Source organism: Triticum urartu, chromosome 1 (assembly GCF_003073215.2).
Source record: "Triticum urartu cultivar G1812 chromosome 1, Tu2.1, whole genome shotgun sequence".
Classification (NCBI taxonomy): Eukaryota; Viridiplantae; Streptophyta; class Magnoliopsida; order Poales; family Poaceae; genus Triticum; species Triticum urartu.
The window spans coordinates 278514384-278586472 of NC_053022.1; the positions used below are offsets into that span (position 1 = coordinate 278514384).

Here is a 72089-nt window from a genome sequence, read left to right on the forward strand (position 1 = left end):
ATGCTTTAGTTACAAGTAATATGAACACAAATAAAGACACACCCAGAGACCTAGATGAATGGTATTACAAACTACTATATCCTGTTGCATTATTCCTTTAGGTACAGTTGTATGATAACATTCTTGACATTCACAGGATTAAAGGACAGCGTATGGTCCCGACCACTCCCAATGGGACGCTCACCCCATGCCAGGATATAAGCAACACCCAATACTTAGGTAATGATCAGTACCCAAGCACCTGATTTCAGTTTTGTTGCTCAATTGCTGAATTGTGTCATTGATTGCAGACCCTAAAGAAGTAAAAAGGCAGAAGGATAGAGAGCAGTATGCACAAAATAGGGATGAGATTTAATAAGAGACAGCGTGAGGGCTATAAACAGAAGAAAATTGTCGCAGCCGACATCAATGGGGCACACACCCAGCTGGCTGTATCACAAGGTAATGATGATCAACTTCATGATATACGGCCCAGTTTTATTGCTATATAATGATCTATGATTTATTCTTCAAACATGCAGGCCGTAATGAGATAAAGATTCAGATGGAAAGGGAGCGGTATGCACAAAATAGAGAGGACATTTTAAAGCAACAACGTCCAACCCGCGAGCAAAATAAGCATATTGTTGTCGTCCTTGATGGCAGTAACATTGCAACACAGGTGCCGGCTACCGGACAATCGCCAGTCACACAATTGCAGAACATAACATGTGCAGGTGGTGCAGTCACTAGATTGTTGCTCAACTGCTAAACTGTGTCATGAATTGCAGACCCTAAAGAAATAAAAAGGCAGAGGGATAGAAAGCTTTACTGTAGTTGATGCTATCCTAAATCTCTCATCAATGCAAAGATGAGTGGACGTTCCAAAAGCACTTCTACGGTTTGTAGTTAGTCCTACCACCCGATCTTCTCAAATAAGATTGTTTTTCTTTGAGATTGTTTTTCTTTTTATTTGTGGCTTCTGATGCTAATACCTTTTCATTTGTTGGTGCAATAGCTAAAAGAATTGGATGATTTATTCAAATATGCATCCAAGCACATGGAATTAAAATCCGGTAAGTGGAATGCTCTAAATGTTACAACAATTTACATTTTTCTGTATATAAATGAGGCCATCTTCTATCATTAAATTTTCATATTAGATGGCTGCAGGATAAGTATTGCATGATAAACAAAAATAGGAAAGTAAACGTATAGGCTCGAAAACAGTTTGGATTTTACAAGAGAAGATCTACTAAAGTAAATTCAGGTAGAATCAATGGTAGACGTAGGATTTGCAAACAGGTTTGTCCTCATCTAAAAAAATCCCTGTATCCCTCCCGGTTTGAACAGATTATGTGCAAACTTTCTATATATGTATGTGCTTATCAGTGAAATGTCTCAAACTATGCTTTGATGTGAGACCAGTCAAACACTTACACAGTGTAATTTCATAAACATGTTGCCATGTCCAGAGTGTAATTGTAGGTTTACTGGTAAAGGCCAAACTAAAGACCTAAGAAAGTACTATATTAGGACCAGACTAAAACATGTTTTAAGATAGCCAAAGTGTACCGTACAGCCACACATACTTGTCGTACACATTTTTTTTTGGACAATACAGTCATACATACCTGTCCGTACAGGCAATTCCAAAAACTCTCATGTACGGAGAAGAGCAAGTATAGGCAACGAAAGTTGAGTAATTTTTAGTCAGAGTCCAAAGTCACGAAGTCATGCTTAAGGCACAAGAATATGTGCAGAGTCTTAGCAGGGTACATTTGGTATGCTATTGTGCTTTTTTTCCCTGCATAGCATTCCCGAAGCACGTTTGATCATTTTTTGGTGTTGCAATCATAAATGCTGGTCTTCTGAGTCATATGTGATTTTGAGCTCTTCACAAGGTGCATTTTGTAAGCTATTTATTCTTATTTTTAACTGCATAGCATTATGAAAATAGGATGACATATAAGAACTTAAATATGAAACCCATGCATTGGACTACCTTAATACACCCTTAAGTCGTTTTAGGTAAAGAGAAGCTTTGATGTATCACCAAGTCGAACCAATACATTCAACAAATAACTGGTATATTCGGAAATTAAGTGAGTAAGTACCTGATGATTCTGACCGAACAAAATCCGAGACTATCATGAAGTAAACCTGTCAAGTACTTCTTTTGTACAACGCTCAAAAGCTTCGGGTTGGTGTATATGGCAGGCAGGTATGCCTCCCCATTCACATCTTTCTGTTTATTCCAGAGTTCCAACAATTTATGATGCAACAAATTCGAGGACTCTTCCATGGTCTTCAATATCCATTCATTGTAAGCCTGCAAAAGCACTTCATCTAGAAGGTTGTGCTATATCAATTATTCATTCTTCAACCTGTCTCTTTGCTTTGCTATAAATCTCCGATTTGGAAAGTTAACCATGAACTTTCTAAAAACATGCTTCCGTCTTTTCAGAAGAAGTAAATTTCTTTGGCAGGATCAAGCCAAATCAACCTCGTCTGTCTTGGTCCCTAGCTCCTCACAGTGCCCCTAGCCACCCAGAATTCATATCCACTAATCAATCAACTTTATGACAGCATGGTTGCCTCAAGAATATTAACCGACTAGAATCTCCACTCATAACAGCTGTTGCAACAAAGTTAAGAACGTCTAATCGAACAACTTACTCCAACTTCTATTTTTTTCTCGCCGATTCTAAAACGAATCTCATGCTTAAACCTAAGATACTGAGCTACGTATGTACTACACAGTGATGAATAGCAACTAGGAATTAGCAAAAGTGTTTCGCCAAAAAAAGGAATTAGCAAAAGTGGGGAATGGGGAGTACCTCAAATCAGAACTAAGCAGATATGAAAGCTGGAGTGGGGAATAGATCATTAATTGGCGTCGGCTTGCAGTTGCAGGGGACCAGCCACCACGGCACTATTGCCGCACCTGGGCAGGGCCGGGCACAGCACAGCCGCACGCACAGGGTGGTGAGAGCCGACGACGAGCAGACGCTCCAAGCGCCGGGCGAGCGAGACAGAGAGGAAGGCATGGTGCCGGGCCGCGGAGCTTCGGATGCACGATTGCCATGGCCGCTGATCTGGTGGAGACGAGTCCCGTGCCTCCGCGTCGGCCTTCATCCACGCCTAGCACTGGGTCGGCTAGCGAGCATGCCGAGCTCAAGCGGATACTCGGGCACTTCAGAGACCGATTCGGCGAGGAAGTGCTGAGAAGAGTGGGGAGAGGGGGTGCAAGACCTCGCGTCGGTAGTGGAGACGAAGAGGAGGGGCAACCTGAGGAGGTAGAGAGAGAGTTGTGGGCTTGTGGCCACAGGGAGAAGTGGGGACACAGTGAAGTGATAAGGGTAGTGAAGGTAGGTGACGAGGTGTGGAGAACTGAGAGGAAGAGTCAAGTGTGTCCTCTTTTTTAGGCTTTTTCATTTTTCTTCTTTTTGAGTTGGTTTTTAGTCCTTTTGGTAAAGTCATAATTACAGATGTAGCATTGGGCGTTGTCCAGTTCATTTTTTTAATCAAAAATAGCCTTTTTGGTCATTTGTGTATTTAGGGTCGGACTTTGTCCAATTCAGTTCGCCTGTCTGGGTGCGATTTTTTTATACGGTCACAACAAGTTAAAAAAGGTGTTTCCTCACGATCATTTTGGAAGTTTTATAAAACTATTAAGATTTTTGTTATATATAATTTTGTAATCATGCAAGTCATCTTGTGGTCTTTGGATGTTAAATTTCATGGAGTAGGTAGATATTTTGTCCGACGCTTCTTAACAGGTAAATTTTGTTATATAGAATGATCCATTGCCAACCATAGAAAGGTTATGATTTTAAATTTTGTCAAGTCCAATTCAATTTTGATAATACTTATATTTTCTCCAGCATTATTTTTGTCGTTAATTTTGAGTTTTATGCCATGAATTTGTTTTTCCAGTTTTACAAGTATTTGCATCTGAACACTTGGCAGCGATTTTTGAAAGTGTTAAGGATCATTGGCAAATATTTTATGATAATGACGCTTGGATAGGATTATTTAACACTAACACTTTTGTAACATTTTGGCTCTTTACAGGACCCAAGTGGCAACAAAAAAGGGGAGAGAAACAAAAAAACTAAATTACTATGTTATGCAATTGAATTTTAATGTTATATTGTGATTTATTTGTTGCCTTACTTGTTTGGAATGGGGAGAAATAGATGAATTAAATGAGATTTCCACTTCCATATGTTTATTTTAACGATAAAAAAATAATATTGTTTGATGTGCATGAGTATATGTTATTTTAGAATACAATTTATGTGTTACTAGCAAGATGAACGTGCATTGCACGAAACACCAAAATGCATTTTTTTTACAAAACACATGTTGTGATTGACCCATGCAGGAGTAATCCCATGTGTAAAAACTAATGATATCTCGAGAATTTCATCGAAAAAATGATATCTCGAGAAAGATGAGAGGTAAGATGAGGAGGAGTGGGGCGCAGTGGTGATTGGTGGTCAGACTTAGCGGAGGCATGGGGATGGACGATGTCGGCAGCGGCCACCATGCCAGATTGTTCCACAAGCTTGTTTTTTTATTACTCAACAATGAAGTTGTCGGAGATAAGGATGAATGAGAGAGGTGCGGGTATCCTTTTGCAAAATTGTCATAGTTTGTTTTCTATCCGTTAGATATAGTTTATATTGCAAGATAGCAAGCACATCATCATCACCAACTCAGTTTTTTTATAAGAATAGAGATAGATAAATTTTTCTGCTGCCATATGTTGCATGTAAAAGAGTATAATTTATGCGTTAAAAGAAACGTGCATTGCACGTGCACGCTTACTAGTTAAACACAAAAAACACAATCAAAAAAGAGGCCAGATAAATTATTTATTACTAAATAGGAACAAAAAGCAAGGAATAAAAATAAAATTGGGTTACCTCCCAACAAGCGCTATCGTTTAACGCCCCTAGCTAGGCATAAAAGCGAGGCTAGATCTAGGTATTGCCATCTTTGGTAGGCAATCCATAAGTGGCTCTCATAATATATTCATATGGTAATTTAATTTTCTTTCTAGGGAAGTGTTCCATGCCTTTCCTTAACGGAAATTGGAATCTAATATTCCCTTCCTTCATATCAATAATTGCACCAATCGTTCTAAGGAAAGGTCTATCAAGAATAATAGGACATGAAGGATTGCAATCTATATCAAGAACAATGAAATCTACGGGCACATAATTCCTATTTGCAACAATAAGAACATCATTAATTTTTCCCATAGGTTTCTTAATAGTGGAATCCGCAAGGTGCAAGTTTAAAGAACAATCATCAAATTCACGGAAACCTAGCAAACCACACAAAGTTTTTGGGATCGTGGAAACACTAGCACCCAAATCACACAAAGCATAGCATTTATGATCTTTAATTTTAATTTTAATTGTAGGTTCCCACTCATCATAAAATTTTCTAGGGATAGAAACTTCCAACTCAAGTTTTTCTTCATAAGATTGCATCAAAGCATCAACGATATGTTTAGTAAAAGCTTTATTTTGACTATAAGCATGAGGAGAATTTAGCACAGATTGCAACAAGGAAATACAATCTATAAAAGAGCGATTATCATAATTAAATTCCTTGAAATCCAAGATAGTGGGCTCATTGCTATCTAAAGTTTTAACCTCTTCAATCCCACTTTTAACAATTTCTGTATCAAGATCTAAAAACTCCAAATTTTTGGGACGCCTTCTAACTAAAGTTGACTCATCCCTAGTCCCATCATTATCAAGATTCATATTGCAAAACAAGGATTTAATATGGGGCACATCAATCACTTTTAGATCTTCATCCTTATTATCATAAAAACTAGAAGAACACGCTTTCACAAAGCAATCTTTCTTAGCACACATCCTAGCGGTTCTTTCTTTGCACTCATCAATGGAAATTCTCATGGCTTTGAGAGACTCATTGATATCATGCTTAGGTGGAATAGATCTAAGTTTCAAAGAATCAATATCAAGAGAAATTCTATCCACGTTCCTAGCCAACTCATTAATCTTAAGCAAATTTTCTTCAATCAAAGCACTGAAACTCTTTTGCGAACTAATAAATTCTTTAATACTAGATTCAAAATCAGAGGGCATCTTATTATAATTTCCATAAGAATTGTTGTAGGAATTACCATAATTATTAGAGGAATTACTAGGAAACGGCCTAGAATTAAAATTACCTCTATACGCATTGTTACCAAAATTGTTCCTACCAACAAAATTCACATCCATAGATTCATTATTATTATCAATCAAAGTAGACAAAGGCATATCATTAGGATCAGTAGGAGCACTCTTATTAGCAAACAATTTCATAAGTTCGTCCATCTTTCCACTCAAAACATTAATCTCTTCAATTGCATGCACCTTTTTACTAGTAGATCTTTCAGTGTGCCATTGAGAATAATTAACCATAATATTATCTAGGAGTTTGGTAGCTTCTCCTAAAGTGACTTCCATAAAAGTGCCTCCCGCGGCCGAATCTAAAAGATTTCTAGAAGCAAAATTCAATCCGGCATAAAAATTTTGTATAATCATCCATAAATTCAAACCATGTGTAGGGCAATTACATATCATCAATTTCATCCTCTCCCAAGATTGTGCAACATGCTCATGATCAAGTTGCTTAAAATTCATAATATCGTTTCTAAGAGAGATGATCTTAGCGGAGGAACATACTTATAGATAAAAGCATCTTTGCACTTATTCCACGAATCAATACTATTTTTAGGCAAAGATGAAAACCAAGCTTTAGCACGATCTCTAAGCGAAAACGGAAATAGCTTAAGTTTAACAATATCATTATCCACATCTTTCTTCTTTTGCATATCACACAAATCAACAAAGTTGTTTAGATGGGTAGCGGCATCTTCACTAGGAAGGCCAAAAAACGGATCTTTCATGACAAGATTCAGCAAAGCAGTATTAATTTCACAAGATTCGGCATCGGTAAGAGGAGCAATTAGAGTGCTAATAAAATCATTATTGTTGGTATTGGTAAAGTCACACAATTTAGTATTATCTTAAGCCATCGTGACAAGCAAGCAATCCAACACACAAGCAAACAAGCGAAGAAAAAGCGAACGGAAAGAGAGGGCGAAAGAAAAGAGGGCGAATAAAACGGAAAGGGTGAAGTGGGGGGAGGAAAACGAGAGGCAAATGGCAAATAATGTAATGCGAAGGATAAGAGTTGTGATGGTTACTTGGTATGTCTTGACTTGGCGTAGATCTCCCCGGCAACGGCGCCAGAAATCCTTCTTGCTACCTCTTCAGCATGCGTTGGTTTTCCCTTGAAGAGGAAAGGGTGATGCAGCAAAGCAGCATAAGTATTTCCCTCAGTTTTTGAGAACCAAGGTATCAATCCAGTAGGAGACCATGCACGAGTCACCTCATACCTACACAAACAAATAAGAACATCGCAACCAACGTGATAAAGGAGTTGTCAATCCCTTCACGGCCACTTGTAAGAGTGAAATCTGATAGAGATGATAATAATAAGATAAATATTTTTGGTATTTTTATGATATAAATTGAAAGTAAAGATTACAAAATAAAATAGATTGGAAACTTGTACGATGGAAAATAGTCTCGGGGACCATAGGTTTCACTAGTGGCTTCTCTCAAGATAGCATAAGTATTACGGTGGGTGAACAAATTACTGTCGAGCAATTGATAGAATTGAGCATAGTTATGAGAATATGTAGGTATGATCATGTATATAGGCATCACGTCTGTGACAAGTAGACCGACTCCTGCCTGCATCTACTACTATTACTCCACACATCGACCGCTATCCAGCATGCATCTAGAGTATTAAGTTCATAAGAACGGAGTAATGTTTTAAGCAAGATGACATGATGTAGAGGGATAAACTCATGCAATATGATATAAACCCCATCTTTTTATCCTCGATGGCAAAACTACAATATGTGTCATTTCCCCTACTGTCACTGGGATCGAGCACTGCAAGATTGAACCCAAAGCTAAGCACTTCTCCCATTGCAAGAAAGATCAATCTAGTAGGCCAAACCAAACTAATAATTCGAAGAGACTTGCAAAGATAACCAATCATACATAAAAGAATTCAGAGAAGATTCAAATATTGTTCATAGATAATCTTGATCATAAACCCACAATTCATCGGATCTCGAAAAACACACCGCAAAAGAAGATTACATCGAATAGATCTCCAAGATAATCGAGGAGAACTTTGTATTGAGATCCAAAGAGAGATAAGAAGCCATCTAGCTAATAACTATGGACCTGAAGGTCTGAGGTAAACTACTCACACATCATCGGAGAGGCTATGGTGTTGATGTAGAAGCCCTCCGTGATCAATGCCCCCTCAGGCGGAGCACCGGAAAAGGCCCCAAGATGGGATCTCATGGGTACATAAGGTTGCGGCGGTGGAATTAGGTTTTCATGGTGCCCTCTGATGTTTTCAGGGTACGTAGGTATATATAGGAGGAAGAAGTAGGTCGGTGGAGCCACGAGGGGCCCACGAGGGTGGAAGGCGCGCCCAGGGGGTAGGCACCCCCCTGCCTCGTGGCCTCCTCGTTGATTGCTTGACGTCCACTCCAAGTCCTCTGGATCACGTTTGTTCCAAAAATCACGCTCCCGAAGGTTTCATTCCGTTTGGACTTCGTTTGATATTCTTTTTCTGCGAAACACTGAAATAGGCAAAAAAACAACAATTTGGGCTGGCCCTCTGGTTAATAGGTTAGTCCCAAAAATAATATAAAAGTGTATAAATGAGCCCATTAAACATCCAAAACAGAATATATAATAGCATGGAACAATCAAAAATTATAGATGCGTTGGAGACGTATCAAGAGGCAGCCAGAGGTGCCCTAGGGTTGGCCGCTGCCCCCTAGGGGCCCTGCCTTGCCCTGCACCCTCCTTTCCATGTATGCATAAAGGGGAAGGAAAGAGGGGGTGAGGGAAGGAGGTGGGAATCCTAATCCACACTCTCCTTGCCCTTCCCCCCTTTCCTTCTCCTCCTCCTATAGCCTTATAGGGCACACCAGCCCCTTGTGGGCTGGTGTGTTCCCTCACAAGGCCCATATGGCCCATGGGATTGCCGGGGGTACCCAAAACACCTACCGGTGGCCCGATAAGTACCTGATACCTTCCGGAACACTTCCGGTGTCCGAATACTATCGTCCTATATATAAATCTTTACCTCTCGACCATTTCAGACTCCTCGTCATGTCCGTGATCTCATCCGGGACTATGAACAACATTCGTTCACCAAATCACATAACACATATAATACTAAGTCGTCATTGAACGTTAAGCGTGCGGACCCTACGGGTTCGAGAACTATGTAGACATGACCAAGACACCTCTCCGGTCAATAAACAATAGCGGAACCTGGATGCTCATATTGGCTCCTACATATTCTACGAAGATCTTTATCAGTCAAACCGGTATGACAACATACGTTATTCCCTTTGTCCATCGGTATGTTACTTGCTCGAGATTCGATCGTCGGTATCCACATACCTAGTTCAATCAAGTTACTGGAAAGTCTCTTTACTCGTTTTGTAATACATCATCTTGTAACTAACTCATTAGTCACTTTGCTTGCAAGGATTCTTATGATGTGCATTACCAAGAGGGCCCAGAGATACCTCTCCGATACTCGGAGTGACAAATCCTAATCTCGATCTATGCCGACCCAACAAACACCTTCGGAGATACCTGTGGAGCATCTTTATAATCACCCATCTACATTGCGATGTTTGATAGCACATAAGGTATTACTCCGGTATCCGGGAGTTGCATAATCTCATAGTCGAAGGAATATGTATTTGACATGAAGAAAGCAATAGCAATAAAACTGAACGATCAATATGCTAAGCTAACGGATGGGTCTTGTCCATCACATCATTCTCCTAATGATATGATCCCGTTCATCAAATGACATGTAACGCCCCGAGACCGACACTCCATATGCCTTCCATTTATCTCGTTGACGTTGCATCTTTCAACTATTTGTTGCCATGATTGATGAGTGCCATTGTCATATTTTGCTTCTTATATCATGTTCATCATTCGGTTATATTGCATTGTTATGCCCATCATTGTCATATTGCATTTGTGCCCTTGTCATTTTGCATTTCATCATGCTCATCATGTGCATTGTGAGATTCACCTTGTTGTTTTACTTGCTCTATGTATGGTGTTGTTCTTAAACCCCTTTGCTATCTCTCTCAAACCTAGCCATGCACCATCATATTCTTCTTCCTATTCTTTTACTTCTTTATGCAAGTGAGTTCTTCCCTGCCCCCATTAATGTTCACTCTTTTCCTAATGCTAGTTCACCATGCCTACATCCTCTCTGTCAATTTTCAGCTTATTTGAAAATGTTTTGGTTGGGTTAAAAAATGGCTCAAGTTTGAATTTAATTCAAACTTGAATTATTTTTATATCTCTAAAAATGCCCAAACCATTTTATTCAAATAGGTCTTAAGCCCAGGATCTCAGATATATTTTTATATCATACTACTTCCCTGCTAAACACCCTGGCCTTTTCCTTTTCTAAACCTGTATATTTAAATTTTCAGAAGGAGAAATAAAGGGAAAGGGCTCTCCCAGCCGCATCACACTTGGCCCAGTTGCTCCCAGCAAACCCGCAGCCCACCTTAGTGCCTCCCCGGTAATTTCCAGCGTTGCACCCTCGCAACCCCACCTGCCAGCCTCCCGTTGCCCTCCTTTTCTTCCACCTCACGCTCCTCCTCTCCCTCACAGTAACTTTGCACCAGGGCATCACACATGGCCACGGTGGCAACCTGGTCGTGCCCAAGCCCCTATTTAACCCCCTTCCACGTCCGCACCGATCCCCTAGGGTTTCCCTCTTGCCGCCGCCACCCTTTTCCCTTCCCCTGTTTCTCCTTCTTCCTCAAGAGACGGAGAATAGAGAGCACCACCGAGAGCTTCGCCATTGCCTGCATGGACAGAGGCCACCACGGTCATCTCCGGCATGTTCAACTTCTTCCTCGATGTCGACTACTTCCATTCAGACGTCTTCCCCACCCTAGGTCGCCTCAACTACGCCGCATCGTCATCTTCTTCCCTAGCTACCTCTTCTTCACAGACAAAGTCGGTCTACGCCTTGCTACGTCGTCTCCGTTGCTTCCCCGACGACATCTCCGACGCCAACATCCCAATGGTGACGATCCACACCTCCCAACTTCTTTCCCTGTAGTTTTCCGCCTTGTAGTCGAACGATCCATTCGCCCCGAGTTCGTCCGCCATGGACGATCTCGAGTTCGAGCTTGTGCTCGTGCCCCTGCTCTAGTCACCGCTCTCACACTCACAACACTTGCAGCCAAGCAGTCGTACACCCTCTCCTCCCGCACGTGCACGTGCACTCTCACGCTCGATCGCGAGCCCATTGCCCTGCTTCGCTTGGCCACCGCCATGACCAAGGCAATCTTGAGCTCATCGAGCTCCTTTGTTCAGCCCCTTGCACACCCACACCCTCGCGTCGTTACTCTACCACACGCACCCTGGCATGTTTCCGCACCCCCACCAGTCCTCTGCAACCACAGCAGCAGTTGCTGCTAGCTCCCGTCGCCGGCGAGTCCCCGTGCGCACGCTTCAGTTTTGGCCCTGGTCGCGATGCACGTATGCTTTGTTACCTGTCGATCTCCCTTTTCAACACGAATATGTAGCTGGCCCAGTGGCTAGCGCAGCCACTATCGATCCGTTTCATGTTTTTTTTCCATAGAACGTTTTTCCTATTTTCCAGAGAGAGCAGTTTTGCAGAAAACCCCCTGTTGTTCATGCATATAATAACTCTCAAACCGTGCTTCGGATTAAAATGACTTAAATATGAAAAAAATGCTTAGAATTTTGTGTAGATTAATATTTTTCCACTTTCATCTATGTTAAAAATGTTTAAAATGTTGTTTGTGTTTATTTTGCATAATGCCATGCTAAAATGCTTTAATTCATAACTTAATAACCGTAGCTCCATTTTAAATAATCTTTATATGTATATAGGGTAGAAAAATGCCTAGTTTAACATGGTGCATTCATCTTGTATGTTTAACAACTCTAAAATATGGTTTAGGGAAGAACATTACCAAATCCATAATATGCACATGGGGATTTTCCGGTTTTTTTGTTTGTTGTACCGGCCTCATTTAAACTTGCCTAGATAGGTAGTTTTGTCATGCTTCTGTTGGAAATATGCCCTAGAGGCAATAATAAAAGCATTATTATTATATTTCCTTATTCATGATAATTGTCTTTATTCATGCTATAATTGTGTTATCCGGAAATCGTAATACATGTGTGAATAACAGACACCAACATGTCCCTAGTAAGCCTCTAGTTGACTAGCTCGTTGATCAACAGATAGTCATGGTTTCCTGACTATGGACATTGGATGTCATTGATAACAAGATCACATCATTAGGAGAATGATGTGATGGACAAGACCCAATCCTAAACATAGCACAAGATCGTATAGTTCGTTTGCTAGAGTTTTTCCAATGTCAAGTATCTTTTCCTTAGACCATGAGATCGTGTAACTCCCGGATACCGTAGGAGTGCTTTGGGTATACCAAACGTCACAACGTAACTGGGTGACTATAAAGGTAGACTACGGGTATCTCCGAAAGTGTCTGTTGGGTTGACATGGATCAAGACTGGGATTTGTCACTCCGTGTGACGGAGAGGTATCACTAGGCCCACTCGGTAATGCATCATCATAATGAGCTCAAAGTGACCAAGTGTCTGGTCACGGGATCATGCATTACGGTACGAGTAAAGTGACTTGCCGGTAACGAGATTGAACGAGGTATTGGGATACCGACGATCGAATCTCGGGCAAGTAACATATCGATTGACAAAGGGAATTGCATACGGGGTTGATTGAATCCTCGACATCGTGGTTCATCCGATGAGATCATCGTGGAGCATGTGGGAGCCAACATGGGTATCCAGATCCCGCTGTTGGTTATTGTCCGTAGAGTCGTCTCGATCATGTCTGCTTGTCTCCCGAACCCGTAGGGTCTACACACTTAAGGTTTGGTGACGCTAGGGTTGTGAAGATATGTATATGCAGTAACCCGAATGTTGTTCGGAGTCCCGGATGAGATCCCGAATGTCACGAGGAGTTCCGGAATGGTCCGGAGGTAAAGAATTATATATAGGAAGTGTTGTTTCGGCCATCGGGACAAGTTTCGGGGTCACCGGTATTGTACCGGGACCACCGGAAAGGGTCCCGGGGGTCCACCGGGTGGGGCCACCTATCCCGGGGGCCCCATGGGCTGAAGTGGGAGGGAACCCAGCCCAAAGTGGGCTGGGGCGCCACTCCCCTAGGGCCCATGCGGCTAGGGTTGAGGGGAAACCCTAAAGGGGGCGCCCCCTTGCTTGGGGGGCAAGCCCCCCACCCCTTGGCCGCCGCCCCCCCTAGGAGATTCCATCTCCTAGGGCTGGCGCCCCCCCCCTAGCACCCCTATATATAGTGGGGGAGAGGAGGGACTTCATACACCAGCCCCTGGTGCCTCCCTCTCTCCCCGTTACGTCTCTCTCTCGTAGTATAGGCAAAGCCCTGCTACTGTGATGCCCTGCATCCACCACCACGCCGTCGTGCTGCTGGATCTTCATCAACCTCTCCTTCCCCCTTGCTGGATCAAGAAGGAGGAGACGTCTCCCGTCCCGTACGTGTGTTGAACGCGGAGGTGCCGTCCGTTCGGTGCTTGGTCATCGGTGATTTGGATCACGTCGTGTTCGACTACATCATCACCGTTCTTGAAACGCTTCCGCACGCGATCTACAAAGGTATGTAGATGCATCCGATGACTCGTTGCTAGATGAACTCCTAGATGGATCTTGGTGAAACGAGTAGGAAAATTTTTGTTTTCTGCAACGTTCCCCAACAGTGGCATCATGAGCTAGGTCTATGCGTAGTTCTTCTTGCGCGAGTAGAACACAATTTGTTGTGGGCGTAGATTTGTCAACTTTCTTACCGCTACTAGTCTTTTCTTGCTTCAGCGGCATTGTGGGATGAAGCGGCCCGGACCAACCTTACACGTACGCTTACGTGAGACCGGTTCCACCGACTAACATGCACTAGTTGCATAAGGTGGCTGGCGGGTGTCTGTCTCTCCCATTTTAGTTGGAGCGGATTCGATGAACATGGTCCTTATGAAGGGTAAATAGAAGTTGACAAATCACGTTGTGGCTTTAACGTAGGTAAGAAGTCGTTCTTGCTAGAACCCTAAATTCAGCCACGTAAAACTTGCAACATCAATTAGAGGACGTCTAACTTGTTTTTTGCAGCAAGTGGTTTGTGATATGATATGGCCAAAGTTGTGATGAATGATGAATGATCTATATGTGATGTATGAGATGTTCATGCTATTGTAATAGAAATCACGACTTGCATGTCAATGAGTATGACAACCGGCAGGAGCCATAGGAGTTGTCTTTATTCTTTTATATGACTTGCGTGTCATTGAGAAACGCCATGTAAATTACTTTACTTTATTGCTAAACGCGTTAGCCATAGTAGTAGAAGTAATAGTTGGCGAGCAAATTCATGGAGACACGATGATGGAGATCATGATGATGGAGATCATGGTGTCAAGCCGGTGACAAGATGATCATGGAGCCCCAAGATGGAGATCAAAGGAGCTATGTGATATTGGCCATATCATGTCACGTTTATTATTTGATTGCATGTGATGTTTATCATGTTTTGCATCTTGTTTACTTAGAACGACGGTAGTAAATAAGATGATCCCTCATAATAATTTCAAGAAGTGTTCCCCCTAACTGTGCACCGTTGCGACAGTTCGCTGTTTCAAAACACCACGTGATGATCGGGTGTTTTATTCAGACGTTCACATACAACGGGTGTAAGACAGATTTACACATGCAAACACTTAGGTTGACTTGACGAGCCTAGCATGTACAGACATGGCCTCGGAACACAGAAGACTGAAAGGTCGAGCATGGGTCGTATAGAAGATACGATCAACATGAAGATGTTCACCGATGTTAACTAGTCCGTCTCACGTGATGATCGGACATGGCCTAGTTAACTCGGATCATGTAATACTTAGATGACTAGAGGGATGTCTAATCTAAGTGGGAGTTCATTAATAATTTGATTAGATGAACTTAATTATCATGAACTTAGTCTAAAATATTTTACAATATGTCTTGTAGATCAAATGGCCCACGTAGTCCTCAACTTCAACGCATTCCTAGAGAAAACCAAGATGAAAGACGATGGCAGCAACTATACGGACTGGGTCCGGAACCTGAGGATCATCCTCATAGCTGCCAAGAAATATTATGTCCTACAAGCACCGCTAGGTGAAGCTCCCGTCCCACAGAACCAAGACGTTATGAACGCTTGGCAGACACGTGTTGACGACTACTCCCTCGTTCAGTGCGGCATGCTTTACAGCTTAGAGCCGGGGCTCCAAAAGCGTTTTGAGAGACATGGAGCATATGAGATGTTCGAAGAGCTGAAAATGGTTTTTCAAGATCATGCCCGGATCGAGAGATATGAAGTCTCCGATAAGTTCTTCAGCTGTAAGATGGAGGAAAATAGTTCTGTCAGTGAGCACATACTCACTATGTATGGGTTACATAACCGCTTGTCTCAGCTGGGAGTTAATCTCCCAGATGATGCGGTCATTGACAGAATCCTACAGTCGCTTCCACCAAGCTACAAGAGCTTTGTGATGAACTTCAACATGCAGGGGATGCAAAAGACCATTCCTGAGTTGTTCTCAATGCTGAAATCGGCGGAGGTAGAAGTCAAGAAGGAACATCAAGTGTTGATGGTCAATAAAGCCACTAAGTTCAAGAAAGGCAAGGGTAAAAAGAACTTCAAGAAGGACGGCAAGGAGGTTGCCGCGCCCGGCGAGCAAGCTGCCGGGAAGAAGCCAAAGAATGGACCCAAGCCCGAGACTGAGTGCTTTTATTGCAAGGGAAGCGGTCACTGGAAGCGGAACTACCCTAAATACTTAGCAGACAAGAAGGCCGGCAAAACAAAAGGTATATGTGATATACATGTAATTGATGTGTACCTTACTAGTGTCCGTAGTAGCTCCTGGGTATTTGATACCGGTGCAGTTGCTCACATTTGTAACTCAAAGCAGGGGCTGCAGAATAAGCGGAGAACTGGCAAAGGACGAGGTGACGATGCACGTCGGGAATGATTCCAAGGTCAATGTGATCGCCGGCGGCACGCTACCTCTATATCTACCTTCGGGATTAGTTTTAAACCTTAATAATTGTTATTTAGTGCCAGCTTTGAGCATGAACATTGTATCAGGATCTCGTTTAATTCGAGATGGCTACTCATTTAAATCCGAGAATAATGGTTGTTCTATTTATATGAGAGATATGTTTTATGGTCATGCTCCTATGGTGAATGGTTTATTCTTTATGAATCTCGAACGTAATACTACACATGTTCATAATGTGAGTACCAAAAGATGTAAGGTTGATAATGATAGTCCCACATACTTGTGGCACTGCCGCCTTGGTCACATAGGTGTCAAACGCATGAAGAAGCTCCATGCAGATGGACTTTTAGAGTCTCTTGATTATGAATCATTTGACACGTGCGAACCATGCCTCATGGGTAAGATGACCAAGACTCTGTTCTCAGGAACAATGGAGCGAGCAACCAACTTATTGGAAATCATACATACTGATGTGTGCGGTCCAATGAGTGTTGAGGCTCGCGGTGGCTATCGTTATGTTCTCACGCTCACTGATGATTTAAGTAGATATGGGTATATCTACTTAATGAAACACAAGTCTGAAACCTTCGAAAAGTTCAAGGAATTTCAGAGTGAGGTTGAAAATCAACGTGACAGGAAAATCAAGTTTCTACGATCAGATCGTGGAGGAGAATACTTGAGTCACGAATTTGGCACACACTTAAGAAAATGTGGAATAGTTTCACAACTCACGCCGCCTGGAACACCTCAGCGTAACGGTGTGTCCGAACGTCGTAATCGCACTCTATTGGATATGGTGCGATCTATGATGTCTCTTACCGATTTACCGCTATCTTTTTGGGGCTATGCTTTAGAGACTGCCGCATTCACTTTAAATAGGGCTCCGTCGAAATCCGTTGAGACGACACCGTATGAATTATGGTTTGGGAAGAAACCTAAGCTGTCGTTTCTAAAAGTTTGGGGATGCGATGCTTATGTCAAGAAACTTCAACCTGAAAAGCTCGAACCCAAGTCGGAAAAATGCGTCTTCATAGGATACCCAAAAGAAACTATTGGGTACACCTTCTACCCTCAGATCCGAAGGCAAGATCTTTGTTGCCAAGAATGGGTCCTTTCTAGAGAAAGAGTTTCTCTCAAAAGAAGTAAGTGGGAGGAAAGTAGAGCTTGATGAAGTATTACCTCTTGAACCGGAAAATGGCGCAACTCAAGAAAATGTTCCTGAGGTGCCTGCACCGACTAGAGAGGAAGTTAATGATAATGATCAAGATACTTCTGATCAAGCTCCTACTGAAATTCGAAGGTCCACAAGGACACGTTCCGCACCAGAGTGGTACGGCAACCCTGTCTTGGAAATCATGTTGTTAGACAACGGTGAACCTTCGAACTATGAAGAAGCGATGGCGGGCCCGGATTCCGACAAATGGCTAGAAGCCATGAAATCCGAGATAGGATCCATGTATGAAAATGAAGTATGGACTTTGACTGACTTGCCCGTTGAACGGCGAGCCATAGAAAATAAATGGATCTTTAAGAAGAAGACAGACGTGGATGGTAATGTGACCATCTATAAAGCTCGACTTGTCGCTAAGGGTTATCGACAAGTTCAAGGGGTTGACTACGATGAGACTTTCTCACCGGTAGCGAAGCTAAAGTCCGTCCGAATCATGTTAGCAATTGCCGCATTCTACGATTATGAAATATGGCAAATGGACGTCAAAACGGCATTCCTTAATGGTTTCCTTAAGGAAGAATTGTATATGATGCAGCCGGAAGGTTTTGTCGATCCTAAGAATGCTGACAAGGTGTGCAAGCTCCAACGCTCGATTTATGGGCTGGTGCAAGCATCTCGGAGTTGGAACATTTGCTTTGATGAGATGATCAAAGCGTTTGGGTTTATGCAGACTTATGGAGAAGCCTGCGTTTACAAGAAAGTGAGTGGGAGCTCTGTAGCATTTCTCATATTATATGTAGATGACATACTATTGATGGGAAATGATATAGAACTCTTGGACAGCATCAAGGCCTACTTGAATAAGAGTTTTTCAATGAAGGACCTTGGAGAAGCTGCTTATATATTAGGCATCAAAATCTATAGAGATAGATCGAGACGCCTCATAGGTCTTTCACAAAGCACATACCTTGATAAGATATTGAAGAAGTTCAATATGGATCAATCTAAGAAGGGGTTCTTGCCTGTGTTACAAGGTATGAAATTGAGCTCAGCTCAATGTCCGACCACGGCAGAAGATATAGAAGAGATGAGCGTCATCCCCTATGCATCAGCCATAGGTTCTATTATGTATGCCATGCTGTGTACCAGACCTGATGTAAACCTTGCCATAAGTTTGGTAGGAAGGTACCAAAGTAATCCCGGCAAGGAACACTGGACAGCGGTCAAGAATATCCTGAAGTACCTGAAAAGGACTAAGGAAATGTTTCTCGTTTATGGAGGTGACGAAGAGCTCGTCGTAAAGGGTTACGTCGACGCTAGCTTCGACACAGATCTGGATGACTCTAAGTCACAAACCGGATATGTGTATATTTTGAATGGTGGGGCAGTAAGCTGGTGCAGTTGCAAGCAAAGCGTCGTGGCGGGATCTACATGTGAAGCGGAGTACATGGCAGCCTCGGAGGCAGCACATGAAGCAATATGGGTGAAGGAGTTCATCACCGACCTAGGAGTCATACCCAATGCGTCGGGGCCAATCAAACTTTTCTGTGACAACACTGGAGCTATTGCACTTGCCAAGGAGCCCAGGTTTCACAAGAAGACAAGGCACATCAAGCGTCGCTTCAACTCCATTCGTGAAAATGTTCAAGATGGAGATATAGATATTTGTAAAGTACATACGGACCTGAATATAGCAGATCCGTTGACTAAACCTCTCCCTAGAGCAAAACATGATCAACACCAGAATTCCATGGGTGTTCGATTCATCACAATGTAACTAGATTATTGACTCTAGTGCAAGTGGGAGACTGTTGGAAATATGCCCTAGAGGCAATAATAAAAGCATTATTATTATATTTCCTTGTTCATGATAATTGTCTTTATTCATGCTATAATTGTGTTATCCGGAAATCGTAATACATGTGTGAATAACAGACACCAACATGTCCCTAGTAAGCCTCTAGTTGACTAGCTCGTTGATCAACAGATAGTCATGGTTTCCTGACTATGGACATTGGATGTCATTGATAACGAGATCACATCATTAGGAGAATGATGTGATGGACAAGACCCAATCCTAAACATAGCACAAGATCGTATAGTTCGTTTGCTAGAGTTTTTCCAATGTCAAGTATCTTTTCCTTAGACCATGAGATCGTGTAACTCCCGGATACCGTAGGAGTGCTTTGGGTATACCAAACGTCACAACGTAACTGGGTGACTATAAAGGTAGACTACGGGTATCTCCGAAAGTGTCTGTTGGGTTGACATGGATCAAGACTAGGATTTGTCACTCCGTATGACGGAGAGGTATCACTGGGCCCACTCGATAATGCATCATCATAATGAGCTCAAAGTGACCAAGTGTCTGGTCACGGGATCATGCATTACGGTACGAGTAAAGTGACTTGCCGGTAACGAGATTGAACGAGGTATTGGGATACCGACGATCGAATCTCGGGCAAGTAACATATCGATTGACAAAGGGAATTGCATACGGGGTTGATTGAATCCTCGACATCGTGGTTCATCCGATGAGATCATCGTGGAGCATGTGGGAGCCAACAAGGGTATCCAGATCCCGCTATTGGTTATTGACCGGAGAGTCGTCTCGATCATGTCTGCTTGTCTCCCGAACCCGTAGGGTCTACACACTTAAGGTTCGGTGACGCTAGGGTTGTGAAGATATGTATATGCAGTAACCCGAATGTTGTTCGGAGTCCCGGATGAGATCCCGGACGTCACGAGGAGTTCCGGAATGGTCCGGAGGTAAAGAATTATATATAGGAAGTGCTGTTTCGGCCATCGGGACAAGTTTCGGGGTCACCGGTATTGTACCGGGACCACCGGAGGGGTCCCGGGGGTCCACCGGGTGGGGCCACCTATCCCGGGGGGCCCCATGGGCTGAAGTGGGAGGGAACCCAGCCCAAAGTGGGTTGGGGCACCACTCCCCTAGGGCCCATGCGGCTAGGGTTGAGGGGAAACCCTAAAGGGGGCGCCCCCTTGCTTGGGGGGCAAGCCCCCCACCCTTGGCCGCCGCCCCCCCTAGGAGATTCCATCTCCTAGGGCCGCCGCCCCCCCCCCTAGCACCCCTATATATAGTGGGGGAGAGGAGGGACTTCATACACCAGCCCCTGGCGCCTCCCTCTCTCCCCGTTACGTCTCTCTCTCGTAGTATAGGCAAAGCCCTGCTACTGTGACGCCCTGCATCCACCACCACGCCGTCGTGCTGCTGGATCTTCATCAACCTCTCCTTCCCCCTTGCTGGATCAAGAAGGAGGAGATGTCTCCCGTCCCGTACGTGTGTTGAACGCGGAGGTACCGTCCGTTCGGCGCTTGGTCATCAGTGATTTGGATCACGTCGTGTTCGACTACATCATCACCGTTCTTGAAACGCTTCCGCACGCGATCTACAAAGGTATGTAGATGCATCCGATGACTTGTTGCTAGATGAACTCCTAGATGGATCTTGGTGAAACAAGTAGGAAAATTTTTGTTTTCTGCAACGTTCCCCAACAGCTTCACCTCTTGCCATGCTAACCAACATTTAATATTGTTGAGTACATAAGCGGGAGAGAACTAAATAAGTCATGTGGTGTTCCGTCAATATGCAACTAATTGCATATTGAACTCCACTTAATTTGTAGTTTTGTTTGTGCACTTTGTCATGCCATGCATATTTAAACCGGACATGCATCATACTTGATTGTGCATCATGCCATGTTTAAGTGATGGTTGTTTACTATGGTGTTTGCTTCTTTTCGGTGTTGCTTCTTCGAGTTAGTTCCGATAACGTCGCGTTTGTGAGGTTTCGCTCGACTTCGTTCGTTTGTCTTCTTCATGGACTCGTTCTTCTTCCTTGCGGGATCTTAGGCAAGATGACCATACCCTCGAAATCACTTCTATCTTTGCTTGCTAGTTGCTCGCTCTCTTTGCTATGCTGCGATGCCTACCACTTACTATATTATGCCTCCCATGTTGCCATGTCAAGCCTCTAACCCACCTTTCCTAGCAAACCGTTGTTTGGCTATGTTACCGCTTTGCTCAGCCCCTCTTATAGCGTTGTTAGTTGCAGGTGAAGATGGAGTTTGTTCTATGTTGGAACATGGATATTTGTTGGGATATCATTATTATTATATCTTGTTTACTTTAATGCACCTATATACTTGCTAAAGGGTGGAAGGCTTGGCCTTATGCCTGGTGTTTTGTTCCACTCTTGCCGCCCTAGTTTCCGTCATACCGGTGTTATGTTCCTTGATTTTGCGTTCCTTACACGGTTGGGTGTTATGGGGACCCCTTGACAGTTCTCTTTGAATAAAACTCCTCCAGCAAGGCCCAACTTTGGTTTTACCATTTGCCTCACCACCACCTACCCTTCCCTCGGGTCAGCCGGCCCGAGGGTCATCTTTATTTTAAGCCCCCCCCCCTCCCGGGGCCAGTGCTTGTCTAAGTGTTGGTCCGAACCGAGCTGCTTGCGGGGCCACCTCAGGGAAACTTGAGGTTTGGTTTTACTCGTAGCTAGTCTCATCCGGTGTTGCCCTGAGAACGAGATACGTGCGACTCCTATTGGGATTGTCGGCACATCGGGTGGTTTTGCTGGTCTTGTTTTACCATTGTCGAAATGTCTTGTAACCGGGATTCCGAGACTGATCGGGTCTTCCCGGGAGAAGGAATATCCTTCATTGACCATGAGAGCTTGTGATGGGCTAAGTTGGGACACCCCTGTAGGGTTTTGAACTTTCGAAAGCCGTGCCCGCGGTTATGGGCAGATGGGAATTTTTTAATATCCGGTTGTAGAGAACTTGACACTTAAAAGTTAATTAAAATGCATCAACCGCGTGTGTAGCCGTGATGGTCTCTTCTCGGCGGAGTCCGGGAAGTGAACACGGTTTTGGAGTTATGTTTGTGCGTAAGTAGTTTCAGGATCACTTCTTAATCACTTCTAGTTCACGACCATGCTTTGCTTCTCTTCTCGCTCTCATTTGCGTAAGTTAACCACCATATATGCTTAGTGCTTGATGCGGCCTCACCTCACTACCTTTTCCTACCCATAAGCTTAAATAGTCTTGATCTCGCGGGTGTGAGATTGCTGAGTCCTCGTGGCTCACAGATACTTCCAAACAGTTGCAGGTGTCGTTGATACCGTGCAGGTGACGCAACCGAGCTCAAGGAGGAGCTCGATGAAGATCGCGTCCGTTGTCTTGTTTCGTTTCTTGTTGATCAGTAGTGGAGCCCAGTCGGGGCGATCAGGGATCTAGCAATTGTGGTTTTCTTCTTTTATTTGGTTCCGTAGTCGGACCTTATTTGTATTCTGGATGATGTAATACTATTTATATGTATTGTGTGAAGTGGCGATTGTAAGCCAACTCTTTATCCCTTTCCTTTTTCAGTACATGGGATGTGTAAAGTTTACCCCTCTTGCGACATGCCTACCATGCGGTTATGCCTCTAAGTCATGCTCCGACACGTGGGAGATATAGCCGCATCATGGGTGTTACATGACAACACATGTCTATGGTTAGGAAACTTAACCATCTTTGATTAACGAGCTAGTCTAGTAGAGGCTTACTAGGGACACGGTGTTTTGTCTATATATCCACACATGTATCAAGTTTCTGGTTAATACAATTCTAGCATGAATAATAAACATTTATCATGATATAAGGAAATATAAAATAACAACTTTATTATTGCCTCTAGGGCATATTTCCTTCATGTCCACAGTCACTCGTTCCTAGTCTCCCAGGCATTGGAACTGCAATGTATACAGATTATCATTAAGCGTCCATATTTTTACCTCCTTTGCAAGATCCAAAGCCACTCGCATGTTTCTGAAAAACCAGGCTATAGGGTTTTTCCATGTGCACCCGCGCAATCCTCATCCATCGAGTTGCCTCTGGAGGCAACTCGTCCTCTTCCACCACCACGTCCACTAGATCATCCTCTTTGAGCGCTAGTTCACGTATCATTGCCTCCACATCACTTGTCCCCGAGCCTGACCCTGAGGCCGAAGCCCTCTCGCTCATCTTGTTGCTCTTGCCCGATGAAGGTTGACGCCGAGCGGTGTGTAACGCCCCGAGACCGACGCTTCAGTTTCCCTTCCTTTTATTTTAGTTGTTGATGTGTGTTTTTTATGTTTGTTGCTTTATCATAATTATTTTTTGCATATTTCATTCCTATGTGTCTATGCCATGATCATGTCGAATGCCTTTGTCATATTTTGCATTGCATCATGATCATCTTGCTTGCTGTTGCATGTGCATTTTATTTGTATATGTCTTGGTGTGATCTCTTTCTCTTCATCTCCATTACTGTTGGCATCTTCACCCTTCAAGTTAGTCCATCTCCAAGCGAACCCCTTCTCCTTCTTCCTTTCTTCTAAATTCTAGCCTTTTACTCGAGTGACATTTTTCCTGCCTCAAATAATGTTCACTCTTTCCCTGTAAATCCAACACGTTTCATTTAACCTTTCTGTCAAGTTTCAGCTCTTTTGAAGATGATTTGGTTCGGTTCAAAAATGACTCAAGTTTGAAGTTAATTCAAACTTGGTTTATTTTTCTACCTGTAAAAAATGGCCAAAGCAATTTATTCAAATAGTGCATATCTCCAGGAGCTCATTTTAATTCTCATCCTTGCTTCTACCTTCTCCATGCCCTCTGTTCTTTTCTGTAATTATTTTCCTGTCTGAAGGAATTCAGAAAAAGGGCAGCAGCAGCAGCTCAGCGCAGCAGAGAGCAGGCCCAGCAGCGCGCAGCCCAGCAGACCCGCAGCCTTCTAAGGCCCAACCGGCGCCCTCCCCACCGGCCCGGCCTCTAAGGCCCACCTAATCCTAAACCTAACCCTCTCCCTACTCGATCCCATCTCTCCCTCTCCCTTCATTCTCCTCCTGCGCCGCCAGAGGCACACGCACGCAGGCGCGGCCCTCTCCCCGAACCCCCTGCTCAATCCCCATCTCTCCCTCCTCCCGCTCTCCTCGCAACGCACCAGGGAGAAGCCCACACCCGTTTCCCCAACTACTCATGTCCGAGGGCCTCGCGCGCGAGCTCTACCCCGAGCGCCTGAGGCGTTTTTCCCGCTGGCCTCCTCCGGGCACCGCCTCTTGCCGGTCTCCTCTGCCTGCGAGGCTTACTGCCGGTGAACCTGGTTTCCATAGCGCCTCCTCGTCGGCAAGCCATCCAGGTCCCGAAGCCCCTCGCCGTCTTCCGCGACCAAGCCTCCTCCCAGCGCCCCTTTCTCCTTCGCCATCGGCCGGTCACCAGCAAGGCTCCGTCTTCGAGTCGTCCGGCCATCTTCTGTCGCTTCTCGGCCTCCTGCCTGAGTCTAGGCCATCGCGGCGCCTCCTTGCCTCCTCCGCACCCCTCCGTCGTTCACCACCGACAGCCTCGATGGTCAAAGCAAGCACGGTACCACACGCACCCTCCGCAGGCCACGGACGCTGCCCCTCCAAGCCGCAGTTCGGCCAGCGTGCCTTCGCACCTCCTCGTCGTCCTGCTGCAGCCCCCGTTGACTTCCCCTGCTCACAGCAGCTCGTCATCTCCAGCGCTGCCCCTTCCCGAGTCAAGTGCCACCAAGTCCTGATGAATGCGCCAAGTCCTCAACGAGACCCGTTTTTCGTCAAATTCGGCTACGCGGCTATGACCTCAGATTTGGACCGCAAGCGGCAAGTACCCCACCGGCAAGACCACACGGACGCTCGGACAACTACATACCGAAACACCAAGTCCCTCTTCGAACATGTACGACTACCGTCGGCTTCGGATCCGTCAAGTCCCACAACGACTGTGTACAACTATCGGCGACCCTGAATGACTACGAAACGTGAACCTCTACTTCCCCCTTCAAAACGTGTACCACTACCGCCGCCCGAACGTCTACAGAACATGTACCACGACCATCGCTGAAGACCCCGTGGACGTCTAGTTCCGTGTCGTGACCCCGAACATCTACGAACATGAACCACTACTTCCCTCGATGACCCGTGAACGACTACTTACTCTACGAACCATTCCGCTTTGAAACGCACGCTTCGAAGGTATAACCGCCGAGAACGACCGTCCGAGAACGAATGCTTGTGATGTGTTGTATGAGATGCCTGTGTTTGCTCCATGCCCGAATTGATCCCTGCATGTTCCTCATTTCCTTGCCATCGTCATGGGACACCCGGTATTCGGGATCACTCCCCGTCACTCTTGCATGTTTCGCACATCCACCTTCTTTTGCACCGACATCTCGATGAGTTGTCGGATCATCGAAATGTTGCTGCGGCTTCATTCCCATTGTCGTTGCCATGGCACCCCTTTCGTTTCCGCCATGATTACAAATGCTTCATAACATGCTCTTATCAACATTTTCATAAAATTCCTTAAAACTTGCACATGCCATCTGCATCATGTTAATAACATTTAAATGTTTAAAATTGTTGTTGCATCAAATTGCTAAATGCATATGGGGATTTACCAGAATTGCTGTTTGATGTTTCCGGTCCCATTTAAATTGCTTAGATAGTTAGTTTGTTTATGCTTCACCTATTGCCATGTTAATCAACATTTAATATTTTTGGGTACATAACCGCAAGAGAACTAAATAAGTCATGTGGTGTTTTGTCAATATGCAACTCGTTGCATATTGAGCTCCACTTAATTTGTAGTATTGTTTGTGCACTTTGCTATTTCATGCCTCATTAAATCGGACATGCATCATACTTGGTTGTGCATCATGCCATGTTGATGTGATGGTTGTTTACTATGTTGCTTGCTTCTTTCCGGGTTGCTTCTCTCGTTAGCTTCGATTTTGTTCCGGAGTTGTGAGGATTCGTTCAACTATGTTCGTTTGTCTTCTTCATGGACACGTTCTTCTTCCTTGCGGGATCTCAGGCAAGATGACCATACCCTCAAAATCACTTCTATCTTTCTTGCTAGTTGTTCATTCTACCGCTATGTCACGCTACCTACCACTTATTATATCATGCCTCCCATATTGCCATGTCAAGCCTCTAACCCACCTTTCCTAGCAAACCGTTGTTTGGCTAAGTTACCGCTTTGCTCAGCCCCTCTTATAGCGTTGTTAGTTGCAGGTGAAGCTGAAGTTTGTTCCATGTTGGTACATGGATATGTTGGGATATCACAATATCTCTTATTTAATTAATGCATCTATATACTTGGTAAAGGGTGGAAGGCTCGGCCTTATGCCTGGTGTTTTGTTCCACTCTTGCCGCCCTAGTTTCCGTCATACCGGTGTTATGTTCCTTGATTTTGCGTTCCTTACGCGGTTGGGTGTTATGGGAACCCCTTGACAGTTCGCTTTGAATAAAACTCCTCCAACAAGGCTCAACCTTGGTTTTACATTTGCCTCACCTAGCCTTTTTCCCTTGGGTTTCCGGAGCCCGAGGGTCATCTTTATTTAACCCCCCCCCGGGCCAGTGCTTCTCTAAGTGTTGGTCCAACCTGAGCGATGTCCGGCGCCCCCTGGGCAACCGGGGTCTATGCCAACCCGACGTCTGGCTCATCCGGTGTGCCCTGAGAATGAGATATGTGCAGTTCCTATCGGGATTTGTCGGCACATCCGGGCGGCTTTGCTGGTCTTGTTTTACCATTGTCGAAATGTCTTGTAACCGGGATTCCGAGTCTGATCGGGTCTTCCTGGGAGAAGGAATATCCTTCGTTGACCGTGAGAGCTTGTGATGGGCTAAGTCAGGACACCCCTGCATGGTTTGAACTTTCGAAAGCCGTGCCCGCGGTTATGGGCAGATGGGAATTTGTTAATATCCGGTTGTAGAGAACTTGACACTTAACTTAATTAAAATGAATCAACCGCGTGTGTAGCCGTGATGATCTCTTTCCGGCGGAGTTCGGGAAGAGAACACAGTCTCGTGTTATGCTTGAACGTAAGTAGCTTCAGGATCACTTCTTGATCACTTTTAGCTTTTCGACCGTGCTTTGCTTCTCTTCTCGCTCTCTTTTGCGTAAGTTAGCCACCATATATATGCTTAGTGCTTTGCTGCAGCTCCACCTCACTACCCTTTCCTACTTTTAAGCTTAAATAGTCTTGATCGCGAGGGTGTGAGATTGCTGAGTCCCCATGACTCACAGATACTTCCAAACAGATGCATGTGCCGATGATGCCAGTGCAGGGGACGCTGCCGAACTCAAGTGGGAGTTCGACGAGGATTCGGGCCATTACTATGTGTTCTTTTCCAGATGATCAGTAGTGGAGCCCAGACGAGTCGATCGGGGATCTAGCTTTTGGGGTTGTCTTCTTTTATTTTGGTTCCGTAGTCGGACCTTGATTGTATTCTGGATGATGTATGTTTAACTTGTATTTGTGTGAAGTGGCGATTGTAAGCCAACTCTTTATCCCCTTCTTATTCAATACATGGGATTGTGTGAAGATTACCCCTATTGCGACAAACCTACCATGCGGCTATGCCTCTAAGTCGTGCCCCGACAAGTGGGAGATATAGCCGCATCGTGGGTGTTAGACGGTGGTTCCTATCTCTTGCTCCTGACAGGAGGAAGGAAGGAGAAGGTCAATCTCAATGGTGGCTGGAGTCTTTGCCATGAGGAGAAAAACCCTAATGTGAGGGGAAATGTTTTCTCTAGTTTTTTTCTTTTTTGGGGAAAAAGGGAAAAGCTTACCGTCATCCGGCAGATCGTAGTGGCCGCGTCCGCCACATCCGTTGCATGACATGCGTCCAATTGATGGCTTGCATGCCGTTCTTTGTTGAACGCGCTTTTGAAACAGAGGCTATGTTTCAGAAACATATGTGGTGTTGCAATGGTCTATGAACGACGGGCTTCGACTTGCGCTCCACTAGTCCAACTCTGCGCTGAGTTGTTGAAGATGATGCAGTCTAAAGATGTTGAGCGCTCGAGGTATGCGAACCAGGTCAATGAGATCAGAAGGATTCTGGCTCATGAAAGGAACATTAGTCTAGCTAAAATTAGCAGACATGCAAATATAGTGAGTCACACCCTTGCTTGTATGGGGCGCTCGCAACAGCGCACAGCCTGTTGGCTTCGAAACTCCCCTGTGGAAATAGCTAGCATTATCATTGATGTCTACTACACAACCTTGTTCTTGTAGACGTTGTTGGGCCTCCAAGTGCAGAGGTTTGTAGGACAGTAGAAAATTTCCCTCAAGTGGATGACATAAGGTTTATCAATCCATGGGAGGCGTAGGATGAAGATGGTCTCTCTCAAGCAACCCTGCAACCAAATAACAAAGAGTCTCTTGTGTCCCCAACACACCCAATACAATGGTAAATTGTATCGGTGCACTAGTTCGGCGAAGAGATGGTGATACAAGTGCAATATGGATAGTAGATAATGGTTTTTGTAATCTGAAAATATAAAAACAGCAAGGTAACTAATGATAAAAGTGAGCACAAACAATATTGCAATGCTAGGAAACAAGGCCTGGGGTTCATACTTTCACTAGTGCAAGTTCTCTCAACAATAATAACATAATTGGATCATAAAACTATCCCTCAACATGCAACAAAGAGTCACTCCAAAGTCACTAATAGCGGAGAACAAACGAAGAGATTATGGTAGGGTACGAAACCACCTCAAAGTTATCCTTTCTGATCGATCTATTCAAGAGTCCGTAGTAAAATAACATGAAGCTATTCTTTCCGTTCGGTCTATCATAGAGTTCGTACTAGAATAACACCTTAAGACACAAATCAACCAAAACCCTAATATCACCTAGATACTCCAATGTCACCTCAAGTATCCGTGGGTATGATTATACGATATGCATCAAACAATCTCAGATTCATCTATTCAACCGACACATAGAACTTCAAAGAGTGCCCCAAAGTTTCTACCGGAGAGTCAAGACAAAAACGTGTGCCAACCCCTATGCATAAGTTCACGAGGTCACGGAACTCGCAAGTTGATCACCAAAACATACATCAAGTGGATCACGTGATATCCCATTGTCACCACAGATAAGCACATGCAAGACATACATCAAGTGTTCTCAAATCCTTAAAGACTCAATCCGATAAGATAACTTCGAAGGGAAAACTCAATCCATCACAAGAGACATCATAAAATCCAACTATAATAGCAAAGCTCGCGATACATCAAGATCGTACCATCTCAAGAACACGAGAGAGAGAGATCAAACACATAGCTACTGGTACATACCCTCAGCCTCGAGGATGAACTACCCCCTCCTTGTCATAGAGAGCGTCGGGATGATGAAGATGGCCACCGGAGAGGGATTCCCCCCTCCGGAAGGGTGCCGGAACGGGTCTAGATTGGTTTTCAGTGGCTATGGAGGCTTATGACGGTGGAACTCCCGATCTATTGTGTCCCCCGATGTTTTTAGGGTATGTTGATATATATAGGTGAAAGAAGTCGGTCAGGGGAGCCACGAGGGGCCCACGAGGGTGGGGGCGCGCCCAGGGGGTAGGGCACGCCTCCCTGCCTCATGGCTTCCTTGAAGCTTCCCTGACGTCTACTCCAAGTCTCCTGGATTTCTTCCGTTCCAAAAATAACTCTCCCGAAGGTTTCATTCCATTTGGACTCCGTTTGATATTCCTTTTCTTCGAAACACTGAAATAGGCAAGAAAACATCAATTTGGGCTGGGCCTCCGGTTAATAGGTTAGTCCGAAAAATAATATAAAAGTGTATAATGAAGCCCATAAACATCCAAAACAGATAATATAATAGTATGAATACTTCATAAATTATAGATACGTTGGAGACATATCAGCATCCCCAAGCTTAATTCCTGCTCGTCCTCGAGTAGGTAAATGATAAAAGAAATAATTTATGAAGTGTGAGTGCTAGCAGGTGCACAAGTTTGATCAATGATAATTTCAATCACCTTTTGTAGCATCATTATATACCGTAACAGTAGCTCAACTCACAAGACTTTTCATGATCAAGTAACAAACTATTCACATGTTAAAGTATAGATCATAAACTTTCTTGAAGACTAACAAACCGTATTATTAGTCATGGAACAATTACAATTCATCTTATTTTCAGGAAGGGTCTATGTCAGAGCTTTGATTCAGCAAACTTCACATACTCAACTATCATTTAATCTTTCTCAATTGCTAACACTCACGTGATATTTATGGGTTCAAAGTTTTAATTAGACACAGAGAAAGATAGGGGCTTATAGATTTGCCTCCCAACCTTTTACCTCAAGGGTAATGTCAACAATAATAGTTCATGATGCCTCACATCCAATTGGGTATATATATATATTAGGATCTTTCCAACACAATGTGCTTGCCAAAGGATAAAATGTAAAAAGGAAAGGTGAAGATCACCATGACTCTTGCATAAGGTATAAGACAAGAATAAAAGATAGGCCCTTCGCAAAGGAAAGCAGAGGTTGTCATGCGCTTTTATAGTTGGATGCACAAAATCTTAATGTGAAAGAACGTCACTTTATATTACCACTTGTGATAGGGACCTTTATTATGCAGTCCGTTGCTTTTATTGCTTCCTCATCACAAGATCGTATAAAGCTTATTTTCTCCACACTAATAGATCATACATATTTAGAGAGCAATTTTTATTGCATGCACCGATGACAACTTACTACAAGGATCTTACTCAATCCATAGGTAGGTATGGTGGACTCTCATGACAATACTAGTTTAAGGGATGTTTGGAAGCACAAGTAGTATCTCTACTTGGTGCAAAGAATTTGGCTAGCATGAGGGGGAAAGGAAAGCTCAGCATGTTGAATGATCCATGACAATATACTTTATTTCGGATATAAGAAAACATAACCCATTATGTTGTCTTCCTTGTCCAACATCAAACTTTTAGCATGTCATATTTTAATGAGTGCTCACAATCATAAAAGATGTCCAAGATAGTATATTTATATGTAATCTCTCTTCCCTCAATATTTTTTCATGAATTGTTCAAGTGATCAATACAATGTTTGCTAACCTTCAATAAATTTACCACCTCTACTTCTTATATGTGAAGTCATTACTCCCCATGGGATAAGCATATATAATTTCAGATTTATGATATTCAAATCATTCAACTATTTACTCATAGGATATAAGTGAAGCACACGAGTAAATGACAAACTACTCCAAAAAGATATAAGTGAAGATCAATGAGTAGTTGAATAATTATTTAGCTATGTGAAGACACCGCATTTAATAATTTCAGATATTGATATTCAAACAGCAAGCAAAACAAAATAAAATGACATCTAAGAATAGCAAACATCATGTGAAGAAGCAAAAACTTAGGATCAACCGATACTAACCGATAGTTGTCGAAGAAGAAATGTGGGATACCAACCGGGGCAACCCCAAGCTTAGACGCTTGAGACTTCTTGAAATATTATCTTGGGATGCCTTGGGCATCCCCAAGCTTGAGCTTTTGTGTCTCCTTAATTCCTCTCATATCACGGTCTTCCTAAATCTCAAAAACTTCATCCACACAAAACTCAACAAAGACTCGTGAGATAAGTTAGTATAAACCAATGCAAAAACCTTATCATACTATACTGTAGCAAATCACTAAAATTATTATTCAGCATTGCATACTAAATGCCTCTGCATATTTAATAGTCCTATCCTCAAATAGAATCATTAAAGAAGCAAACATATGCAAATAATGCAAACATAACAGCAATCTGCCTAAACAGGACAGTCTGTAAAGAATGCAGCAAGATCCATACTTCCCTAGCTCCAAAAATTATGAAAGAAAATTCCCACTGTATTAAATTTATCAGAGGTTATTATGCAAAAGGTTTCAACATTTTATCGCATTCTGAATTTACTAGGGAATTTTTGCAACAGCGTTAAACTTTCTATTTTCAAACAGCAACATGTAGACTTGTAAAATAGGCATAGTAAAGGCTATCAATTCCACTTTTATTGAAATAAAAGATGCAAAACATTGTACTAAATAATAGAAAGCAAATCCTAACAAAATAAGTCGACGCTCCAAGCAAAACACATATCATGTGGTGAATAAAAATACAGCTCCAAGTAAAGTTACCGATGAACGAAGACGAAAGAGAGGATGCCATCTGGGGCATCCCCAAGCATAGGCTCTTGGTTGTCCTTGAATATTACCTTGGGGTGCCTTGGGCATCCCCAAGCTTAGGCTCTTGCCACTCCTTATTCCATAGTCCATCGAATCTTCACCCAAAACTTGAAAACTTCACAACACAAAACTTAACAGAAAACTCGTAAGCTCCGTTAGTATAAGAAAATAAATCACCACTTTTGGAACTGTTGTGAACTCATTCTAAATTCATATTGGTGTAATATCTACTGTATTCCAACTTCTCTATGGTTCATACCCTCCGATACTACTCATAGATTCATCAAAATAAGTAAACAACACAATGAAAATAGAATCTGTCTAAAACAGAACAGTCTGTAATAATCTTCTGGAACTCAAAAAATTCTGAAATAAATTGGTGGACGTGAGGAATTTGTCTACTAACCATCTGCAAAAATAATCAACTTAATCGCACTCTCCAGTAAAAAATGACAACTAATCTCGTGAGCACAAAAGTTTCTGTTTTTTACAGCAAGATCGCAAAGACTTCACCCAAGTCTTCCCAAAGGTTCTACTTGGCACAAACACTAATTAAAACATAAAACCACATCTAACCAGAGGCTAGATAGATTATTTATTGCTAATCAGGAGCAAAAAGCAAGAAACAAAAATAAAATTGGGTTGCCCCCCAACAAGCGCTATCGTTTAACGCCCCTGGCTAGGCATGATGATTTCAATGATGCTCACATAAAAATAAGAATTGAAACATAGAGAGCATCATGAAGAATATGACTAGCAAATTTAAGTCTAACCCACTTCCTATGCATAGGGATTTTGTGAGAAAACAATTTATGGGAACAATAATCAACTAGCATAGGAAGGCAAAACAAGCATAACTTTAAAACTTTAAGCACATAGAGAGGAAACTTGATATTATTGCAATTCCTATAAGCACACATTCCTCCTTCATAATAATTTTTAGTAGAATCATGAATGAATTCAACAATATAACCATCACATAAAGCATTCTTTTCATGATCTACAAGTATGCAAAGTTGACACTCTTCCAAAATAATGGGATTAACATTAACTAAAGTCATGACCTCTCCAAACCCACCTTCACAATTATCACAATAAGATTCAACATCCTTCAAAATAGTGGGATCATTGTTTCCAATAAATATAATCATCACTACTTTTTATAGCATATGTATCATCACAATAATTATCATAAGTAGCAACTTTGTTCTCATCATAATCGATTGAAACCTCTTCCAAGATAGTGGAATCATTGCTAAATAAAGTCATGACCTCTCCAAATCCACTTTCATAATTATCGCAATAAGATTCAACATCCTCCAAAATAATGGGATCATTACTTCCTAAAGTTGACACTCTTCCAAACCCACTTTCATTAATATAATCATCATAAATAGGAGGCATGCTATCATCAAAATAAATTTGCTCATCAAAACTTAGGGGACAAAAACATCATCTTCATCAAACATAGCATCCCCAAGCTTGTGGCTTTGCATATCATTAGCATCATAGATATCCAAGGAATTCATACTAACAACATTGCAATCATGTTCATCATCCAAATATCTAGTGCCAAACATTTTAATACATTCTTCTTCTAACACTTTGGCACAATTATCAGAATCCTTATTTTCACGAAAGACATTAAAAAGATGAAGCATATGAGGTATCCTTAATTCCTATTTTTGTAGTTTTCTTTTATAGACTAAACTAGTGATAAAATAAGGAACTAAAAGATTTGATTGCAAGATCTAAAGATATACCTTCAAGCGCTAACCTCTACGAAAACGGCGCCAGAAAAGAGATTGATGTCTACTACACAACCTTGTTCTTGTACACGTTGTTGGGCCTCCAAGTGCAGAGATTTGTAGGACAATAGCAAATTTCCCTCAAGTGGATGACCTAAGGTTTATCAATCTGTGGGAGGCATAGGATGAAGATGGTCTCTCTCAAGCAACCCTGCAACCAAATAACAAAGAGTCTCTTGTGTCCCCAACAGACCCAATACAATGGTAAATTGTATAGATGCACTAGTTCGGCGAAGAGATGGTGATACAAGTGCAATATGGATAGTAGATAATGGTTTTTGTAATATGAAAATATAAAAACAGCAAGGTAACTAATGATAAAAGTGAGCACAAACAGTATTGCAATGCTAGGAAACAAGGCCTAGGGTTCATAATTTCACTAGTGCAAGTTCTCTCAACAATAATAACATAATTAGATCATAAAACTATCCCTCAACATGCAACAAAGAGTCACTCCAAAGTCACTAATAGCGGAGAACAAACGAAGAGATTATGGTAGGGTACGAAACCACCTCAAAGTTATCCTTTCTGATCGATCTATTCAAGAGTCCGTAGTAAAATAACATGAAGCTATTCTTTCCGTTCGATCTATCATAGAGTTCATACTAGAATAACACCTTAAGACACAAATCAACCAAAATCCTAATGTCACCTAGATACTCTAATGTCACCTCAAGTATCAGTGGGTATGATTATACGATATGCATCAAACAATCTCAGATTCATCTATTCAACCGACACATAGAACTTCAAAGAGTGCCCCAAAGTTTCTATCGGAGAGTCAAGACGAAAACGTGTGCCAACCCCTATGCATAAGTTCATGAGGTCACAGAACTCACAAGTTGATCACCAAAACATACATCAAGCGGATCACGTGATGTCCCATTGTCACCACAGATAAGCACATGCAAGACATACATCAAGTGTTCTCAAATCCTTAAAGACTCAATCCGATAAGATAACTTCGAAGGGAAAACTCAATCCATCACAAGAGAGTAGAGGGGGAGAAACATCATAAAATCCAACTAGAATAGCAAAGCTCGCGATACATCAAGATCGTACCACCTCAAGAACACGAGAGAGAGAGATCAAACACATAGCTACTGGTACATACCCTCAGCCTCGAGGGAGAACTACTCCCTCATCGTCATAGAGAGCGCCGGGATGATGAAGATGGCCACCGGAGAGGGATTCCCCCCTCCGGCAGGGTGCCGGAACGGGTCTAGATTGGTTTTCGATGGCTATGGAGGCTTCTGACGGTGGAACTCCCGATCTATTGTGTCCCCCGATGTTTTTAGGGTATATTGATATATATATAGGCGAAAGAAGTCGGTCAGGGGAGCCACGAGGGGCCCACGAGGGTGAGGGCGCGCCCATGGGGTAGGGCGCACCTCCCTGCCTCGTGGCTTCCTTAAAGCTTCCCTGACGTCTACTCCAAGTCTCCTGGATTTCTTCCGTTCCAAAAATAACTCTCCCGAAGGTTTCATTCCGTTTGGACTCCGTTTGATATTCCTTTTCTTCGAAACACTGAAATAGGCAAGAAAACAACAATTTGGGCTGGGCCTCCGATTAATAGGTTAGTCCTAAAAATAATATAAAAATGTATAATAAAGCCCATAAACATTCAAAACAGATAATATAATAGTATGAATACTTCATAAATTATAGATACGTTGGAGACGTATCAGTTATCTCTGAATGTAAACAAAATGACTGATGAATGAAAAGTTCCTTTCCCGCAAAATAAAAAAAATATCAGCTGGGGACGCACCTCCAAAAAAAAGGGTTTCATTAGTTTTTTTTTTTTTTGAGACAAGCTGTAGGCCGAAAGATCTCCCACGTGATCCGCGATCATGCAGAGGCCCAACTCCAACGGCCCAAGAATAAGGGAAACAAAAGGCAGTGAAGAATCCCTATTTGGCCGCCGTTCGTCCCGAAACTGCTGTCCCTGTCCTCGCTGTGCGCCGCCCCGCCCGCACGCGCTCAGGTGCGCCGCCCCTCGAGTCGCCGGCGCCGGTCTCCGTTCCTTCCACCGCGCTGCCCTTTCTTCCATACCACCTCGAGTCCCTAGCCTAGCCGTCTGCACGCCATCAGAGACGTAGCCGCTGCCGGAAGCAGTGACTGGCCGCAGTCTTCGCGCCGTCTCGACGGCGACCGGCTGAGAGCCGACCTCCCCTAGCCCCCTTCATCGCCGTGGTCACCCACGCAACCACGTGCAGGCTCCCGGCGGCATCACCGTTTGCAACCAGTTCGGCAACACTGCCCGTCTGGTCCATCAGCGACGGCGGGGGGCTTGCTCTCCCTATTTTCCTCCGCCGACTTGCGGTTGTCAACGGCTCCGGCGCCGTGCTCTTGTCGTCCGGCTGCTGCCATTGCTCTGAACTTCTGAAGGTTGTTAAGATTTAAGAACCGATTCTGTGGCAACTAGTTGTATTAGCTAGTTAGTAGTTGTTGTATTTAGTCCATGAATTGATTTCTGTTCTTATTTGTAGAAATGAATAGAAAGACTTTGCACAGTTGGTTTGCTAGTAATTCAAATGTCTTTCTGTTGTTCCCGAACCCAACACAGTATGGTCAAACATGTTGGTTCAAAACTATGGCTATTTTGCTAGAAAGATCCAGTAAATTCTACATGTATCCAGTAGTAATCTAGGATTTTTTTTAGCTTATTTGGATTATAGGATTATGAGATATTGAATCTTTTGCTAAACAGATCCAAATTTTAGTTTTTTTTTTTGCAAATATTGCATATTCCCAGTAGTATTCTCGGAAAATTTGACCTTATTTGGACTAAAGGATTGAGAGAAACTGGCTTTTTTTCCTCACTGTTAACTTTGAGCCTGCCCTCAATTTTCACCCTGGATTCGCCACTGTGTGTGTGGTTGGTAATGTGGTTTGCTGAACCTATGCTGAATCACTCATGTAGCTATGGTTGAACTATCTGATCATTCAAAAAATAGCTGAACTACCTTGCATTTGATAGACCCTCTTATGATTTAACCCACTTTATTCATTTCATATAAGAGAACTCTCCGATTCAATGAAAGAACCCTGTCTATGTGAGTATGTGAATGCTGAAACTACTAAAATTTTCATGAATATTTCGATAAAATAAGCAAGTTATTTGTTTCTCGTTGCACAGCCTAAGGGGTTTTCATGTCCTGAGAAATATTTGTGACTACTGTATTTTCATTCAACGTGATTTCTATCCTGGAACAATGAACAAACATATTGACCTTGGTCTTGACATATGTATGTGTGTACATATATCTTTTTTGCTTACATCGTAAAAATATAATGAAATAAATTCCCGAGTTCAATATTTGCTAATGACACAAAATAGTTTTGTTGTTTTTAATTTTGTAGAGTTAACTTTAGTTAAGCTCAGCGGCTCAATGCCTGATTTCCTGTTCGGTGGTTCACAGGTTCTTGGAGGATCTTAGGTTTCGTGAATATGGCATCTCATGCTGAAATGACAGGAAGCAATATGCTACGTCTTCAAAGCTTTCCTAGTAATATGGTATGCACCCAGTTGAATTATCAACTAAATATGCTTCTCTTTTTGGAATGTAATCATTCTCATGTTCTTCTCCTTTTGTACCAGGGAAAACAAAGGAGTAGTTTTATCTCCACAAGACACCTTCCCTTGAGAAGGCCACGAGTGGTTCGACATTGCCTGGACCTACGTCATCTTTGCCGTTTACCTAATCAAAGGGCTATTGTTCCAAATATCAGAACAATGCCTGCTCTCACTGCCGCAGTATCCAGGGGAGTTGATAGTCCATTGATAGAGGCATCTGTCAATGACATGGAATTAGTTTCAAGGATTATTCACTTTTATCGCAAACCACTTCTTCAAGAGAGTGAGGCCAAGGAGTTACTCAGGAAAGTGCAGGCAAAGGTTTCTTCTAATATTATTGATATAAAGACTGAGCAATGCTTCAATGTTGAGTTGGAGGATTCACTAAGTTCTGCGAAGCTTGCAACACTTAAGTGGCTCCTAGCAGAAACTTATGAACCTGACAACTTACAAACAGGGAGCCTTCTGGAGGAGGAGGTTTCTATGAGTCCTTATTCCTTCCTTGTTGAGGTCGGTCCCCGGATGACATTTTCGACAGCTTTCTCGACTAATGCTGTCTCAATTTGTAAAGCTCTATCTTTAATGGAAGTAACTCGCCTGGAGAGGTCTAGAAGATATCTTTTGTGCCTTCAGCCTGGTAGTGACCCACTTGATGAAAGCCAACTCAACAGCTTTGCTGCTCTGGTTCATGACAGGATGACAGAGTGTGTTTATCCTAGCAAGCTCACATCATTCCGGTCAGATGTAGTTCCAGAACCTGTCAGTGTTATACCAGTCATGGAAAAGGGAAGGGAAGCACTGGAGGAAATAAATCTTAAAATGGGGCTGGCTTTTGATGAACAAGATATCAAGTACTACACTCACCTCTTCAGAGATGACATCAAACGCAATCCAACTACCGTGGAACTTTTTGACATAGCGCAATCCAATAGTGAGCACAGCAGACATTGGTTTTTTAATGGAAAGCTTGAGATAGATGGAGAGACCATGCCAAGTACTTTGTTTCAGTTAGTAAAGAGTCCCTTAAAGGCTAACCCTAATAACTCTATTATTGGATTCAAGGATAACTCGAGCGCAATAAAAGGGACCCTTGTAAATCACCTACGTCCAGCACTACCAGGTTCCACTTCACCGTTATCCCTTATGATGCGTGAACTGGGCATTCTGTTCACAGCAGAAACCCATAATTTTCCATGTGCCGTGGCACCCTACCCAGGAGCTGAAACAGGTGCAGGTGGTCGTATAAGAGACACGCATGCCACTGGAAAAGGTTCATTTGTTGTTGCCTCAACTGCTGGTTATTGTGTTGGAAACCTTCAAATTGAAGAATCATACGCACCTTGGGAGGATTCATCCTTTTCATACCCATCAAACTTAGCTTCTCCATTGCAGATTCTTATTGATGCTAGCGACGGTGCTTCTGACTATGGGAACAAGTTTGGCGAGCCTTTAATTCAGGGATTTACAAGAAATTTTGGTTCTAGGTTGCCAAATGGGGAGCGCCGTGAATGGCTGAAGCCAATAATGTTCAGTGGAGCAATTGGGCAGATTGACCATGCACACATATCGAAAGGGGATCCAGAAATTGGCATGCTAGTTGTGAAGATTGGTGGTCCAGCATACAGAATTGGTATGGGTGGTGGTGCTGCCTCAAGTATGGTTAGCGGACAGAATGATGCAGAGCTCGATTTTAATGCAGTTCAACGGGGAGATGCTGAGATGGCACAGAAATTATATCGTGTGATCAGGGCTTGTGCAGAAATGGGGGAGAAGAATCCAATCATCAGCATTCATGATCAGGGAGCTGGAGGAAACTGCAATGTTGTGAAAGAAATAATCTATCCTAAGGGTGCTGAAATTGACATCCGCTCAATTGTTGTTGGTGATCACACATTGTCTGTGTTGGAGATCTGGGGTGCTGAATACCAGGAACAAGATGCATTATTGGTGAAGCCTGAGAGTAGAAACCTGTTGCAGTCACTTTGTGAGAGAGAAAGAGTTTCAATGGCTGTCCTTGGTGAAATTGATGGTAGTGGAAAAATTGTTTTGATTGACGGTGCTGCTGTGGAGCATGCGAAGTTGAGTGGCCTTCCGCCACCACTACCTGTTGTTGATCTTGAGCTTGAAAAGGTTTTAGGAGATATGCCTCAGAAGACCTTTGAATTCAAGCGCGTTTCTCGATCGAGTGAGCCCTTAGACATAGCACCCGAGGTTACACTGATGGATGTTCTTAAGCGAGTATTGAAGCTTCCCTCTGTATGTTCAAAGCGTTTCTTGACCACTAAGGTTGACAGGTGTGTGACAGGTCTTGTTGCACAACAGCAGACGGTTGGCCCTCTCCAACTTCCACTTGCTGATGTTGCTGTAATTGCACAGACTTACACAGATCTGACAGGTGGTGCTTGTGCCATTGGAGAACAACCGATAAAGGGTTTACTTAATCCCGAGGCCATGGCAAGGCTTGCTGTTGGGGAGGCATTGACCAATCTGGTTTGGGCTAAAGTTACATCTCTTGCTGACGTCAAAGCAAGCGGCAATTGGATGTATGCTGCAAAGATTGATGGAGAGGGAGCAGATATGTATGATGCTGCTGTCGCAATGGCTGACTGCATGATTCAACTTGGTATTGCAATTGATGGAGGAAAGGATAGTCTTTCTATGGCAGCTCAATGTGATGGCGAGCTAGTCAAAGCTCCAGGAAATCTTGTTATCAGTGCTTATGTGACATGTCCTGATATAACCTTGACTGTTACTCCAGATCTAAAGCTTGGGAAGGATGGGGTTCTGTTGCATGTTGACCTGGCTAAAGGAAAGCGACGACTTGGTTGTTCTGCTCTCGCACAAGCATTTGATCAAATTGGAAATGACTGCCCAGACATAGAAGATGTCCCTTACTTGAAAAAGGTCTTTGAGGTTGTTCAAGAATTGCTCAGTGAACGTCTGATTTCTGCCGGTCATGACATTAGTGATGGTGGGCTTATTGTCACTATTCTTGAGATGGCATTTGCTGGTAACTGTGGTGTTAACCTCAACATAGAATCAAAAGATAATGACCTTCTTCAAACACTTTTTGCGGAAGAGCTTGGTCTTGTAATTGAAGTGCATTTGGATGACCTTGATCTAGTGAAGCAAAAACTTAATGCAGCAGGGGTTTCTGCTGATGTGATAGGAGAAGTAACTGCAGCACCAGAAATAGAGCTACTTGTTGATGGTGAGGTGCGTTTGAAAGAAAGAACTTCAGACCTCAGAGATTTGTGGGAGGAAACAAGCTTTCAGCTTGAGGAGCTACAGCGGCTGAAATCTTGTGTCAAGCTTGAGAAAGAAGGCTTAAAAAGCCGAACATCCCCTTTATGGCATTTGTCTTTTACGCCCAAATTCACAGACAAGAAACTACTGTCTGCATCCTCGAAACCGAAGGTTGCCATCATTCGCGAAGAAGGGAGCAACAGTGATAGGGAAATGTCTGCTGCATTCCATGCTGCTGGTTTTGAACCGTGGGACACCACAATGTCGGATCTCTTGAACCAGAAGGCTGATCTAATGAAATTCCGTGGGATCGCATTTGTTGGTGGATTTAGCTATGCAGATGTTCTTGACTCAGCGAAAGGCTGGGCTGCATCTATCAGGTTCAACCAGCCCCTCATACAGCAGTTCCAGGAGTTCTACAATAGGCCAGACACATTCAGCCTTGGGGTGTGCAATGGGTGTCAGCTCATGGCTCTTCTTGGTTGGGTACCAGGACCCGATATTGGAGGCTCGCTTGGTGCAGGTGGAGACATGTCCCAGCCAAGGTTCACTCACAATGAATCTGGCCGTTTTGAATGTCGGTTTATCAGTGTGGCCATAGGGGTTTCTCCTTCTATAATGTTCAAAGGTATGGAAGGCTCTACACTGGGCATTTGGAGTGCTCATGGTGAAGGTAGAGCCTTCTTCCCAGATGAAAATGTCTTGTCTGATGTTGTGAAATCTAATCTGGCCCCTCTGAGATACTGCGATGATGCTAATAACGTCACAGAGGTCTATCCTTTCAACCCTAATGGCTCTCCGCTTGGTATTGCGGCCCTTTGCTCCCCTAATGGAAGGCACCTTGCGCTGATGCCACACCCGGAGCGTTCCTTTATGATGTGGCAATACCCATGGTATCCCAAGGAGTGGCAGGTTGAGAAGAGTGGTCCCAGTCCTTGGTTGCGCATGTTCCAGAATGCAAGAGAATGGTGTTCATAGATAAGGTAAATCATACTCCTGAAGCATTTCCACCATTTTTTATGGTTCCCTATAGTTAAAAGATAAATACTTTTGGTTCCCTATAGTTAGATCTCTGGCTGGTCCTTTAACTAGACACAGTCTGCTGCTCTCGTCTACATCTAAGACACTCGTTCTGTAAATGGCGTCCTTACTATTTTAAGTTCCTGGTAACTTCTCCTCTTAGTTCGATCTTCATTGTAGTACCGTGTTAGCTTGAACACCGCTTCGTGCTTGAGCTTTGTTATTTGATGCAGTGATAATTACTCATATTAAAATTCAAAAAAATAATTACTTGTATTAGACATCCAGGATCTCTCATGTTCTAGCTCAGTGCTTCACTGCAATAGAAAGAATAAAAAATTGGTGCTAGGGATTGTATTATGATCTAATATTCATGAGGTCTCGTACAACACTGCCATGAAATAAATATTCGGAATTGAGATATCTCTGCTCCTATAAAAATCTGAGTTGGTGATGATGGTGTGCCTGCCATCTTTCATTTACAGCCATCCGATTTGCATCCAACGCGTCTGAGACAAACTATGGCAATTTTACAAATAACCCCCTGCCACTCCAGTTCAGTGTTTAGCCCATCTCTACCCCACCTCATCTAGCGCCATCTCAGGAAAGAAAGAAGGATCTGGACAGGTCGGTGCCGTCGTTCGTTCGCCCCCAGGCTCCATTGCCGACCACTACCACAAACCCCTCCTCGCCGTCTCCACCACCCCCTTCCCTGTCTCCCTGACTTCGACCTGGGTAAGTATGCTGCCGATTAGGACTGGACACGAGCCAAGCCGAATTCAGACAGCCATGTTAGCTCGCTCGGAAGCAGCCAGCTCGGCTCGGCTGGGTGATGCCAACGAGCTGCATATGGGTGGCTCAGCTCGTTCTGCACTGGCTCTGTTTAGCCTGAGCGGCTCGTGAGTGGATGGACAAGGGAGGTGCATGCTGGGATGTGCTGTGAGTGATGGTGGTCACCGCCGGCCACCAGGGCGTGCCAGAGCAAGTGGCGGTGCGGCGTTGAGGCGGAGGGCACGCACCTGCCGACGTTGGTGAGGACGCAACACAAGCAGAGAAGAACATGGGTGGGCAACGCGTGAGCATCTGCGTACGTGTGTGCACTCGGCGACGAAAGCATGCCTGTGTGCGTGCGGCGGGGACGGATTATGGATGCGTTGGGAAGAAGAAGAGAATGTAAGAGGGAGGGAGGTGTGAGCAACAGCTGTGTGCGGCGGCGGGGGGGATGGATGCATCGCGTGGGTCAGTGGGTACATGCTGCTCGTCTAGGTCACCAAATAAGGATAGCTTCGTATTGGGCTTGGGCTGCTCTTGTAGCCTATACATTTCGCTGCTAATTTAAAAAAAAATACTGGGCTGGAAACGAGCCACAGCCCCAACATTTCACCACCGGAGTCGTTCGAGCCCCAACGTTTCACTGCCTCCCCTGTATTCTTGCTTCAGCAGCCCCAACTGCGACCACAACGTCTGTGTCCTCCCCTGTCTCCTCCAACACCAACCCCCACAAGTACGTTGGTGGCTACGCCCTGCTCATCCTCGGCGGCGCAGCCACCACCTACTATTATTTCCCCCTTCCCGGCAACGCAATCCATGTTGATCACACTCTCATAGATGGAACAGAGTGTGGGGAGGTGAGATGCACTGCCCTTCGCCTTCTGATCTGACAAGGACCAATGTATGGGTATTGATGAAGAAGAAAATCTTCTTCTGCAGTTGCAGATATGTAATGGTAACATATGGTAGAAATGCCTATTCTGTAGTTGCTCGGCCCGACTCAGCTCGGCACGGCAAGGATCTAATTATAGGTTTGTCCTATTTTTTTACTTGATTGTTGCATAAGAAATGCCAGAAGGAAGATGGGACATGAACTTGGCTCTTGAGCTCAAATAATATCAATAAAATTTAAAGAAATCTTTTGGAAACAAACATGTAGAACTATTTGTGCAACATTTCATGAAAAAATAACATTAATGTTGGACTAGAAAAATAAACAAATCGTTAAAAAACTATTTTAAAAGCTTTTTTTTTGGCAAAGCACCACAAGTGTTTTTTCTTCATGAAGTTTTGCATGCAGCTTGAACACTGGAACGTGTTTGTTTGCAAGAATAGGTTTGTTATGTTTGCTATTCTGTCTGCATTTACTCTTCACCCGGATGCTTGTGAGCTCAAAAGCAGAATGAATATATCCAAAGAAACATATTGATATTTGTTACACATGAGATGACCACCACATAAGTTGTGAAATAAACTACTCTAGATCAATGCATTTTGGTTAGCCGTGCAACGCACGGGCATCTTACTAGTAATAGGCATGGCAAATCGAATGTTTTTTATGGCAAATTATGTTGTCGCGGGGATGGCAATTTCCTTTAGCAACCATGGCAATTCCTGGCAAAAACTGAAATCGCCATCCTCATGAAAACATAATTTGCCATCTCGGGCGTTCGATTTGCCATGCTAAAAAAGTCTGACGTTCGAAATCCTAAATATTTACTTACCTTTCCTATCCTCGAACTTACAGGGACCGAAATTGGTGGCCCATATGTCTGCTTAGAGCTTGGGCATTCTGCTGTAGAACTGATGTGGCCATGGATCAACTCAATACTATGCCTGTGAAATTATCACAGTGGAAGAACTTAAGTGACAGACATCAGTTCTCAGTTCTTGAGTTGAGCTGGAATATCTGCGCTACTTATTCACAGTGCCTGTACAGGGGCTGCCTGCGAGCATAATTATGTCTCACTAGCTGAATTGAGCTATATGCTTCTTCTGCAATCATTCACCTTTATTATCCAATAATACCATTCTCTAGCTGTCCGGCAACATAAAATGTATCCTGTCAGCTTTCTTTCTGCCGAGCATATCCATTTTGTAGTGTTGCCCGTTACATATTTGGGATTATGTTTTCAGTTTGGGGTATCCTTAAGAGGACAACACTTGCACATTGTTGACAAAAGCTCATTGCTCGCGAGCTTAACTAGCGCTGGGTAGTTTGACTTATTAACTTCGTAGCTTACTTTTTTATTTACGGGAGTAAAACTTGTACAGATTTGCTATTTCTCAGATGCCTGAGATTTTTCCTCGCACCAGAGTTGTTTTTTGGTGCGGCGGAGCTTAGAGGGATGGCCGGGGCAGCGGCCAGCACGGTGGGAGGGCGAGGCGGTGCTAGCCGCCAGCCGCGGGGGCGGAGGCAGGCGGTTAGGCCTGGGCAGACTGGCAGCTGTGAATCTGTTTTGACTGATGCAGTTTTTTGAGTGACTCATGCGTAGGCGATCTTAAAATTGTACGTATTACTCAATCACGAGGTTCTTACAATGGTCTGACACCACTTCAAGGATTCTCGGAGGACCCGAGCCAATCCATGTAACCGTTTTACCCTCTACTTTAGCTAAACCTGATCATTGGTCGGACCGGGTTTGGCAAAGCCCAAAGAAAAAATGCCAAGCCCGAACCTGGCCTGGCCTGACCCGAAGTACATGAACAGTGGCATCTTTTAATTAAATTGATCATATTCAAGATATTATATTAATTTATTATACATATATAAAATATGTTTATATGTGCATTTCAGGCTTTATTCGGGCTTTCGGGCTGGGCTTCGAGTGAGAAAACGGAGCCTAAGCCCGACCTGAATGTCGGGCTTCAGGTCGGGTCTCTGGGCCGGGTTATCCATGAACATGTTTATTTTGACTACGAATTACATTGGTGAATCGATCCCCGCACTTGCAGACTCGCTACTAACTCTGATTATACCTACTGACCATGTCAGCTAACCGGATGTTTTGTTTAGAATTTGGCTAATTCTGTAGATATGTGATTACCGCGAGTAGGCCACTGCTATGGTGCAGCCCTCCATTTGCTTTTTTCTGTTAGGAATTGGCACTACTCGAATTTTGTTGTATTTCTATAGAGAATGCATTTTCGGTTTTTCTTTCACTCATGAATCATTTGTGTTTCACTTCTTGATGGAAGCAGGCATCCCCACGAGCACTCCGATGATGCCAAGAACGATGTTGGTGGTGTGATCAAAGAAGATTCTACATGAGATGCACTTGGACAGGTAGGAGATGTTGGCAAAGGGAAGGTGGCATGTCGTATCATGGTAGAATCCAAGCAAATCTTCGTAATAATTTAATGAGAGGGGCCATCATAGGAGGGAAGACTATATGTAGTTCCAACGTAACAATTATGTAGTCACCGGGTTGTAGTTACCAACATGGTTATTTTCATAGTTACCAAGTTCTATATGTTATAAAAACATGATTATTGTATATCGACTTACCCATTATTTGGTTACAAAAATCGTTGAAAACATTCCTCGGCAACTATTGTGTAAATAGCATGATAATGTAGGATCTCGGACCTGATAATTTAGATATAAACACCATGATAATTCTGACCCTTGAGAAAAAGTTGTTGAAAACGCACCGTCGATAACTTAGAAGTAATAGCATGGTAATTTGGGTACAAACACCACGATAACTTTGACCCGTGGAAAAAATTATTGAAATTAAAACAAACCACCGATAACTTCTAAGTAATAGCATGGTAATATACGCCCTCGGACCTGATAACTCAGGTACAAACACTACAATAATTTTAATTCGGAGTAAAAGATATTAAAAACATACAACCAATAGCTTTCGTGTAAATAGTATGATAATATAGGCTTCCGGACCTGATAACTTAGATACAAACACCACAATAACTTTGCTTCGTGGAAATTTTTTTGTTGAAAACATACTCTATAAATAACATGGTAACACAGGCATCTGGACCTGATAACTTATGTACAAACACCACCATAACTTTTGACCCGTGAAAAAATGTTATTGAAAACATACTCTAAATAACATGGTAACACGGGCTTCCGGACCTGATAACTTATGTACAAATACGACGATAATTTTGACCCATGAAAAAAGTTGTTGAAAATATACGCATAACTAAGTTGATAACTTACTTAGTCCAGATGTGATAACTTTTGACCGGAAGGGGGAGGGACTTGTTGAAAAAACACCCTTCGGTAATTCGTGTGTGAATAATATGGTAATATACACACAACAGAGTTGATAATTTAGTTAGTCTAGGCCTGATAACCTTTTAAACTAAAAAAGTTGTCGAAACATACCAACATGAGATCTAGTATCGAAGGCCTTGTCGCAGCGGTTTTTTATGTGAAAATGGTTTTTGTACTAGAGCGGTTTTTGTACCCTGACATTAGCATTTTCTGTTCTCTAGGCTGCGTGCATGTGCATGCAGGGAGAAGGTCGAAGAAACCATTTTTTTATGCCTCGGTAATTTCTGTGTAAACAACACGATAACTTACGTGGGATCTGGTTTCGAAGATCTTGTCCCGACAACATGATAATTTCTGTGTGAACAATATGATAATTTGCATAGCATATGCGTGGTAAATTTTTATCTGAAAAAGTCGTCGGAACATACCAACATAGGATCTGGTTTCGAAGATCTCGTCCTGATGAATCTTTTATATGAAAACAGTTTTCCAATTAAACCGACGGTTTGAGCTACAAAATATTTTGAAGTTTCGAAATAGGAAGAATCTAGGATGACATCATAGTTTTGTCATCTAGTGCATATACACATGGGAAGAAAAGTTGGAAGACCATCTTTTTATGTGTGGTATTTCCTATGAAAAACAGCTTGGTAACTATGTGTCACAGTCGTGATAACTTACGTAGCACATGCGTGATAACTTTTTACCCGAAATAAAATCATCGGAACATACCAACATGGGATCTAGTTTCGAAGATCTCGTCACGACGAATCGTTTATGTGAAGACAGTTTTTCAATCCAGCCAATAGTTTAAGCTACAAAACATTTTGAATTTTCAATCTTAAAAAAAAATCTGCATGTCATCATCAATTTTTTTCCTACATGCATGTAATTATGTTCTAATTAAACAAGGATGGATGGAAACACCCATAAAAAAGAATGCATGCATGCATGAGAGGTTGCTGGAGGGAGATTAAGAAGGATATATCTTCCTTAAATTTCGTGCGTTAGGACGTTAGTCGCATCCTTATCAAAAACTGCTGCCGATAGACCGAAAGAGCGACCTCCGTCCTTCGTTGCCTTTGTCACCTCAATGTTATCGGAGTTCACCTCTATACGGTTACACCTGACTGTAGTTTTCAAATTGAAACCAAACCGTAAGTAATTGTCAAATTGAGACCAAACCATAAGGCCAGTGCCTCGGCCGTAAATGCATTACCCGCATGAATCGATTCCCCCCGCAAGCTTGTTAAGCTTACAAGCTTCAACAGTTCAAAAAAAAAAAGATTACAGGCTTCAAACCAACATAATTGAGCAGGTTTTTTTTGCCTTAGATAAGTTTACCGAGTTCAGCGGTCACGAGTTAAAGCTCAAGCTTAACTAACCGGCCCGTAACTAGCCAACCTTTTCTCGTTAATTCTAACCTGGTGAGTAAGAAAATATTTTTTTAACATGATACAGACGCAAACAAACGTTCATATACACATGCAATTGAACCGACAATTACATATAAATGTAAGGAAACAATTGAAACAACAATTACATACAATTGTTTGCGGTAAAAAAACAATTACATACAAATGTGTCATGAATCAGCTGCAGTTGTGGACAGTGTACCTGTGCGGATTGCACTTGATTAACCAACAATCAACACACATCATACATATGCTCCGCTACTGTTTCCCGCTCTACGCCAAGGACTCGGCGATATCCATGGAGAGGCAGTAGGCGAGAGACTGTATCGTGATCATGGGGTTCACACCAACGGCAGTCGGGAGGAGGCTGCCGTCGCAGACGTACAGGCCCTCGGCCTCCCAGCTCTCGCCTCTGCCGTCGACGGCGCCCTCCATGGGGCTGGAGCCCATCCGGCAGCTGCCCATCTGGTGCGCCGAGCAGAGCAGCGCCCACGTGTCCGTGCCCGGCTGCATCGGGCCCCTCGCCACGGTCACCTCGTCCAGGAACGCCTCCAGGTCCTTGTCCTGCACGCCCTTGCATCGCAGCCGCAGCCCGTCGCTGCGGTGCGTGCCCACCTCGGCCGCGCCGGCGGCCACCATGATGCGCAGGGTGCGGCGCAGGCCGTCGCGGAGCTCCTCGATGTCGCCGCGGCTCGGGCTGTAGTGCACGCGGCCCTCGCCGTGCACGCTCCCCGCGGCGCGGTCGCGGACCAGCGCGAACGCGTGCGCGGTGCGCGCGTACCGGCGCATCCTCTCCTTCATGTCGCGGCCCGACTCCCACGGGACCAACGAGGCGAAGGCCCCCGGCCCTAGCGCCGGTGTCTCGATGATGGTGCGCTCGGTGACGCGGTGCATGCTCGTGATGATGCCGCCCTCGTAGCACTTGCCGGTGAGCTGGGGCTCCTGGTTCTTGTCCGGGAAGTACCCCCACGCCATGGACACCGGGTGGAGGTGCAGGTTCCGGCCGACGTGCCGGTTTCTGACCCCGCTGTTGCGGAGCAGCGGCGGCGTCATGAGCGCCCCGCACGCCGAGATGGACACCTTGGCCTCGATGCGCAGCTTCTTGGTGATGCCGTTGCTCATGCACGTCGCCACCAGGCCGACGCACTTCTTGCTCCGGCCGTTCTTGTCGCTATTGTTCTGGAGGATGAAGCGCTCGGCCTTGCACCCGGCCAGGATCACCGCGCCGTGCTTGACGGCGTCGACGAGCCACGTCGTGTCCGTGCCGCGCTTGTCGCCGGTTGGGCACCCCAGGTAGCAGCTCCCGCAGTAGTGGCCCTCCGACGAGTTGCGCGGCACGCTGTCAACGGGCAGCCCGAGCGCCTCGCACCCGCGGCGCACCACCTTGTTCTGAAACCCTTCCTCCCTGCACCCGTCAGTGACGGCGAGCCGGGCGCACACGGCGTCCATGGCCTGCACGTAGCCCGCGCTCCCGAACACCGGGAGCCCGTGATCGCGCGACCACTCCTGCAGGACCTCCCGTGGCGTGCGGATACTGGCGGACCAGTTCACCGCCGAGCCGCCGCCGACGGCGGTGCCGGCGAACAAGACGGTCGACACGTTGGACGTGCAGAAGACGCCTCCCTGCTCGTAGAGGCGCTCCATGGACGGGCCCTCGACTGAGCTGTAATCATCGGGGGTGAAGTAGTCTCCCTTCTCGACGACAAGCACCTTGTGCCCCGAGGACGCGAGCACCGCGGCGGCCACGCCCCCGCCGCAGCCTGAACCGACGATGACGACGTCGCATTCCACCGCGTGATAATCGCCCGACGTGGCCGGCTTCACCGCGACGCCCTTGTCCGCGAGTGATCTGAGCAGGGTGGCGTCGTCCAGTTCCCTGGTCTCCACGACGCCGTTGTCCAGAGGCCGCGGCGCTGCCGCTTCCGCTGGATGTTTCTTCCGTTGCTCTTCCACGTTCGGCAGGCTGAAACCTATTGCTTTCAAGCATGGGTTCTCAGAGTTTTCGTTCAGCTGCACGTTGGAAACAGAGATAAATGTTTGAATGAATGTAAAATGGTGAAGCTTTTCACAAGAGCCTCGCTTCGCCACAACCCGTTACTAATAAATAAAGGTATAAAGGGAGAACTAGGTTGTAGCCTAGTGGCAAGGCTGGGCATTGGCGCACCCTGCCGTCTGGGTTCAAATCTTGTCTAAGGTCGAATTTCTGATTCCTCATTCGGGTGGATTTCTTCTATAAAACTAGGCTCTGGGTGCTAGTGTCCATGAATCTCATTTTTTTTCTAAAGATATATAAAGGATAATGTGGATATTTGTCAAATCATATCCATTTTCGTATGTATGATGAGTCGCCCGCTGTATATGTATACGAGGAGTAGCGTCACACAAACCGGCACACATCTCCTCCCTCTTAGGCCTGGTCCATTTAAATAATTTTTTGACTCCCGATCTTTTGGTTTACTTTCACCCTTTGTAATCAACTGGGACAGCTCACTTGCTGTGCCTAGTTATTTTTGTTATTCTTCTTGTTGGCATCATTTCACGCTGGTTTTCTTTCTTTTGGGGTTTTCTTTGGTTTTATTCATTTTTTATTTTTCTTTGTTTCTTCTTCTTTTTCTCTTTTCTTTTTCATATGCTTAAATTTGTGAATTTTTTTAGTCCATGAACCTATTTTCAAATGAATGAATGCTTTTCAATTTCCCAAGATTTTATCAAATTTATTGTATTTTTGGTCAAAATTGTGAACTTTTTTCAAATCGATGAATGTTTTTCAATTTCACAAACTTTTATCAAATTCGTGAACTTTTTTCTCAAATTCATGAACAATCGATTATTATTTTTAAATTTCCCAGACTTGTTTGTCACATTCATGTATTTTTTTCAAACCAATAAACTTTTTTGAACCTTTAAACTTTTATTAATCTATAAACATTTTCTGAATTTAAAAAACTGAAAATCATGTAACCAGACTACCCTATTATATAGCCAAGATCATGCCTCCTTCCATGTAAGACGAGATGGGACTAAAACCACGAACGGTACAGTCTGCTGCCTACAGGTACGTACATGAAGGCTGCAACAAAAAAACTCAAAACAAGTTTATGCCTTATGTACGGGTGATCAGTTTGGTTCATGGAATTGACGTCCCTGCCGCATGCACGCTAGTCACTATATGTGGAAGAAATTTTCCAACATCAACACAAAAAACCAAAAAATTGGTTTCTTTGATTTTGATATGGATTCGGTCTTCGGCTTGTGGGTTTTTTGTCCACCCGTAGCTCCCAAGGATGAAAAAGTTAGCGATATGGAAAAGTGTTCATCGATTTTTAAAAAAAGTTAACAGTTTTTTCAAAAAGTTCATTAAATTAGAAAAAGTTCATTGAATTTTGAAAAAGTTTAAAATTTTGAAAAAAATCATGAGTTAAATACTTTATTCATAGGAGGCCGCCCGACTAGGCCAGTCCATTGTCGCGCGCGGAAACGGGAAAAAGAAAATATGCAATTTTAAATACCAGTATAATTATGATTTAAAATATTTTCTTCTTCAAACCTGGCATGTATGCCTACCATGGGCAATGCCCACTGGCTGGCAAAAATTGAGGTCATTTCATGAATGTCCAAAAAAGCGACAAGTGCGTGTTTGGTAGGCCAAAAGACTCCGGCAAGAGCACATCGTTTCTCGACATCCTTAAAATGGCCCCAACTTTTTTCATGATCTTGTATGACCAATTCTAGGCACTAAGCCAAATTGTTGGTTTTTGACAATTTTTGCATTTCTGAAGTTTTCTCAGTCAAAAAGGAAGATAAATGGTGGACATGTCGCAACTTGCATATGGTATTGAAAATCGTTCGAACATGAGATGGACATGCCCACATGCTTGTAAAAGTTGGATAGGCCAGAAGGGTCTGTTGGAAAGCACATTATTTTTTGACACCCGTCAAATAGCCCCAGAAAATTACACGGCTTATATGACCAATTCAAGGCACTATGCCAAGTTTTTTTTAGTTTTCGATCATTCTGAATTTACTGGAGTATTTCTCGGCGAAAAATGGACGATAAATGGCCAGAAGTGACGCAACTTGCATATGGTGCCGGAATTCATTCAAACTTGGCATGAATGCCTCGTATATCCATGCTAAGCTGCTCCAAGAAGTTGATGTCATTTATCCATGGTCCAAAAAAACCATCAGTTCACAGGAATGTGTTAGACTAGGCCAGACGGGTGCATCCGTGAACATCTAGTTTTTCGTAATTTGAACGCTTCTTTTATTTTAAATTTTGGTAATTATCAATCAATATGAGCATTTTCTTATCCTAACAATTTCTCAAAATTTGCCAACATTTTTGCAATTTCAAATTGTGTATGGAAATTTTACAAACTTGAACACTTTTCCAAATTATGACAAATTCCCAATAATTTATGTTGAGCACAAATTGTAAACCATGTAATTTTTTCAAAATTTATCAACATTTTTAAAATGCAAACAATTATTAAATTTATCAACAAAAAAATTCAAAAATATGCACATTTTTAAAATCCAAAATGTTTTTAAATTTTTTAAAAAATATTTGAAAACAAGAATATTTTTTGGTGTTCCAAGAATATTTCTAATTTTTAAAGGTTAGAAAGGAATATTAAATTTCAAAAATAAGAAAAATGAATTGAAGAAGAAAGAAAAGAAAAACAAAAAATAGAAAAAAATGATTAGGCCTTGGCCCAACTAGACGATTGCATCGGTCCCGTCGGGTGCCTGTTGGGCCGGCCAAATGTTTGCAGATTTGAAAAAGGCTCATCAATTTTGAAAAATAATGTTTATAAATTTGAAAATAAAATCGCGAGCTTTAAAAGAGAGTTTGTGAAAGTTGAAAAGAGTTTGTGGGTTTGAAACAATGCTCACAAATTTGACAAATTTTCATGAATTTAAGGAGTTCGTAGATTTATGAAAAAGTTTATGATTTAAAAATATTCATGAATTTTTAAAAATAAATGGAAATGAAAAAAGAAGAAGAAAAAAATGGAAGGAAAAGCAAAAAAAAAACTCGCGTTGGTTAGTGTAGAGGAAAAAAGAAAGGTACTAGACAAGACAGGCTGCATATCGCACTCAGCGTGAACGGTGTATTTTTAGAAAAGATTATCCTACCTTTTATTATGAAGGACCATGAGAGATTTCCTTTGTTGATGCGTTTAGGAGGGGAGGGGGGAGGCTGTACTAAAGCAAAAGTGACTACATATAGATTTTCATTTAGTAGTTCCTGGTGTGCTTAGCATGCCACATAGGCGAACAAATGATATGACAACAATTAAGGAGGGAGAGAGCACTTTTGATGACCATGTGAAGCAAAAAATATTACTATTCTTCACATTTAAAAAGGAAATAAACATTAGGCTAAACTCAATGAAAAAAAATCCTATGATGTAAATCAAAGGACATCTCTTTTTCTATTTCTAGTAATAAAATTTGAGATATATGACATCTCATTCCTACAAGTTTTCTATTCCTGTGATATTCCTATCGTATGAACCAAAAGAGGCCTTGTCCTATGAACAAAAATAGACCTAGTTGCTAAATAATTAAATGAAGAAGACTTAGCTACAACAAGCTAAGCACCTATGCATTGATGACTTTAGTTGCTAAATAATTAAATGAAGAAGATTTAGCTACAACAATCTACTTCCTCCGTCACAGTTTATAAGTCCTACGCGTATACCTAGGTTGCCAATTTTATCACCCTAATATAAACTATATAACACAAAAATTATATCTTTTGAAAATAGAACATCTGAAGTTTATATTGGTATAATTTTTATAATATATGACTTATATTAGGTTGGTCAAACTGACAACCTAAGGGTACGCGCACGCCCTATAAACTGAGAGAGAGGAAGTAGTAAGCACCTATGCGTTGATGACTTTATTAACACTCTATCTAAACACCCGTGCATTAAAATGGGCCTAATTAAGCACATCACATAGCCTAAAATTCTAATCCCGGGAGCAGCCGATTCTAGAAGTGTGTGACCCTCTCAAGTGTAATTTTCTCACTACATTGGACCCGCTACCGAGCGAAGGAGATCGATGAAGCCATCAAAGCAGTGACCACATAGCTACTAGTGCTCATCTAATACTAACACATACTACCCCCATCTGGATTTATTATCCCTCATCGTATTTTGGGTCAAATATAATCACATATTTGGCTAGCAAAATGCTAATGCATGTCATAAAAATTATATTATTGGATTAGTATTGAATGTCAATTTCAATGATATTATTATTACTATACATAACTTATATTTTATTATTATAATTAAAGTCATGATTAAAATATGACTCGAAATACGAGGGGACAAGTAAACAAGGAGGTAGTAATATTTTTTTAAGGGTCTGTTTGGTTCCAATAAGTCACCTGACTTATAAGTCAGGTGATTTAAAATCAGTGACTTATAAGTCACGTCTGTTTGGTTGTCATCTGACTTATAAGTCACCTGAGCACATCTTCTCACCTTGTTTTTTAATATAAAGGTGATAGAACCTACGTAAAAGGGGGTGATTTATAAGTTTTAAGTTGGGGTGGAGCAACTTATGACTTATAAGTTGGGGTGACTTATAAGTTGGGTCCGTTTGGCAAAATAAGTCACTTTTTACACTTTTCGACTTCTAAGTTGGTGACTTATTTGGAACCAAACAAGGCCTAAGGCTAGCCATAGTGATGGTAACTTTGGTAGTAACTTAACACATCCCAAGATAATTTTGCTTATGTGGCAAGTATTTAACGAGGAAAGATGTGCTTGTGGTAACATAATATGTTACTGTAACATAGCGCTTCCCGAGGCAAAATGAGTCTGAACTAATAAATGAAGCAATCTATGACACTACTACTATATTACTTTGCATTATGAAAATAGTAACTTAGACTAGTGTCATATGCATGACACTAGTATAAGTTACTCCCTGCTATGACCGGCCTAAAAAAGATGGCCTTCAGTCTTTGCATCAGACGATGCATACATCCATTTTATTAATTATTCACTGCGATACGATGTAGAGGGTGTCTAGAAGGGAAGCCTTGAGTCCAAAGCATTCTGTCAGTCTTGATTTTGGCACGTGGCCGGACTGTGACCTAGCTGGATTTGTCAATGCGATTTAGACTAGTTACAATGAAAGTAACTTAACTAGTAACATCACGCATTTCAATACAAGATTGCTTATGTGGCAGCTAATTAATGAAGAGAGATGAGTTTGTGGTAACTTAAGTAGTTACTGTAACACCACACATTTCAAGACATAATGAGTCTATAGCTTAATAAATAAACTCTTTCATCATATCACTCATGTGTTACTACCCACTATGAAGGTAATAACATAAACCAGTAACATCGACAAGTTACTACTCTATATTACTCCCTACTGTGAGCAGGTATTGTGTCTTGTCCTGCGGCGCCAAGCAGTGCCATCACTGCTGTAACTACCATGACAGTGGACGGGCATGCGATTTCGTAACCGTGTAGAAAAGTGACGTGATCACAGGACCAGTCATGCAAACGTCGCTCTAGCTCGTACTGTAGTATAATCACGTGTACGATCCAACCCACTTGATCCGTAGACAATGTAGAACCACCCACCCATCAATCATCCAATCCAAGCAAGCATGATTAAGCAAGCACCTTGGTGTAGAAGACGTTGAAGCAGAGGGTCTTGACCATGGCGAAGGCGATCTTGACGGGGATGAGCCACCGCGCCCTGGTCCAGCGCCTGAGCGCCTCCTCTCGCCGCCCCACCGGCATGTCAGCGAAGCGGCGCACGTACGGGAACTCGCCGGAGACGCACAGCCGGCCGCACAGCGCCAGCGTGCCGAGCCGCGTGCACAGGAGCCAGAGCGTGACGTGCACCAGCAACCCCGCCTCCCACACGCACCGGGTGAAGGCCAGCTCCGCGACCTGGCATGGAAACCAATCGCCCAATTTGTGAGTATTATTATGTATAATCGTGCCTGGATGAATTGAAGGCAACAAAACACCATACTGGAGTTATATTAAAAAAACACTATACTGTATACGTACCTGAGTGAACAGTCTCATTTGTCCGTGAAATATTTACTCCTACCAAACTACGTACTGTACACGCGTACGAACTAGAATGTAGTCCAATTACACATGTACCAGCGTCAGCGTGGGATAGGGCAGCATCACGTACGCCTAATTAATCTCCGCGCATAGGAGACGGGCGGGGCCCGGTTAGATGAGAGTCGCGTAGCCGATAATGGTAATCTAGATTATTCTCCTGACGAGCGGTCATATCGGTAAGTTTTGGCGGATGGAGTATCAAATCAAATACAGTACTACGGAGTACACTATGGATGAACAAGGCAGTAACCGAGTACGTAGCGTATGTAAGGTACGAACACAGTTGTAGTATATGGATGAGCTCGATGGATCACCTCGTCGGGAATGGTGGAGTCGGCGCCGGATGCGAGGTAGAAGCGCTCGAGGTCCTTGTCGCGTGGCGTGTCCCTGCGCCCGTCGAGGGCCTCCTCCGGCGGCAGCGATGGGATGAGCGCGCCGCACATGGCCCGGAGCGCCTCCATCTGCGCCGGGTAGAGCCCGTGCGTGTATTTGTCTCGCCTCAGCACCCGCAGCAGCGGGTGTCCAGTCGCCGCCTTCTCCTTCCCCTCCAGCGCCGCCATTAGATACCCCCGCGAGAGCAGAGCAGTTAGCGCCGGACTAGAATTCCGTGTGGCTTTGCGCGCGCATTCGTCTGCATATAGATAGATAGATCGATCGAGAGTTGATAGGTGTCAATCTCGTTATTTAATACCGGTCATCAACTAAGACGCAGAAGGGCAACTTCCGGTCCGTTATCCATCTAGCTAATCAACGAGTTTTTCCAAAAAGAAGACAGAACCTTGCTATCATCGGATAAAAGTATTCCAAGGCTAAATCACCAAAAGGGAGACCCGTACAAAAAAAGATGTAACCAGGTCTCAGTCAACTGAGATTTAATCAAGTCTAAATCAAGTGATATAATATGCTAGAAAGAAAAAAAACTGAAAATAAAGTTTTGCATGGATCTCAGTGTAAGATCTCATGGATATAGCACCGATTAAGACTTAGCAACACTGTAAAGAAAAGGAGATACCTATCCATTGACTATAGTATACTACTAGCACATATTTTCTTTGATAAATGACGCTTTTATTAACTCAAAATGCAGTCTCAGGCAGATACAAAGTATGATGAGTAACATTCGACCTCTGTATAACGAAGATGCACACAGCCAAACACTAAGAGTCTGACAAAAAAATGAAAATAAACGAGAAACTGACGTATCGACAATAGTAGAGTCATACAAGCCCAACACTCTGCCTATGGCGAAGAACGTGGTGGGCCGATCCGGAGATTATATTGTCACCCATGTTAGGTAAAAACCTCCTTGGCCACCCGCTCCAACCCACATATGAAGCGAGTGCGTACAACAGAAAATAACCTACAAAGCAGAAGAGTTTATGCTATTAAATACCAAATTATTTCTACATAGCCAAAGCGACCACAATAAGGCATACGCTCCCACCCTTAATAACGTTTTGACCCTATTTGAAATACCATCCAACCAATAACCAAAATTATTGGCAATACTTGTGGGCGGATATAAATGGATGCTACTTGAATGATTGACCATATAGAATGCGCAAGTTTGCACTAGAAAAATAGGTGTTTGATTGTCTCATCGTGAGTACAAAAGCTACACTTACTTCCTTGCCAATTGCGACAGGCAAGGTTGTTTTTGGTTAGCACGACTCTCCTCCAAAGATACCATATGAAGATTTTAACTTTTAGTGAAATTTTCGACTTCCAATTTTTTATTATTATCCACTGGGACCTCTGAATGCGTGAGGGCATGGTATATAGAGTCGACCGTGAAGGACCCGGATGTAGTGAGGTTCCAGTGGAACACATCCCGTCCTTGTGTCAGGTTAATCGAAACCAATCTGGAAAATAGATTTTGCCATGACATAAGACGGGGCCGATCAAATCCCGCCTGAAAGAAATATTCGGCGGGGATGAGCTGAGACATGTGCGAGAGTATCATTCTTACTACGGACAATGATGTACAAAGCATGATATTGTTCTCAGAGGCTAGCATTGTCTAGCCAGTTGTCCTCCCAGAAACGAATCTCCGACCCATCATTTATCTCAAATGATCCAAAACGGAAAAGATGCTTCTTTACCGCCATTAGACCATCCCAAAAGTGTGAGTCACCAGGTTTCCAATAGGTCTGAGATACAACCTTTTGGTCTTGATACTTATTGGGCAAGAGAGTTTGCCAAACGCCATCCTCAGTAAGTAGTTTGAACAACCATTTACTAAGTAATGCATCATTCTTGACCTGAAGGTCATGAATGCCAAGGCCACCTTGGTCTTTTGGCCTATAAACTGATAATCCCCAAGTGTAAGGAATCATCGTAGCAATTTTCAAAGGTGGAAGTGATAAGTATGGAGTGTCAAACCCGCAAGGAGTTAAAGGTAAGATCAATATTCTCTCAAGTCCTATTTGCCACTGATACGAATCTACGTACACCGAACGTTTGCTTCCATCTAGAAACGAGAAATAAAACTACGTTGTGGGTATGAAGAGGGTAACTTTGCATGATATCGGAGAACTAAAATATAAAAATAGGTTATGTTAACATAAAGTGAGAATATATTATAATATATTACAAATAACGAGTGTGGAATAATGACGGGTCAGTGTGCCGAATTGTCCTAGGCAATTGTTAACAAGATCGGTAATCATTATTGCAATTTCATATGAGGGAGATGCATAAGCTAACATACCTTCTCTACATGGATGATATGCACTTATGATTGGAACTCTAGCAAGCATCCGCAACTACTAAAGATCATTACGGTAAAATCCAACCATAGCATTAAAATATCAAGTCCCCTTTATCCCATACGCAACAACCCCCTTACTCGGGTTTAAGCTTCTGTCACTGTAGCAACCCACTATAAGCGAATCATGAACGCATTGCAACACCCTACAGCGGGAATCCTTCACGTGTGGATGACACGAAAGGCACCATAGGACAACATCAAAATAAAACATACAACTCAAACCAATCTAGCTCATCAATCAACCCAAAGGACAAAAGAAATCTAATCAAAACATCATAGGATGGCAACACATCATTGGATCATAATATGTGGCATAAAGCACCATGTTTAAGTAGGGGATTACAGCGGGATGTGGGAGAGTGGACCTTTTAAAAGAGATGAGGAAGGTGATGTGACGCCCCCGATTCAATCGTACACTAATCATACACGCAAACGTGTACGATCAAGATCAGGGACTCACGGGAAGATATCACAACACAACTCTACAAATAAAAATAAGTCATACAAGCATCATATTACAAGCCAGGGGCCTCGGGGGCTCGAATACAAGAGCTCGATCATAGACGAGTCAGCGGAAGCAACAATATCTGAGTACAGACATAAGTTAAACAAGGTTGCCTTAAGAAGGCTAGCACAAACTGGGATACGGATCGAAAGAGGCGCATGCCTCCTGCCTGGGATCCTCCTAACTACTCCTGGTCGTCGTCAGCGGGCATCACGTAGTAGTAGGCACCTCCGGTGTAGGGGTCGTCGTCGACGGTGGCGTCTGGCTCCTGGGCTCCAACATCTGGTTGCGACAACCAGGTAGAAGGGATAGAGGGAAAAGAAGGAGAAAGCAACCGTGAGTACTCATCCAAAGTACTCGCAAGCAAGAAGCTACACTACATATGCATGGGTATCAAATGGAGTAAGGGTATCATATGTGGACTGGACTGCAGAATGCTGGAATAAGAGGGGGATAGCTAGTCCTATCGAAGACTACGCTTCTGGCAGCCTCCGTCTTGCAGCATGTAGAAGAGAGTAGACTGAAGTCCTCCAAGTAGCATCGCATAGCATAATCCTAACCGATGATCCTCCCCTCGTCGCCCTGTGAGAGAGCGACCACCGGTTGTATCTGGCACTTGGAAGGGTGTGTTTTATTAAGTATCCGGTTCTAGTTGTCATAAGGTCAAGGTACAACTCCAAATCGTCCTGTTACCGAAGATCACGGCTATTCGAATAGATTAACTTCCCTGCAGGGGTGCACCACATACCCCAACACGCTCGATCCCATTTGGCCGGACACACTTTCCTGGGTCATGCCCGGCCTTGGAAGATCAACACGTCGCAGCCCCACCTAGGCACAACAGAGAGGTCAGCACGCCGGTCTAAACCTAAGCGCACAGGGGTCTGGGCCCATCGCCCTTAGCACACCTGCACGTTGCGTGGGCGGCCGGAAGCAGACCTAGCCTAGTGGCGTTCCAGTCCAATCCAGCGCGCGCCGCTCCGTCGCTGACGTCAAGAAGGCTTCGGCTGATACCATGACGCCGGGATACCCATAACTACTCCCACGTAGATGGTTAGTGCGTATAGACCAAATGGCCAGACTCAGATCAAATACCCAGATCTCGTTAAGCGTGTTAAGTATCCGCGAACGCCGACCAGGGCCAGGCCCACCTCTCTCCTAGGTGGTCTGAACCTGCCCTGTCGCTCCGCCACAAAGTAACAGTCGGGGGCCGTCGGGAACCCAGGCCCACCTCTACCGGGATGGAGCACCTGCCCCTTCAGCCCCCATGTCCGAACAGTATCACAGGTAATGTATCAATGTAGAGTATATAGTATATGCCCGTGATCACCTCCCGAAGTGATCACGGCCCAGTAGTATAGCATGGCAGACGGACAAGAGTGTAGGGCCACTGATGGAACACTAGCATCCTATACTAAGCAGTAGGATAGCAGGTAATGGTAACAACAGTAGTAGCAAGGACAGGCTATGCATCAGGATAGGAATAACGGAAAGCAGTAACATGCTACACTACTCTAATGCAAGCAGTATAGAGAAGAGTAGGCGATATCTGGTGATCAAGGGGGGGCTTGCCTGGTTGCTCTGGCAAGAGAGAGTGGTCGTCAACACCGTAGTCGTACTGGGTAGCAGCGGCGTCGGTCTCGGTGTCTAGCGAGAGAAGAGGGGGAAGAAACAATAAATATAATGCAAGCATATGCATAGTGAAGCATGACATGACAAGTAACGATGCTAGGCGTGCCCTAACGTGGTATGAGGTGGTACCGGTTAAGGGGGGAAACATCCGGGAAAGTATTCCCGGTGTTTCGTGATTCCGGGCAAAGGAGCCGGAGGGGGAAAGTTGTGGGTTCGATAGGTTAGGGGTGTGTGGCGGACGAACGGACTGCGTATCCGAATTCGTCTCGTCGTTCTGAGCAACTTTCATGTATAAAATATTTTCATCCGAATTACGGATTAAAATATATGATTTTCTAAAGATTTAAATCATTTTTAGGATTTATTTAATTAATTAAACCAACATTATCCAGAATAGTGTTTGCTGACATCATCATGACGTCAGCATGACGTCACGGTTGACCTGGTCAACCTGACTTGTGGGTCCCATTCGTCATTGACTGATTAGTCTAACTAGGGTTTAATTAAACTATCTACTTAATTAGATTAGTTAAACAAGATTAATTAACTTAATTAGTTCACTAATTAATTAACTAATTTTATTAATTTTATTAATTCATTTTTATTTTATTTTGTTTATTGAAGTGGGGCCTATAGGTCAGAGATAGGGGCGGCCCAGTCAGCAGTTGACCCAGTCAACAGGTCAACAGGGGGCCCTGGGCCCACCAGTCAGTGGCCCAGGTGGTGGGACCCGCGGTGCCAGGTCAGCAGGGCCGGCTCTCGCCGCCGGCGACCAAAAGCACGGCGCCGACCCGCCGGAGGTCGCCAGAATTGTGCTCAGGGCACGGATCCGCGCGTGCCTGGGCCCGTTCGAACAAGTGCGAAGACGCGCATCTAGTGGTGGTGGTGGTTCGTCCCGAGGTCGCCAGAGCTGTCGCCGGCGAGCAGAGAGGCGGACGTCGGGGCTCGGGTGAGTGGCGGGATTCGTCTGCAGGCCACCAAAATGGGCGGGACCGGTCGCATTCGAACGGCAGGACGACGGCGGAGCGAATGGGGGTGGCTGCGAAGGCTGTGGTGGCCGGAGTCGAGCGCCACGGGCTCGACGGCGGCGAGGTGGTTCGGGCGTGAGGCGAGGCCGCCGTGGGCGCGAGCCAGCAGGGCTCACTGACGGCGCGTGTAGAGGGCAGAGAGGAGGAGAGGCGGCGCCAGGCCACGGCGTAGGCGAGGTCGCGCGGCAGCGGCAGAGTAGCAGGGGGGCGGCAGAGACTAGCGCGGCGGCGGGGCTCACCGAGGGGTGTAGGGATCGGGGCAATGGGGCTCGGGGTGGAGAGATGGGGACGGTCCGGCGAGGAGGATGCAGGCCGGCGAGGGGGGGGGGCCCCGGTCGCCGGCGCGTCCAGGCGGCGACGGGCGCGCGAGGGAGAGGGGCGAGGGGATCGGGATTCCCCGATCCAGATCCAGGCGATGGGAGTGGGGGGAAGCGAGTGGGGGAGTGGTTAGGTTAGGGTTCGGGTTCGTGGGGGGATATGGAGAAGTGGGGGGAGGCCGGTTGGGCCTGCGGCCGGAAGGGCCGGCCTGCTGGGCCGAAGCCCAGTGGGGCCTTTCTCTCCTTCCATTTTTTGTTTGTTTGTTTTCTGTTTTCTTTTATTATTTCTTTCTTTTCTTATTTCATTTTAAAATATTCAGACACTTTATAAAAATGTGTGCACCCCACCATAACAACCTTGTAATATTTGACAACCCCCGAACATTTTAGTTTGATTAATTTTTTGAAAACTTTTATTACCATCATAATTTTGAATTGAATTTCGAAACCGTTTTGATTTAACCCGAGATTAAGTACAGTGACAGAGGTGACGTGGCATCATTAGTGAGGATTACTGTAGCTTAATTACCCGGGCGTCACAATTCTCCTCCACTACAAGAAATCTCGTCCCGAGATTTAGGAGGTAGAAGGAAAGAGTGCGGGGTATTCATCACGCAGACGATCCTCGCGTTCCCAGGTGGCTTCGTCTTCAGAGTGATTCGACCACTGGACTTTGAGGAACTTGATCGCCTTCTGACGTGTGCGGCGTTCAGCTTGGTCGAGAATGCGGACCGGATGCTCTTTATAGGAGAGGTCCTGCTGCAATTCGAGCACTTCATGATCCACTGCTCGGATTGGATCCTTGAAGCAACGGCGGAGTTGTGACACGTGGAACACATCGTGAACCTGAGAAAGGTTCGCGGAAGCTCCAGTTGATATGCCACCTTTCCACGCCTTTCGAGAATAGTGAAGGGACCGATATAGCGAGGAGCTAGCTTGCCCTTGATCCCGAAGCGGTGAGCACCCTTCATTGGGTAACTCGAAGATAAGCCTTTTCGCCAGGTTGATAGACCATGTCTTGGTGATGACGGTCATACTGACTTTTCTGACGTGACTGAGCAGTCTTGAGATTCTCGCGAATAATGCGAACTTGTTCTTCGGCCTGTTGGATAATATCCGGAAAGAGTGGACGTTCCCCAGTTTCTGACCAGTTCAGAGGGGTTCGACACTTTCGTCCATATAGCACTTCGAAGGGGGACATCTTCAGACTAGCTTGATAGCTATTATTATAAGAGAACTCGGCATATGGAAGAGATTCCTCCCATTTCTTGCCGAATGAGATTACACAAGCTCGAAGCATGTCTTCGAGAACTTGGTTGACACGTTCAACCTGTCCTTGCGACTGAGGATGGAAACGCAGTACTGAACGACAGATGAGTCCCCATAGCTTCTTGGAAACTCGCCCAAAACCTTGAAGTGAATAAGCTGCCACGGTCTGAACTGATAACCAGTGGAATACCGTGAAGTGAAACAATTCTGGCCATGTAGAGAGTAGCAAGCTGACTAGCAGTGATTGTCTCTTTGACCGCCAGAAAATGGGCAACTTTGGAAAGCCGGTCAATGACGACAAGAATAGCATCATTACCTTTCTGCGATTTGGGAAATCCAGTGACGAAGTCCATTTCAACATGGTCCCATTTCCATTCAGGAATAGAGATAGGTTGCAGAGTTCCAGCAGGCCTTTGATGCTCTGCTTTGATTCGGCGACAAACGTCACACTCAGCAACATAACGAGCAATGTCCTGCTTCATATTAGACCACCAGAATCTTTGACGAATATCCTGGTACATCTTTGTACTACCAGGATGGATGGACAGAGGCGTATCATGGGCTTCTTGCATAACCCTTTTAGTCTTATCCAGGTTTTTCTTCGAACATGGTACCACTAAGCGGCCTTTGAAATACAAGGCGCCATCGTCGGCGATCGTGAAGAATGAGGGCTTTCCCCTTTTGAGGTCGCGCTTAATCTTGAGGACTTCATCGTCACATTTCTGTATCCATTTGATGGTGTCCACAAGATCTGGTTTCGCAACCAGGGTATTGAGAGAACCCTTGGAAACAACATGGAGGTTCTGTTTGGGGAAACCTTCGGGAGGGGGAGCGAGTGATCCCGGAGGAACAATATGGAGGTTCAGCCTTCTAAATTCTTCGGTAAGCGAGGGCTGAACTTTATGAACCTGGAGGTGGTTGCAGTAAGACTTGCGGCTCAAGGCATCAGCCATTACATTAGCCTTGCCGGGGGTATATGATATATCCACGTCAAAGTCTGCAACAGTCTCCATCCATCTTTGCTGGCGTAGGTTCAAATCTGGCTGAGTAAACAGATACTTCAGACTTTGATGGTCGGTGAAGATCTCGCAACGATTACCGAGAAGGTAATGTCGCCACTGCTTCAGTGCATGAATGACAGCAGCAAGCTCGAGGTCGTGAACCTGGGTAGTTTTCTTCGTGAGGGCGCATGACGAGAGGCATAAGCAATCACTCTGCGCTCCTGCATTAGGACACAGCCTAATCCTTGGCGGGAAGCGTCGCAGTAAATGACGAAGTCCTTCTTAGTATCAGGTGGTGCAAGCACGGGGGCAGAAGTCAACTTGTCTTTGAGCGCCTGGAAACTTTCCTGACACTTGTCTGTCCAGTCGAACTTGACACCCTTATGCAACAGATTAGTCAGAGGCCTGGCAATCTTGGAGAAGTTCTCGACGAATCGACGGCAATAGCTGGCGAGACCGAGGAAACTTCGGACTTGCTTCACATTCTTCGGAGGAGTCCAATCGAGAATAGCCTGAACTCGTTCAGGGTTGACGGCAATACCATTCTTGGAGATGACATGCCCAAGATAGGTTACTTCGGGGAGCCAGAATTCACACTTGGAATACTTAGCATACAGTTGATGTCTCGAAGCTTTTCCAGCACAAGACGAAGATGTTCAGCATGTTCCTTTGTTCTTGGAAAATACAAGGATATCGTCCAGATAAACCACGACGAACTTGTCGAGGTAATCCATGAATATATAATTCATCAGACGAGAGAAGGTGGCTGGAGCATTCGTTAAGCCGAATGACATGACGGTGTACTCGTATGATCCATACCGAGTCACGAAGGCGGTTTTTGGGATGTCCTCTTCACGAACACGGATCTGGTGGTAACCCAACCTCAAGTCGAGTTTGGAGAACACTGATGAGCCAGCCAGTTGATCATAAAGATCATTGATTCGAGGAAGAGGATATTTATTCTGAATGGTAGCTTGGTTTATAGGACGGTAGTCTTGGACTAATCGGTTTGTCCCATCCTTCTTCTTAACAAAGAGAGAAGGTGCTCCCCAAGGAGAGCAACTTGGGCGAATGAAACCTTTGACAAGAGATTTGTCGATTTCCTCCTTAAGCTCAATGAGTTCATGCGGCGGCATCTTGTAGGGTCGTTTAGCTATAGGGGTAGTGCCGGGTTTCAAGTCGATGATGAATTCGACAGCTCTAGCAGAGGAATCCCTGGAAGTTCTTCTGGGAAGACATCTTGGAATTCACGAACGACGGGAATTTTCAATGCCCTCGAGTGGTGCAGCGTTCAACGCGTTCAAGGCATAAAGTCGTGCCTCGGCGTTCTGAACTAGATGAGCTTGATAAGCTATTATTTCATCAGAAGGGTGTAGCAAATGGACGACCTTAGTGGCGCAAACTATAGAAGCAGTATGCGCTTTTAACCAATTCATTCCCAGAATGAGATCAATGCTACAGGACTTCAGTACGATGGGAGAGACAAGGAATTCCAGTCCTTCGATTTCTACAGGGACGTCGTTGCAAATCATGGAGGTTCGACATTGGCCCGCAGGGGTGTGTACTAATAGTGAAGCATCCATGTTCTCACATTTAATGTCGTGCAAGCATGCAAAACCTTCTGACATGAATGAATGCGATGCACCTGTATCAAATAAAACGGATGCTGGTACTGAATTTACGAGGAGGGTACCCATCACAGTAGCAGGCTGGTCTTGAGCTTCGCTCAGATCAACGTGGTTGGCATGAACACGACCATAAGACTTGGCATTGTTGCTGCGGGGCTGGTTGCTTCCACGGCCAGTTGCTGGAAGGGCCAGTTGATTCGGGTTCTGGTTGCATTCCCTAGCACGATGCCCTGGTTGTCCACACCTGAAGCACAATCCATTATTGGGAGTGGGAACAGGAGCTTGTGGTGGTGGAGCTGGGAGTCTTGGCCGCCTAGTCGGAGGAGTAGGCAGACGAGGTGCAGCATAGGTCTGCCTTGGGGTAGGTGCATCCGGCTGGTACAAGCTATTGGGAATCCATATCTTGCGCTTCTGCGAGGACGGGCCCGAAGATGAGCCCGTGTCACGGTTGCGCCTGTGAGAGCTCTGGTATTCCTGCAGACCAGTTTCGACATTGATGGCTTTGTTCACCAGAGTGGCGAAATCAGCAAAATCATGCACTAGAAGTGCGAGTTTGATGTCAGCTTGAAGGCCATCCCGGAACTTCTCCTGTCTGCGTGCATCAGTTGCAATGTCCTCTTCAGCATAGCGGGACAAGTCCAGAAACTCCCGCTGATAAGCTTCCACAGTTTTGTTGCCTTGGGTGAGGTTGCGGAACTCACGCTTCTTCCGGTCCATAACTCCCTGAGGAATGAAGCGAGCACGGAAGGCAGCTTGGAAGTCTGGCCAGGTGATGATTGTTCCAGCTGGCAGAGTACGCCTGTGGCTGTCCCACCATTGAGCTGCGGGTCCCTTCAGGAAGAAGGAAGCAAAGGTGACATAGCTGGCAGGGGCTACATCAGCAGACTCCATCTCATAGGTGATGTCACGGAGCCAGTCATCAGCATCCAGAGGCTGAGTTGAGCTGCGGTACACAGTTGGGTTCAGGCGCATGAAATCCTGCAGAGTCACTGGGGTTGGCTGCTGGTTCATATTGGGGCGAGGAAACTGAGCCATCATATTCTCCATGAACTGGCGATTCATCTCAAGCTGTTGGATCATACCAGCCATGTACTCAGGCGGTGGTGGGGCGTTGCCACCACGACCACGACCACCTGGTCTAACCATCCTGCTAATATTTAACAGGGGTAGTTCAGCATTGAGGAATTGTAAAAACAAGAATCATTCATGATGAAACATGCACAACGAAAGCAGCACGATAGATACCACATAGTAGTCGGCATATCTTACAAAAGAGATCATGCATAGAGTTCGTTACACAGTGTTCAGTACATAGACTAAGACATCATAGGCGGCACACAGGCTCGCGGCGAATGCATCTAACACTAATAAGCAAGTCTACGTCAGTCCCATGCGGTACTGCGGAGGTAGGTGTAGCCCGACAGCTGGTAGTGACGCGAAGGGAAGACCTCCACGCGAGTAGCCTGGGGTCCGCGGATACTCTGGTGCGGAACCCGATGCGCAGGTGGCAGGAGAGGACCCAATGCAGGAGAGTAGCCTCCCACATCTGGCCAGCCGACGCCCTGGGGCATCACGGTCCGGGCAGGGTAGATCGCAGAACGCGACAGATCACCAGATCGGACAGAGGGGTGCAACAGTGTCAGAGCACGGTAGAGGTGCTGACGAGTGGTGTACAACTCGTGGCGAAGAGCTCGGTTAGCTCGATCCAGCCCATCAGCATGCAGAACCAGGTTCTGATGGTAGAAGGGCTCTCGGGTGACAGTGGAGTAGGCAGCAGTGTAGTACCCTCCGCACCAACATCGGATGCGATAGCAATGTGCCTGAAGGGGGAGGTGTCCAACTCCTGATACTCTCCACGGAAGACGTGTCAGAGCAGCATAAGCAGCATCGTGGACCGCCATATCGATAGTCACTCCAACACCATGAGCAGTGTGCAGCACGGTAGTGGAGTCATACTCTCGAGAGTAGAGGTGGACGATGGCACGGTACTGCTCCTGGTTGAAGTCCTGTACTCCTCATAGACGGTGTACTCAGGGTGCCAGCGATAACCCAGATAGGTCATCATCTCAGCCAACACAGCAGGTGATCCTGAGGCACCAATGGCCGTCGTGTGGCGCACGACCTGCCTCGTGGGTTCCATCTGAAAACACAGATGTTTTCACTGGAGTCAAATGACAATGTGGATAATGTTCAAATACATTCTAAAGAATAACTAGGGCTTATCCAACTTTGGGGTGAATGTCGTAACGGGATCCTAGTGTCAGAGTTAGTAAATTCGTTTAACCCGAGTAGAAGAGAGTTCAGAGTCCCAGAGTAAAGGTCGAGGAGTAAAAGATCCTAGTACCACCCGATGGCGACGTGGGCCCGTAAGGCACACAGCCAAGTTAGTAAAAGTTTTTGCAATGTCTAGACTCGACTTCGGCCAAGGAGTGTGGAAGGGGGAGTTCCTACAGGCAGTCGGCTCTGATACCAACTTGTGACGCCCCCGATTCAATCGTACACTAATCATACACGCAAACGTGTACGATCAAGATCAGGGACTCACGGGAAGATATCACAACACAACTCTACAAATAAAATAAGTCATACAAGCATCATATTACAAGCCAGGGGCCTCGGGGCTCGAATACAAGAGCTCGATCATAGACGAGTCAGCGGAAGCAACAATATCTGAGTACAGACATAAGTTAAACAAGGTTGCCTTAAGAAGGCTAGCACAAACTGGGATACGGATCGAAAGAGGCGCAGGCCTCCTGCCTGGGATCCTCCTAACTACTCCTGGTCGTCGTCAGCGGGCATCACGTAGTAGTAGGCACCTCCGGTGTAGGGGTCGTCGTCGACGGTGGCGTCTGGCTCCTGGGCTCCAACATCTGGTTGCGACAACCAGGTAGAAGGGATAGAGGGAAAAGAAGGAGAAAGCAACCGTGAGTACTCATCCAAAGTACTCGCAAGCAAGAAGCTACACTACATATGCATGGGTATCAAATGGAGTAAGGGTATCATATGTGGACTGGACTGCAGAATGCTGGAATAAGAGGGGGATAGCTAGTCCTATCGAAGACTACGCTTCTGGCAGCCTCCGTCTTGCAGCATGTAGAAGAGAGTAGACTGAAGTCCTCCAAGTAGCATCGCATAGCATAATCCTAACCGATGATCCTCCCCTCGTCGCCCTGTGAGAGAGCGACCACCGGTTGTATCTGGCACTTGGAAGGGTGTGTTTTATTAAGTATCCGGTTCTAGTTGTCATAAGGTCAAGGTACAACTCCAAATCGTCCTGTTACCGAAGATCACGGCTATTCGAATAGATTAACTTCCCTGCAGGGGTGCACCACATACCCCAACACGCTCGATCCCATTTGGCCGGACACACTTTCCTGGGTCATGCCCGGCCTCGGAAGATCAACACGTCGCAGCCCCACCTAGACCAACAGAGAGGTCAGCACGCCGGTCTAAACCTAAGCGCCCAGGGGTCTGGGCCCATCGCCCTTAGCACACCTGCACGTTGCGTGGGCGGCCGGAAGCAGACCTAGCCTAGTGGCGTTCCAGTCCAATCCAGCGCGCGCCGCTCCGTCGCTGACGTCACGAAGGCTTCGGCTGATACCACGACGCCGGGATACCCATAACTACCCGCGTAGATGGTTAGTGCGTATAGGCCAGTAGCCAGACTCAGATCAAATACCAAGATCTCGTTGAACGTGTTAAGTATCTGTGAACGCCGCCCAGGGCCAGGCCCACCTCTCTCCTAGGTGGTCTCAACCTGCCCTGTCGCTCCGCCTCAAAGTAACAGTCGGGGGCCGTCGGGAACCCAGGCCCACCTCTACCGGGATGGAGCCACCTGCCCCTTCAGCCCCCAACTCCGAACAGTACCACAGGTAATGTAACTATGTAAAGTATATAGTATATGCCCGTGATCACCTCCCGAAGTGATCACGGCCCAGTAGTATAGCATGGCAGACGGACACGAGTATAGGGCAATTGATGGAACACTAGCATCCTATACTAAGCAATAGGATAGCAGGTAATGGTAACAACAGTAGTAGCAAGGACAGGGTATGCATCAGGATAGGAATAACGGAAAGCAGTAACATGCTACACTACTCTAATGCAAGCAGTATAGAGAAGAGTAGGCGATATCTGGTGATCAAAGGGGGGGGGCTTGCCTGATTGCTCTGGCAAGAGAGAGGGGTCGTCAACTCCGTAGTCGTACTGGGTAGCAGCAGCGTCGGTCTCGATGTCTAGCGAGAGAGGAGGGGGGAAGAAACAATAAATATTAAGCAAATAGATGCATGACGATGCATGACAAGACAAAGCGTGAAGCTAGGCGTGCCCTAACGCGGTATGAGGTGGTACCGGTGAAAGGGGAAAACATCCGGGAAAGTATTCCCGGCGTTTCGTGTTTTCGGACAGATGAACCGGAGGGGGAAAGTTGCGTGTTCGCTATGCTAGGGATGCGTGGCGGGCGCACGGGCTGCGTATCCGGATTCGTCTCATCGTCCTGAGCAACTTTCATGTACAAAGTTTTTCCATCCGAGCTACGGTTTAAAATATATGATTTTCTAAAGATTTTAAATCATTTTTAGGATTTATTTAATTATTTAAATCAACATTATCCAGAATAGTGGTTTGCTGACATCATCATGACGTCAGCATGACGTCAGCGGTTGACCTGGTCAACCTGACTTGTGGGTCCCATTCGTCATTGACTGATTAGTCTAATTAGGGTTTAATTAAACTATCTACTTAATTAGATTAGTTAAACAAGATTAATTAACTTAATTAGTTCACTAATTAATTAACTAATTAATTATTAATTTTATTAATTCATTTTTATTTTATTTTGTTTATTGAAGTGGGGCCTATAGGTCAGTGAGATAGGGGCGGCCCAGTCAGCAGTTGACCCAGTCAACAGGTCAACAGGGGGGCCCTTGGCCCACCAGTCAGTGGCCCAGGTGGTGGGACCCGCGGTGCCAGGTCAGCAGGGCCGGCTCTCGGCGCCGGCGACCAAAAGCACGGCGCCGACCCGCCGGAGTTCGCCAGAATTCGTGCCCAGGGCACGGATCCGCGCGTGCCTGGGCCCGTTCGAACAAGCGCGAAGACGCGCATCTAGTGGTGGTGGTGGTTCGTCCCGAGGTCGCCGGAGCTGTCGCCGGCGAGGAGAGAGGCGGACGTCGGGGCTCGGGTGAGTGGCGGGTTTCGTCTGCAGGCTACCAAAATGGGCGGGACCGGTCGCATTCGAACGGCAAGACGACGGCGGAGCGAATGGGGGTGACT

General features: G+C 44.6%; 2 protein-coding genes and 1 long non-coding RNA gene across 3 annotated transcripts in view; 1 reads left to right on the forward strand and 2 right to left on the reverse strand.

Moving 5' to 3' along the window:
- Nucleotides 1–3536, reverse strand: part of LOC125507660 — a 4099-nt gene extending 563 nt beyond the window's left edge. The window contains exon 1 of the long non-coding RNA XR_007282935.1: nucleotides 2097–3536. This is a non-coding gene — a long non-coding RNA (uncharacterized LOC125507660). The remainder of the gene's footprint in view (nucleotides 1–2096) is intronic.
- A 32644-nt stretch (nucleotides 3537–36180) lies between these two features.
- Nucleotides 36181–45071, forward strand: LOC125507667 (probable phosphoribosylformylglycinamidine synthase, chloroplastic/mitochondrial). The gene is made up of 4 exons (XM_048672171.1): nucleotides 36181–36658; nucleotides 37693–37787; nucleotides 37872–42076; nucleotides 44632–45071. Exons 2-3 carry the CDS (start codon nucleotides 37722–37724, stop codon nucleotides 42069–42071), a joined length of 4266 nt encoding a protein of 1421 aa, XP_048528128.1. The 5' UTR covers nucleotides 36181–36658; nucleotides 37693–37721; the 3' UTR covers nucleotides 42072–42076; nucleotides 44632–45071.
- A 3523-nt stretch (nucleotides 45072–48594) lies between these two features.
- Nucleotides 48595–57332, reverse strand: LOC125507678 (long-chain-alcohol oxidase FAO1-like). The gene is made up of 3 exons (XM_048672176.1): nucleotides 56983–57332; nucleotides 56210–56482; nucleotides 48595–50555 (listed from the first exon to the last, which is right to left on the reverse strand). Exons 1-3 carry the CDS (start codon nucleotides 57226–57228, stop codon nucleotides 48819–48821), a joined length of 2256 nt encoding a protein of 751 aa, XP_048528133.1. The 5' UTR covers nucleotides 57229–57332; the 3' UTR covers nucleotides 48595–48818.
- Nucleotides 57333–72089: the final 14757 nt, after the last annotated feature.

Bases quoted from the DNA above. Each gene is read 5' to 3' on its own strand.
- LOC125507667 (XM_048672171.1), top strand. From the start codon at position 37,722: ATGGCATCTCATGCTGAAATGACAGGAAGCAATATGCTACGTCTTCAA. The intron at 37,788-37,871 runs GTATGCACCCAG...CTTTTGTACCAG, and splicing joins AAAGCTTTCCTAGTAATATG to GGAAAACAAAGGAGTAGTTT.
- LOC125507678 (XM_048672176.1), bottom strand. From the start codon at position 57,228: ATGGCGGCGCTGGAGGGGAAGGAGAAGGCGGCGACTGGACACCCGCTG. The intron at 56,483-56,982 runs GTGATCCATCGA...TTTCCATGCCAG, and splicing joins ACTCCACCATTCCCGACGAG to GTCGCGGAGCTGGCCTTCAC. The intron at 50,556-56,209 runs GTGCTTGCTTAA...TCCAACGTGCAG, and splicing joins TCAACGTCTTCTACACCAAG to CTGAACGAAAACTCTGAGAA.